This window comes from Sciurus carolinensis, chromosome 8, assembly GCF_902686445.1.
Source record: "Sciurus carolinensis chromosome 8, mSciCar1.2, whole genome shotgun sequence".
Taxonomy (NCBI): Eukaryota; Metazoa; Chordata; class Mammalia; order Rodentia; family Sciuridae; genus Sciurus; species Sciurus carolinensis.
Window position 1 is genome coordinate 118,131,790 of NC_062220.1, and position 72,089 is coordinate 118,203,878.

Here is a 72,089-nt window from a genome sequence, read left to right on the forward strand (position 1 = left end):
TAAATAAATAAATGAATGAATAAATAAAAGAAAATAAAACAAAAAAGAAAAAGAAAAAGGACATTAAGGCTAAATTCTGTCAAAAAACATCATTTTACATTAATTCGTTCTTTCAAATATAAATGCCTCTAAATTTAGACAGGGACCAAGTTATGGAAAAGCTCATAACTTAGCTTTTGGAAAGAGCTATAGATGAAGGGTGAGGAGAACTAATCTACAATAATACCTGATAAGAGCATTAACTTTCAACATGTCTTTTTTGTTTGTTTGTTTTCTGGAATTTATTTTTATTCAATGCCAAATATAAATATAAATGCCTTAAGAGACAAATACATACAAATGGAAATCTAAAAACAATAATTATGTAGATTGAAGTGGAACCTGACAGTTGTGAAAAACCATTAAATGAAAAGTATTTCTAGAAAAAGCAAAGTCCCACAATAAAATCAGACAATAAAACAAAACAGAAAGAATCTTTGGTACCTTTCAATAACAAAAGATAAAAATAAGTTCAGTTCATTATTAAATTCATGTACTATATAACCACCTATGTATAAGTATTGGATTAATCTATAAAACAGAAAAATATATGGAATATATTACAGTCCGAGGGCAAATACCTTCCTTTTCTCTTCTTTAATTTTAATAAAACACCAAAATTTGGAAAAATAAGTATTTCCCCAATTATATTTTCTTCTGGTCTTCATACACCTTGCAAGATGGCACTCTATATTTTATATAATTTTAGAATAGCATATTGATTTTAGCAGCCCAGGAAGACTATTACAGGAAACTAAAATTCTGCCTTGATATTACATCTATGCCTGCAAATCCACTTCTTTCCTGGGTTTTAAAGACTAGGATTATCAAAACCTAAAGGCAGCTAGTTAAAGGAAATAAGAACATCATGATTTTATGCTTGGAATCCAGCTGGTAAGAGTATAAATAAGGACACTATATTCTCTGTAAACAGTGTGGTGCTGGAGAGCAATACTTCAGTACTCTGTGGAGCCTGGATACTGTGGTAGATGTCATACATTGTGCTTCTATATTGACCCCCTGCCCCCGGAATCATCATAAGAAGATGATTGTACCTGTTAGTAATTTAGAACTTTATAGTTTAATAAAATCATACTAAGCATATCATAGTTAATTTGAAAGTTATCAGACAAATTTGGGTGGCTTTCTCTGGTTAGCAAGCATGGTATTAATACTACAACCCTAAAATTTGCAAAGCCTCGAACTTACTAATTTGGTTCTCAGTCCTCACTTGTAAGAGTAGACTAAAATATAAGCTGGTTAATTACAACTTGACAACTTTAAAAGTTGCTGTATCTTACAAAGAAATTCTAGCTGGGCATGGTGGTGCATGCCTGTAATCTCAGTGTCTCAAGAGGCTGAGGCATGAGGATGGAAAGTTCAAAGCCAGCCTGAGCAATTTGGTAAGACCTTGTCTCAAAATAATGTAAGACAGAGAGAGGGAGGAGGGGAGAGGGGGGAGGAGAGAGGAGAAGAGAGGAAAGGGAGAGGAGGAAAGAAAGGAGAGGGAGAGGGAAAGGGAGAGATACAGTTGAGTGGTAAAGCGCCCCTGGGTTCATACAAAAAACACAAAACAAAACAAAACAAAACAAACTTCTAAGTCTTAGCAGAAGACTCACATACTAAACTTACTTAACATAATATCCAGTTAGGAATAAACATTCCTGGATAGTCCCTGGGATATATCAAATGCAATATGACCTGGATCTTGTTTAATATCAACTAACCAATAATACCCATGATTTAAGAATAGATTTCCTTGGAGAGAAAATTGCAGATCATATATCCTCCAGTCAAGAAGAACTCTGTCATGTTTTCTTCTGATTGTAGTCCAGGACTGCAAATCTTCGGCTGAGATTTCAGCTTCAGCATTCAAAAAGTGCTTTAGAACAGTCCACATTTAGCAAGGTATGGGAACAAGGCATGTGGGACTTTAATTCATTTACTCTTTCAATTTCTTATAAATTTCCTTCTCAGAATCATAATGAAAGGTTCAGCATTAGGATGAGTATTTTAGTCAGACCTCTCAGAGTTTATCATATTCAAGGTTGTTCCCATGTTCGGCAATTCAAAACTCTTAGGAAATACAAGGATACAGAAAAGTCACCTTTGTTCTAATGAAGTAACATGTTCAGTGTTTATCAGTGTTTATTAGCATCCACTCCAGTGGAAGATCTGTGTGCCAAGTACAATTCAGAGTTACTTGTTAGACAGCCCCTTTCTCATATATGTTGCTTTGAAAACTCACTTGTGCTCATATATGGAATGAGAATGTGTATTGGTTTAACTCTGAAAAGTCTGAGACTTCAGTGGCTAGAAATATGAGCAAACTAGAACAATGAAAAGTAACATAGGAAAAGAAATAATTCTATAGCAATATTGGTATCTTTTAATATGCCTCATCAAGAGTCCACAAAATATATCTAACTGAGATCTTCCTTCCTCAAAAAAATATAATCATTTCACAAAATAGAATATGAAGCTGTTGGGGAGCTGAATTTAAAAAATATGTGCACTTATGTATATATAAATTGCTAGAGCTAAAAATGCCTTCAGATACTAATCAGACAATTTTCCTATAAATTGACTATTTAATTAGTGCACCTCTTAAAATATGTTTTTCAAGCACTCCTGTGTATTTAGGTGAAATTTTCCCCTTGCAAGAGACAAAGAAGCATGTATTTTCCAAAAGAGTAATTATCTTCATCCCTGTAACTTGGTTGTGATCATGCAATATTGCAACAGTAATTTCTGGAAACATCTGTAGGAGTTTAGAGGACTTGTGAGGGTTAAGAGTTTCCATTACAAAATGTGATATATATATATGCACACCATGAAATATTACTCAGCTTTAAAGAATGAAATTCTAGCATTTGCTGGTAAATGGATGAAGTTAGAGAATATCATGCTAAATGAAATAAGCCAAACTCAAAAAACCAAAGACTGAGTGGTTTCTCTGATATGTGGGTGCTAATTCACAATAAGCTGGGATAGGGAGATAGGGAAGAATAGAGTTACTTTATATTACATACAGGGGAGTTAAGGGAAGGGAAGGGGTATGGGGGAAGAAATGATAGTAGAGTGAAACAGACATTATTACCTCATGTACATGTATGACTGCATGACCCATGTGATCCTACAATATGTACAATCAGAAAAATAAGAGATTACACTCCATTTATGCATGATCTATCAAAATGTATAAAAGCCTTTTTCTGTCATGTACAACTAATTAGAACAAATCAAAAAATTAAATAAAAAAAGAGTTTCCCTTACAAACAGGAGTCTAGAACGTCTAACATTTTCAACAGGTGTTATTACAAAGCACTGGAACAGTGATGTTCAACTCTTCGATACCCACTGTCAATCAGCATTGCTTTTTCCTTTCTGATTCAAAGATTCTAATAGCCTGACAGATTAATTTCAAGGTTGCAATCCAATCAGCTTAAAGAGAAGCGAGTTTATGCAATACTGGCATCTACTGTATCCTAGGGCAGACCCAACATTTTTTCTCTAATAGTGCCACCCACTTGTCAATCTGTTATTAAAGAAGCACACCCTTAACAGGAGATAGTACTTTCAGGTGATAGTACTTTCAGCTGCAGGCAAACTGGGAAGAAAAAAATCCACCACAGTCCTGATTTGTTTAAAGCTATCATATAATCCCAATTATACCCACATCTTCCAAAAACACCCTTTCCGGGGCGAGCAGTTACTGATGCACGTGGCTTTTGTCACAGTAATACGTTAGGTAAGCAGGTGTGTGCTGAGTATGAAGGGGTGCTCCAAAATGCATCTCCGTTACCTTCCACTTTGCCTCTTTAAAGCTCTGCCTTTGATGCCAATTGTGGTTTCAGGCCTAAGGATGAAAAGACAGTGTTGCTTTCCTTTGATTCAAAAAAACTATCACAATCTCCACAGTATCGACCTATGTTAAATATTTGAGGTGGCAGCGTGTTGCCCTGTGCAGGTTTCTTCTCCAGGGGATGTTTTTGTACATCCATTGTCTCTGTTCTTCTGACATTGTGATATCCACCTCCGCAAACTCTATCTTGTTGGCTTCCAGAAATCTAACCACATCCTGCTGTTTGCTCTTTATCGCCATGAAGCCTGAGGAAGAGATGATGAACACGCGGATGACCAGTGTCTTGCAGGGCGAGGGCCGGACCCTGAGCGCTGCGGGCTCCCGGCTGGACCGACAAGGAGGCCCGCTTAAGATGCAGCAGCCCAAAGACGCTGTGGTCCGGGCCCTTTCCGCTGGTCCGCAGATGAAAGTCCCTCAACATGTCTTTTTTTTTTTTTTTTTTTTTTTTTTTCTCCCCAGGTGCTGGGGATTGAACCCAGGGCCTTGTGCTTGCAAGCAAGGCAAGCACTCTACCAAATGAGCTATATCCCCAGCTCTCAACATGTGTTTTTAAAGCCACAACTCTGGGTGCTGACATATACATTCATCTGTATTCATCATATCTATGTACATTATATACTTGTTTCTGAGGTAAATTAGTGTCAATCTCTACGTTCTTGTTTACCAGCATTCACTAATTCACCCTATTCGTTTACTTTTGTGTACTAAAATAGTGACTACTCATCTTAAAACTCGGAAAAATCACTGTTTTTAGTTATGCTTAGCTGTGGAAAGGTAAGTGGGTTGGGCAATTACCTATAATTTATATTTCTGGAATTCTGGACAACCCACAAAATATATGTGTTTAGTTCGCTAACACATCGGTGATACACATTCTCATGATGTGTCACATAAAAGGAAAGTACATACCCCCAAATTCACTGAGTAAAATAACACCATTCAGGAAAAGAAGACAGGGAATACATACTAAAAACAAAGTTGGACACATCATGAGGGTGAAATTCCTCAAAACACCCTCACCTTTCTGATAAAATCTGTATTACAAAAGATTTTTTCATCTTGATCTCAGGGAATACCAAATTAGGGGGAGCTTGATGGGTGCAAACTGCAATTGGAAACTATATATTTTCAGGTGGGGAAAATGCTAAAAGAAACACATTTTATAAAAGAATAAAAAATGTAAGTCAAGTAATAAAATCAAGCAGCAAACCATAAGTGTATATGATTTAATACAAAGGAATCATGTTTAAATCAAATATTTTGAGAAAAATTAACTAGTCCATTTGAAGGGAAAGCATTCAATACCTAATATTAACATACCTCTCCTGCAACAATTCAAGTTCCCCATAGTGAAACACTATGGAAATGAAAGCAAGAAGGTTGCTATCTTACAAGATCTGAAAACCTCAGCATAGATAGTACAACTTAGAACTGAGGAAAATATACACATAATCACATAACCAAGGTGACAGAGAGTCATAGAGCTTTCAGAGTGAATGTACAATTCATACTGTAGAATTGAACAACTGCTATCTACTCAAGCATGTTTGTATAAGCACAGGAATACCATTTTTAAAAAAGCATGCTAATACATACATGATTTTTAAAATTTTGATTCATTGTACACAAATGGGGTACAACTTTCATTTCTCTGTACACAAAGTAGAGTCACATCATGTGCATAATCATACGTGTACATGCAATTATGATGTTTGTCTCATTCTATTATTTTTCCTTCCCCCCTCCCTCACCCCACCCCTCACTTCCTCCCACCCCCTCCCCACCCCTCATTTTCCTCTATACTATCCATCCTTCCTCCATTCTTGCCTCATCTGCATCCCCCGTTATGTACTGTCATCCGCTTCTCAGGGAAAACATTTGACCTTTGGTTTTTTGGGTTTGGCATATTTCACTTAGCATGATATTCTCCAAATCCATCCATTTACCTGCAAATGCCATAATTTTATTCTTCTTTACGACTGAATAATATTCCTCTGTATATACACAATTTTTATTTATCAATTGTAACTTAATAAAACTGTGGGGAAAATAAAACAAAGAATAAGTGTGTTATTTCAGAGACGAAGCCCCAAACCCACACAGGTCTTTTGTTTACTATGCTGACATGAGAAAACTGGAGAGCAAGTGCTCCAGGTGATGGCCATAAAATAAAGCATAGGGGGCACTTGCAGAAAAGTCATGGGTTTGCATGGAAGATTTCCCAAGTCCAGTTTGGTTGATACATAAACAGTTCTTTAGGAACCAGGAAAAAGTATCACAGAGGAAAATCCTCAAGATTATAGAGTTTGTAACTGATCCTAGTTTATATGAATACCATCTGGAACAAAGCATCAGTTTAATGAAGATGGTGTTGACATTCTTCTCCAAATAAATTGTTTGGTAATCTATCATGTAGGTGGCCAGACTTTCATGTCTAAAGTTGCTTGAAAAAGAATGAGAACAAAAACCTTTTCTATTTAAGGCAAAAAAGGGAAATCTTACCTTGGCAGTATACTGGGCCTTGTCCTCAGAGAGACTGGAAGAGTAGATAAATTAATATCCACGAGGTGGTTATTGTCTGAAAGAAACCCACTTTAAATAGAATAGATTAAAGAGAGAAACAGATCCAGCATGAAAACACACATTTAAAATGAGCAGGAGTAACTACATTAATGCTAGACAAAGAAGTCCTCAGGATAAGGAGAATATTAGGCAAAGAGAGAGGCATTATATAATGGTCTGGGGACTGATTCTCCAAGAAGTCACAAGAATCTTTTTTATGCATTTGACAATATTAAGTGAACTCACCAACACACTTTAGTATATGGCTCAATAGGAATGTTATTCATTGTTAAAAATTATTGAGCAATCAGCCCACAAAAAGATATAAATTAAATCTAAAATGTATACTGTTAAGTGAAAGAAATCAGTATGAGAAAAGCTTCCATACTCTCATTCCAATTATGTGAAATTCTGGAAAGTAAATATACAGAGATAGCCCAAAGTCTCTGGTTGCTAGGGGTTCTAGGAAAGGGATTCATAAATTAAATGAAGGAAATGTGTAGGGTAGGGAAACTATTTTGTAACAGTGATGAATGACATACACTCTTTGAAACTCACAGGACTGTGCAACATTGAAATTAATGCAAATTCTGGATCATGATTCATAATTATGTATTAACATTTGTTCTGTTATTGTAGCAAATATACTACACTAATCTAAAATGTTCTTTAAAAAACGAAATTGGGCAATGAGAACTTTATGAGAACTTTCTGTACTATCTGTTCAATTTGTATGTTAACCTGAAGTCTTCCAAAATTTTTTGACTACTTTTTAAAAATCTGATGATACTATTCCAGGAAGAGATCTATTTCAGCTAATCATCAACACTCAGCTGAATGACCAAAGGTTAGTTTGAGATGTTGTTTACTATTACAAGTAAACCAAACTTCAAGTTGTAAATAGATCTTCATTTCCATATTTGTAGCACTACAGATTGACTTAATGAATTTAAATTTGTACACATGAAATAAAAGAAGAATACGGCATAGCATTTCAGTGTTTTCTCTTTAACATGGGACACCAAAAGCAACTGGAATCTTTCTTGAGTAAAATTATTGAAGGAATTTCCATAGTACCTTCATTTGACTCTTCTGCAGGTTACATCCTATTTTCTGGACAAATAAAGATTTTCTGACCCACTGCAATGGGTGTGCAGGAGATTGCTTTGACCTCTGAGGGTTTATTCTTAGAGTGGAGAGGCAAGAACATGGGAAATGCATTACAATAGAGACTGCTACTGACAACATGCTGGCAGAAGACCATAGTAATTAGTAATAATTTCCTCAGAGCTCAAACCTCTTTTTGATTGACACATAATAATTATTCATATTTGGAGAGTATAAAATGATGTTTCAATACATGTATACATTGTGCACATGGGGCACCTTAAGCATTTGCGTTTCTTTGTGGTAAGAAGAATCCTGTCATTGGCAACAATATGGATGGAACTGAAGGACTTTATCCTAAGAGAAGTTAAGTCAGGAACAGAAAGATAAATACCACACGGCCTCATTCTTAGGTGGAATCTAAAAAAGGTGGTCACACAGAAGTTTAGAATAGAATGGTAGTTTCCAGAGACTGGGAACAGTTTGGTCAAATATATTCAGATGAATGCTACAAATGAGTTCTGGTGTTTTCTTACAGTCAGTAACTATAGTTAGCAATAATACACTATATATTTTAAAATTAAAAAAAAAAGGATTTTGAATGTTCTCAAAGTTCAAACATTTGAGTTCTCTTTCACTGGGCAGCAAAGTCATCTGAATGAGAGTTGGACTTTATGGAGATCTTGCAGTGTGGTGAGCGCTTAAGACCTACAAGATAATTGTGGGTGAAAATGCCTTCCCTGAGATGAGATCATACAGAAAGGCAGAGAACAGAGACTGAGAGTTCTGGGGCTGGGGTTTCATGGCCTAGGTCCAGATCTTACATGGAAATGGTATGTACCACAGCCTGGCATTTCCCAACTCCAGGAGCCTCCCTGAGGACCACCCAGACCTCCCTTCCGTATATCACCAGACAATCCACACCACTGACCAGATGGCATGCTCCCTTGTCACCACCCTCCCAGCAGCCCCCAAACAACAGGGATACTGCAAGGTGGGGAAGAGCAAAGGAGGGAAATCCAGGTTTCAACATTAACTTTCATACCTTTTGAATTTTCTGCAAGTGTGTTATTCTTGCTGCTCTTACCATGACTTTTTCTTTAAAAAATTTAGAAACATGGCTTAAGAAAGGAGGATGAATGGGAGATGCTTCTTTCCAAATATCCTTATCTGTGACCCAAGGTGGGCAGAATTTGAGTGACAGTCTCTGCTGCTGTAGGGTTGCCCCTTCTCTCACGTTGCTGAGGCGCTATCCTGAAACCCCTCTGCCTGTGGACCATCTCATCAATAGGCTGGGACTATTCCTAAATGGATCTTTGTTCCACACCGAAGAGATATCTCTTGTTTGTTTTCCCCAATCCTCAGAGATCCCCTAAGGATCGTTCCCTGGTTTTCAAATGTAATTTCTAGGTGGAATCCCCATTGCAGTGAGTCATATGGTACATATATTCTTAAACATGGGGCCTAGAATTCATTAACACCTGAATGAAGCTGCCCTTTGTCCCAGAAAACATGGCATGGTAACCAACTAGTCTCTGCTTGTTGAGATTCCCTGAGAGTCCTAGCAAGATCCTCCCAGAAAAATTCAGACAAATGAGACCTCAGCTTTTCTTATAAAGTTCTCCCTTTAAAGTAGGTTGTTCAAACCTTTTTATAATTGCCTCTTTCCTCCCCATACCAATCACTATTTCATGTTGTAAATATCCCATGCCTGGGCAAATGTTGACCCCCAAAGCACAGGGTCACAGCTCCTTGGGAAGGGGCTTTGGTTACTGGAGACAGAATAGCATCCTGAGTGCCATCCCCATGTCTGTATGAGAATCTGAGCTTGCCCATAAATTCTGTGTCTCTGTGGAGATAATAAAGAAGGACAGATGCCATGAATCTGATTTCCATCAGAGGCCTGTGATCCAGCACTAGCTCCTGTAATAGCAGGACTGGGATCTGTACAAGTTATTGAGATATGCACAGCAGGGACAGAATGATGTGAATTGGCCAGTTTGGTGTGGGGTCTGAAGTTCTCAGGGAAGTCTGTGTCTCTGTGCCTTAACTCTCACATTAATCCAGGCATGCCTGGATTCATTTCTTCAAAAATGACATTGTCTTATCCAACTCTGTGTCCACCATGCTGTAGTCAAGGTGACCCTGGGTTGTCCTGAGCACACCTGATGGTAAAATAAGAGCCACTGAGAAAATCATTGAAGGACTTTGCTGAGGGAATGAGGACAAAGGTGGATGATGCTGTATTTATTTTAATTTTACCCTTTTGTCCCCATATTCATGGGAGCTATGCAGGAGAAAATATGATCTGTGAATCTGTTTTTGGTCAAAATCTTCTCTCCCCTCAAATATCTGAACTCCACGGGAGTGAGCAAATAGCTCAGCTCACAGAGTGCTTGCCTTTAGAGTGCATGGACCCAGGTTCGAATCCCCAGCACCTCAGAAAACAACATGGTGGCTTCAAAAAAAGTCTTCAGACACAATCTTAATTATATATGAAATCTCTAAGAAAAGGCCCACAGAGGTGGAAAGTAAAATAGCTCCAAACAGGGGTGATGTGGGGTTGGGAATGGAGATGAGCATGATTTTTGTCAAAGGGTACAAAGTTTTGGTTAAACAGGAGGATAATTTCTAGTGGTCTGTTGCATAGTGTAATGGTTATAGTTTATACTAATAGATTATATATTTCAAAATTGAATGAAGTGTTCAAGTATTTTCCTTACAAAGAAATAATATTAAAAATTCAGACAAGACAAGCACATAAATGTTGGTGATGATGTGGGGGGAAAAGATATGCACATACTTTACTGATGGTACTGCAAATTGGAGATACCTCAGAAAACTAGGAATGGAATCACCACTTGACCTTCTATTTCCACTCCTCATTATATACCCAAAGAACTTAAAGTCAGCATACTACAGTGACTCAGGCACATCAATGTTTATAGCAGTACAATTCACAAGAGTTAAGCTATGGAACCTACCTAGGTGTCCTTCAACAAATGAATGAATAAAGAAAATGTGGTATATATACACAATGTAATATTACTCAGCCATAAAAAGAATGACTTCATGACATTTGCTGGTAAATGGGTGGATCTGGAAACTAGTATGCTAAGTGAAATAAGCCAATCCCCAAAAGCCAAAGGCTGAATATTTTCTCTGATATGTGAATGATAACATATAGTAAGTCAGTGTGTGTCAGTGGTGGGGGGAAATAGAAGTTCAGTGGATTAGACAAAGGGGAATGAAGGGACAAAGAGGGAATATGGGAATAGGAAAGACAGTGCAATGAATCAGACATAAATTTCCTATGTTTTTATATAAATACCCCACCAGTGAAACTACACATCATGTACAACCACAAGAATATGATCCTTGTTAGAATAGGTTATACTCCGTTTACTATGTCAAAATACACTCTACTGTCATGCATATCTAAAAAGAACAAACTAAAAATATAAGAGTTCCAGTTTTTCCTTTCCACATTCAATGGAGCTGAGTTGAGGAGAATGTGTTGGTCAGAATCTCCCTCACATCAGATCCTTGAACCTTATTCAGGAAAAGCCCTGCAGGTGGACTATCTCCCCATTAAGTTGGGCTTGTTCCAAGATGGTTGCTTTGTTCTGGAAAGAGGTGGTGTTTAGTGGGTGCATGCTCCTTACTCAATGGTTTCTAACAGTGTCTGATTCCTATTCCAACCAAGTTTGTAGTTGGAGTCCCGGATATGACTCAATATACCCACTCACACACACACATACACCTGGCCCAAAGATCAATTCGTTCCAGATCTCCAGAAATTCCCAGTTTTTGCATCGAATGTTCCATGACTGGGTAACAACTTCTTTCCTGGGAAAATTAGCAAGGAAGATCACCTACCTGAGTGCCCAAGTTTTCTCATAACGTTTTCTTCAATTATTTTTACCAGTATCTCTTCCTATTTCCTTCTCCCTATTCCAACAAATACTGCACCTTCAAACTTAAGTCATTGAGAATGGGACAGGCACAAACCTTGATCTCTATACCACCCAGTCACAGCAGCAGTGGGGCCGGGCTTTTGGTATTGGAGAGTTGAATAATGTCCTGAGTGTTCAGGCCTGTGTCTGTGAGGCTGATCAGAGGTTGTGCTCGCTCATTGTACCTGTTTGTGGTGACAACCAGCAGGAGGTAGAGAAGGTACTGTCTTTTTTTTTTTTTAACTTTTTTTTTTGAAAAACTATTTATTTATTTTTTAATATTTTACAGACTGCATTTTGATTCATTGTACACAAATGGGGTACATCATTTCGTTTCTGTGGTTGTGCTCGATGTAGATTCATACCATTCATGTAATCATACATGTACATAGGGTAATGATGTCTCTCTCATTCCACCATTTTTCATACCCCCTCTCTCTCATTTCCTTCTACATAGTATAAAGTTCCCCATTCTTCTCTCACTCCCCACACCCCCATCCCCATTATATATCATTCTCCACTTATCAGGGAAAACATTCGAACTTTGGTTTTGGGGGATTGGCTTATTTCATTTAGCCTGATATTCTCCAATTCCATCCATTTTTTTGCAAATACCATAATATTATTCTTCTTTATGGCTGAATAATATTCCATTGTGTATATATACCACCGTTTCTTTATCCATTCATCTGTTGAAGGGCATCTATGTTGGTTCCACAATCTAGCTGTTGTGAACTGAGCTACTATAAACATTGATGTGGCTGTGTTAGTGTAGTATGCTGATTTTAAGTCCTTTGGGTATAAACTAAGGAGGGGGATAATTGGGTAAAAAGGTGGGACCATTACAAGTTTTCTGAGGATTTTCCACACTGCTTTCCAGAGTGAATGCACCAATTTGCAACTCTAGAAGCAAAGTAAAAGTGTGCCTTTTCCCCCACATCTATGCCAACATCTATTATTGTTTGTGTTCTTGATAATAGCCATTCTAATTGGAGTAAGATGAAATCTTAGTGTTGTTTTAATTTACATTTCTCTTATTCATCTTTTTTTTTTTGTTTGTTTTTGGTGGTGCTGGGGATCGAACCCAGGGCCTTGAACTTGTAGGGAAGCACTCTACCAACTGAGCTATCTCCCCAGCTACATTTCTCTAATTACTAGAGATGTTGAACACTTTTTCATATATTTATTAATTGCCTGCATGTCTTCTTCTGTAATGTGTCTGTCCAGTTCCTTGGCCCATTTATTGATTGGGTTCTTTGTATTTTTGGTGTAAAGTTTTGTAAGTTCTTTATAAATTTTGGAGATAAGTGCTCTATCTGAAGTGCATGTGGAAAAGATTTTCTCCCACTCTGTAGGCTCTCTCTTCACTTTCTTGATTCTTGCTTTGATTTCTTGTGCTTTGGGAGTCTTGTTAAGGAAGTCTGATCCTAAGCCAACATGATGAAGATTTGGGCCTACTTTGTCTTCTATTAGGTGCAGGGTCTCTGGTCTAATTTCTAGTCCTTGATCCATTTTGAGTTGAGTTTTGTGCAGGGTGAGAGATAGAGGTTTTAATTTCATTTTATTGCATATGGATTTCCAGTTTTCCCAGCACCAGTTGTTGAACAGGCTATCTTTTCTCCATTGTATGTTTTTGGCTCCTTTGTCTAGTATGAGGTGACTGTATTTATGTGGTTTTGTCTTTGTGTCTTCTGTTCTGTACCATTGGTCTGCTGTCTATTTTGGTGCCAATACCATGCTGTTTTTGTTACTATTGCTCTGTAGTATAGTTTAATGTCTGGTATTGGTTACCTCTTGTTTCACTTTTTCTACTCAGGATTGTTTTGGCTATTTGAGTTCTCTTGTTCTTCCAAATGAAGTTCATGATGGCTTTCTCTATTTCTATGAAGAATGTCATAGATTAATAGGATTTTAATTGGAATTGCATTCAATCTGTATAGGGACTTTGGCAGAATGGCCATTTTGACAATGCTAATTCTGCCTATCCAAGAACATGGGAGATCTTTTCATCTTCTAAGGTTTTCTTCAATTTCTTTCTTTAATGTTCTGTAGGTTTCATTGTAGAGGTCTTTCACCTCTTTCTTTAGATTAATTCCCAAATATTTTATTTTTTTTGAAGCTATTGTGAATGGAGTGGTTTTCCTAATTTCTCTTTCAGAGGATTCATCACTTATGAATAAAAATGCATTAGATTTATACATGTTGATTTTATATCCTGCTACTTTGCTGAATTCATTTATTAGTTCTAGAAGTTTTCCAGTGGAGTTTATTGGATCTTCTAAAAATAGGATCATGTCATCAGCAAATAGCGACAGCTTTAGTTCTTCTTTTCCTATTTATATCCCTTTAATTTCTTTGGTCTGTCTAATTGCTCTGGCAAGTGTTTCAAGGACGATGTTGAATAGAAGTGGTGAAAGAGGGCATCCCTGTCTTGTTCCCATTTTTAGAGGGAATGCTTTCAGTTTTTCTCCATTAAGAATGATGTTGGCTGTGGGCTTAGCATAGATAGCCTTTACAATGTTGAGGTATGTTCCTACTATTCCTATTCTTTCTAGTTTTTTAAGCATGAAGGGTGCTGTATTTTATTAAATGCTTTCTCAACATCTATTGAAATAATCATGTGATTCTGAACTTTAAGTCTATTGATGTGATGAATTACATTGATTGATTTCTGGATGTTGAACCAACCTTGCATCCCTGGGATAAACTCCACTTGATCATGGTGCACTATCTTTTTAATATATTTTTGTATATGATTTGCCAGTATTTTGTTAAGGATTTTTGCATCTATGTTCATCAGGGATTGGACTAAAGTTTTTTTTCCTTGATGAGTCTTTGGTTTTGGTTTCAGAGTGATACTAGCCTCATAAAATGAATTTGTAAGGGTTCCCTCCTTTTCTATTTCCTGGAATACTTTGAGGAGTGTTGGTATTAGTTCTTCTTTAAAGGTCTTGTAGAATTCAGCTGAGAATCCTTCTGGTCCTGGGCTTTTCTTGGTTGGTAGACTTTTGATGACTTCTTCTATTTCAGTGCTTGAACTTGATCTGTTTAGATTGTGTATGTCTTCCTGATTCAGTTTGGGAGGATCATATGTCTCTAAAAATTTGTCAATGTCTTCAAACATTTCTATGTTTTTGGTGTATAGATTTTCAAAGTAGCTTCTAAGTATGTTATGTATTTCAATGGTGTCTGTCATAATCTTTCCTTTTTCATCATGAATTTTAGTAATTTGAGTTTTCTGTCTCCTCTTTGCTAGTGTGGCTAGGGGTTTATCAATTTTACTTTTTCAAAGAACCAACTTTTTGTTTTGTCAATTTTTTGAATTGTTTCTCTTGTTTCAATTTCATTGATTTCAGCTCTGATTTTAATTGTTTCCTGTCTTCTACTATTTTTGGTGTTGATCTGTTCTTCTTTTTCTAGGGCTTTGAGATGTAATGTTAGGTCATTTAGTTGTTGAGTTTTTATTTTTTTAATGTATGTGCTCAATGCAATGAACTTTTCTCTTAATACTGCTTTCAGAGTGTCCCAGAGATTTTGATATGTTTTGTCAGTGTTCTCATTTACCTCTAAGAATTTTTAAATTTCTTCCCTGATGTCTTCTGTTATCATTGCATCATTCAGTAACATATTATTTAGTCTCCAGGTGTATGAGTAGTTTTTGTTTGTTATTTTATCTTTCATTTTTAATTGCATTCCATTATGGTCTGATAGGATATAGGATATCTTTATTTTTTTGTATTTACTAATGGCTTCTTTGTGGTATAGCATATGGTCTATTTTGGTGAAGGATCTATGAACTGCTGAGAAGAAAGTATATTCACTCAATGATGGATGAAATACTCTGTAAATATCCATTAAGTCTATATCATTGATTGTATTATTTAGTTCTATAGTTTCTTTGTTCAATTTTTGTTTGGAGGATCTATCCAGTGGTGAGAAGGGTGTGTTAAAGTCCCCCACTATTAATGTGTTTTGGTCTAACTTAAGTTTTGAAGTCCACTTTATCTGATATAAGGGTGAAGACCCCTGCTTTTTTACTGGGTCCATGTGCATGGTATGTTTTTCCCCATCCTTTCACATTTAGTCTGTGAATGTCTTTTTCTATGAGAAGAGACTCTTGAAGGCAGCATATTATTGGGTCTTTCTTTTTAATTCAATCTGCCAGTCTATGTCTTCTGATTATTGAGTTTAGGTCATTGACATTCAGGGTTATTATTGTGATATGATTTATATTCCTGGTCATTTTGGCTTATTTTTGGTTTTTAACTTGACTTGGTTTCTCCTTTGATTGACTTTTCCTTTAGGGTAGTTCCTCCCTATGCTGACTTGTATTGGTGTTTTTCACTTCCTCCTCATGAAATATTTTGCTGAGAATGTTCTGTAGGGCAGGCTTTCTATTTGTAATTTTTTTTAACTTTTGTTTATCGTGGAAAGATTTTATTTCATCATCGAATTTGAAGGTTAATTTTGCTGGATATAGGATTCTTGGTTGGTATCCCTGTTCTTTCAGAACTTGAAATATATTGTTCCAGGTTCTTCTTGCTTTTAGAGTCTGGGCTGAGAAATCTGCTGATATCCATATTGATTTTCCCTTATATGTAATCTGATGCTTTTCTCTTGTAGTCTTTAAAATTCTATCTTTATTTTGTATGTGACGCATTTTCATGATAATGTGTCTTGGTGTGGATCGTTTTAATTTTGTGCACCTGGTGTTCTGTAAGTCTCTTGTATTTGATTTTCCATTTCATTTTTAAGGTTTGGGAAATTTTCTGATATTATTTTGTTGAACAGATTGTTCATGCCTTTTTTTGTATCTCTGTGCCTTCCTCAATTCTAATAATTCTTAAATTTGTTCTTTTATAATTCTTGGAAGTTCTGTTCATGTCTTCTTAACATCTTCTCAGTTTGTTCAACTTTATTTTCAAGATTAAATATTTTGTCTTCATTGTCTGAGATTCTGTCTTCCACAAGATCTATTCTGTTGGTGATGCTTTCTATTGAGTTTTTAATTTGGTTTATCATTTCTTTCATTTCAAGTATTTCTGTTTGTTTGTTTTTTTATTTTTTCAGAATCTGTATCTCTTTATTGAAGTGTTCTTTTGCTTCCTGCATTTGCTCTTTTAACTGTTTCCTGGAATGGCCATGAATTGCCTGCATTTGCTCTCTTATCTTTTGCTTCACAGATCATTTTAATTATGTAGATTCTAAATTCTTTTTCTGTCTTTTCTACTGCCATGCTGTCATTGGATTCTATCACAATAGCATCTTGGTTTGTTAGGGACACTTTCTTCCCCTGTTTTTTCATATTGTTTCTATATATTCCCCTCTAGCAGTGAATATCAGTGATACTGAAATTCCCCGCCCCCTGCAGGCTTATTATGACCCTGCAGTTTTTCACTACCTCTCCTTTGAAGGGGAGATCAATACCAGTAGCACCCAATACAGAGAAAATGCAGCCCTGAACCAGATAGCCCCCATGAAGACTTTAACATTATTGTAATGAACAGGATGAGTTCAATTACTATTTACATTGTTTCTAGTTGTGAACCAGAGGATGGGGAAGGGTGTAGGATCTAAGTGAGTAAGTAGAGGTACCTGTCAAAGGGCCTCCAGTCTCCTGTAGGTGTCTCAGGAAGGGAGTCACCCTTCCAATGATGATGACCATGCCCTCAGAAATAATTCAAAATGCCTACATCAGCCTCCAAAGAAGCTGGGGAGCCCCAGCGAGGGTGCACGGAGTCAGCTCGGAGGCAGGCACAAGTGTCCCTCAGCAGTAGGGGGGCAAGTCGACAGGCTCAGGTACCAGCCTCTGTTCTTGGTGTTGGAGCAGGCAGGTGGACTCAGTCACCAGCGTCCATCCGTTTTGGGGGCGGGCGGGCGAGAAGGTACTCTTGTATCATCTTCTCTGGCATTTGAGATGAGACTTGCTGCCTGACTCTAGTTGCATCATTGCCGGGGTCCAGCCCTAGCAGGGGTCGTAGTGGTCTCAGGTGAGGGAGTAGGCGTCAGCGTGGTGGAGAACAAAGCAACACAGATTCAAGGAATGGACGCTAAGTTCTAAATTTTAATTTTTCCCAGGCAACTTTTTATACATTAAATGGTTGGCAGTTACACATGTTTTTCCAGTACAGGAAAAGGTCACAAGGAGAAAAACAAAAATATTTTGTATAATCATTACTAGACTAGACAATGAAATATTCTAATTAATTTTAGTAATTGTTTACTTGTGATAACCTATAACTAAACAATAAGACGTATTAATATTTAACTAATCATAAAGGTTAAAGCAAGTTCGGCAGGGTTGAATAAATGCCAGTCATGTGACTACTGCTGTAGTTAATAAATGTTAGACAGTTTAAGCTAACAATAATATGATATCATCTTATACTGCATGAACTTAACATTGAGGAACTTTTTTTCCCTTTATTTCTTTTATTCCTGTTAATCCTTCCTAATGAGGTTGGAGTTATTTGCCTACGTGCTTCAGATCATCTTAGAGTAGTCAACAGAGGATTGGCGGCTAGAATCTGTTTTTGTACTTTCTCATAGCAATCTTGGTTACTCAGAGTTTCATTGCAAATGACTAAATCTGAAATCACTGTTCCATTAGAAGTCTGGTGTTTATGTTTTAACCCTGGTTCTGTTAAGACCCCTGTTATCAGGGAAAACATATAAAATATTAATAGTAAACCTACACATATTAAGCAAGCAAGGAAGGAAAGCCCGCAGACCAAATTCCCAATGAGATGAGACTTTGCAAACATCTTTATTACTCAGTGGAATCCTTGTCAAGCACTGAGGGGAATTGCAGGGGTTGTAACACATCATTGTGATTCTTTACTTAATTTCTGTGAGACAGAATAAGGCAGGGAGTCTTCAATGCCTATTCTAGTGTTTCTGCTCTTAGTGGGGATGATAGGTTCCTCGTGACATAGTACTTACTGTTTTATGATAGGGAGCATTAAAAAGTATAGAAGTAATAACAGGTTTAGAGAACATGACCCCTCCAATATGACATTTGTGCAGCTATCCTAGCTCTTCCTGTCCTAAATATGTAGAGTCTCAAACTTCAGGAGCAGCCTTCTGTGGTTTTTCAAATAATTATACAAATAAATAACATATATTAGTTATTCAATATACTCAAATAAATGTGTATCTGTAGACACATAGATTATATGTCCTATAACGCATCAATGCTTAATTTTAAGTTGACACGTATTTATTAGACACCAAAATTCTGGCAGATTTCAAAACCTGTATGTATTATGTAATGTTCAAATCAGTAGAAGAATATTTATCTTCTTGAATATTTATCATTTCCTTGTGATGAAAACATTCAAAGTTCTCTCTTCTAGTATTTAAAAAGCAGTAAAATTAAAGCCACCCCACTTGTTGGTTCTTGGTTTTATTTCTTGAGTTTTAGAAGTCTTATTAAGGAAGTCTATGCCTGTGTCAACCTGTTAGAGTGTTGACCTTATGTTTTCTTCTAGTAGTTGCAGTGTTTCTGGTCTAATTCCTGAGTATTTGATCCACTTTGAGTTGACGTTTGTTCAGGGTGAGAGATAGGGGTCTAGTTTCATTCTCTTACAGAATGCATATCCAGTTATCCTGGGACCACTTGTTAAAAAGCTTACCTTTTTTCTAAAGTGTGTTTTTGGCAACTTTGTGAAGAATTAGATGACTGTATCTATGTGAACTTGTCTCCATGTCATCTTTTTTATTCCACAGCAAAGGAAACAATTGAGAGTGTGAAGAAAACACGTACAGAATGGGATAAAATCTTTGCCAGCTACTTTTATAACAGGGGATTGATATCTAGAATATATAAAGAATTTAAAAAGTTATCACCAAAAAAACCCCTAAATAATGTAATTAATAAATAGGCAAATGAACTAAATAGATTTCTCTAAAAAAAAAAAAAAGTAGTACAAATGGTCCACAAGTATATGAAAAAATGTTTAACATTCTTTGGAGTCAGGGAAATATAAGTCAAAAGTACACTGAGATTTTTATCTCACTCCAGTTAGAACAGCAATCATCAAGGATACAAATAACAATAAATGTTAGGATGTGGGGGGAAAAGTATACTTATACACTATTGGTGGGACAGTAAATTAGTATAAAACCACTTTCAAAAGCAATATGGAGATTTCTCAAGAGACAAAGAATGGAATCACCATATGACACAGTTATTCCATGCCTTGATATTTGTCCAAAATAACTAAAATCAGCATACCGTAGTCATACGTGCATACCAATATTTTTAGCAGCACAATTTACAATTGCAGTTATGGAATCACCTTAGATGCTCATTAACAAATGAGTGGATATAGAAAATGCAGTATATAAACAACATGGAGTTTTACTCAGCCACAAAGAAGAGTGATATTATGTCAGTTGCTGGTAAATGACTGAAACTTGAGAACATCATGATAAGTGAAATAAGCCAGAGTGGGAAAGTCAAAGGTCAAATGTTTTTGCTTATAAGCAGAAGCTAGAGAGAAATGAGAAAAAGGGCATCTCACAAAAATAACAAAGAGAACAGTGGAGGGCTGGGGTCGTGGCTTAGTGGTAGAGTGCTTGCCTCGCACGTGTGAAGCACTGGGTTCTATCCTCAGCACCACATAAAAATAAATAAATAAAATAAAGATATTGTCTCCATCTACAACTAACAAATATGTTTAAATAAAGAAAGAACAGTGAAATAGAAGAAGGGAATGAGAAGAAAAGGGAAGCGAGTGTGCTATGTGCATGTACAAATATATCCACTTTTATGTGTAACTATAATGCACCAATTTAAAAAAAATAAATAGAAGAGAGATCAATAGAGTAGAGGAACGAACACAAGGGGAGGGAAGTGGGGAGGCAAAGGGCAAGTACTAGGGATTGAAATGGAGAAAAATATGTCAAAATGAACATATAACCATAATGCAAAATAAAAACATTTAAAATACTTTAAAAACATTTAAAGTACATTGTCCTTATGCATATTTACCCTACAGTGCTCCACAACAGGAGACCCAATTTTTCTTGTCTAACTGTAACAATGCATGTTCATCAACTTTTCCACACAACTATATATATTTTAAAGATGAGAGAAAGATCCCTAATGACAGAGACAATTTAAAGTATTAGGTGTCAAAACATCCACCAGGGTTTCACTGTTCAATGCCACAGGAACCTGGCAGATCAAGGCAATGATCATTCGTGTGTCCATAGGTCCTCAGGGTTAGGGATCACTGCATCTCATGTGGATATTTCACTCTTTTGGTCATTGCTTTTATAGAAGGAACCATCATATTTCGTTCAGTTTCAGTAATTCTCTGTGAATTTATCTGTGTGTATTTTAAATTAATTTGTTTAGTTTTGTTAGTTATAAATCATGTTTTATTCAATGGTTGTTTTGTGCTCTTTTGCTGGAAGTCGAATTTATTATTTCTATGTCATGGATTATTGCATGAACAAAAAAATCTACAACAATTTTAAGTGAAACAGTGGCTCCTTCAGCCTGGGCACCCTGAGTGTGTTTGGTGTGCCAATATGACATAGGACAATGAAAGAAGTAGAAAATCACTGCTTCTTTCAGGCAGTGCTTGGGCACCCTAAATGGTCCCAAGAAGCCATTCACAATGATCCCAGGTGACAATGATACAGGATGGCTGGTTCAACATGTTGACTTAAGTGTTTCTGAGCAGGTCATCAATACAATACCATTTTATTAATATCTACAATAACAGGCATTGTAATTTAAATTAACTCCTCAAAAAGTAAAACTCACAGTGTTTGAAACACACACAAACCATAGCCTCAATTCCCAAATCACCTCTTGCTCCAAACACACATTTCTTCTACCCCAACCCAGAGGCTGTCTTAGCTCATTTCACATTTGACCTGACCATCACCTCTCTTTATGTCTTAATATGTTTCTCATGTGGCATGAATAGTGACATTGAAGTAATTGCTCATAATGTTTGTGCTCTATAGGATGCTTAGATTAATGTTCATCTATGAGGAAACTTTCCTATTTGTATTCTGTCAAAGAGCCTAATCACTATGTATCCCAAACCCAACTCTTTTGAGAAAAACCTACTAGATCGGGCATCTCCCTCTACAGTAAGATCTTATCTGAGGAAAATGCAAATATGTGAGTTGAGGTGTCTCTATAGGCACAAAGAGCTTATAGGAAAAAGGGTCCTGTGTCCTGTATGACAAAGAGACACTCTGATGAGAGGTCCCCGGGAGGGTCCTTTAGAGCAATCCTGACCCCAGTTCCTTCTCCCACACACTCCAACATGGAAATTCACCTCCTGTTTCCCCTTAAACCATTTCCAATTCTCATTGAGCATACTTTCTGACAATCAAGTTCTTTCTTTGAACCATTTGGAGAGGTTTATCATCATCTCCTAGATTCACTTTTTTTCTCGTTCAATTTTACTATCAGATTTGAATGATTTCAACCATTAAAATTCCTAAACCCTGAGTCCAGATGTGTGGTAGGAATACTCACCCTGAGACAGGCCACTCTGAAACAAACAGGGAATCCTGAGAGGGTGGATCTGGGCATCTGGTGAGGCAGAAGACACATTCCATCCTGGAGGAAGTCAGAAGACGAAGGAAGAGGCATCTATACTACTAGAAGCAACATACAGATTCAATGCAATCCCCAGCAAAATACCAATGACATTCTTCAGAGAACTAAAAGAAAAAAACCAGTCCTAAAATTCATTAGGAAGAAGAAAATACCCAGAATAGACATAGCTATTCTAAGTCAAAAAAATCAATGCTGGAGGCATCACAATACCTGACTTCAAATTATACTACAGAGCTGTAGGAACATAAACTGCATGGTACTTCCATAAAAACACACACATAGATGAATGGTACAGAATAGAGGATGCAGAGATACCCACACATCGTCAGTCTTCTGATCCTTGACAAAGGTGCCAAAAAAAAAAAAATACATTGGAGAAAAGACTGATGCTGGGAAAACTGGTACTCCATATGCAGGAGAATGAACCTAGACTCATCTCTCACTCTGCACCAAAGTTAAAATGGATCAAAGACCTAGTAATTATATCAGAAATTATGCAACTCCTAGAAGAAAATGTGGGGAAAACACTCCAACTTTTAGGCACAGACAATGACTTTCTCAATAGCACCCCTAAAGCTCAGGAAATAATGCCAAGAGTTAATAAACAGGATGGCATCAAATTGGAAAGCTTCTGCACAGCAAAGGAAACAATTAGGAATGTGAAGAGAGAGCCTACAAAATGGGATAAAATCTTTGATAGCTAGTCTTCTGACAGAAGATCTATATCTAGAATATATAAAGAACTAAAACAAAACAAAACCACACCAAAAAGTCAAATAACCCAATGAAAAATGTGCAAATAAACCGACACTTCTCAAAAGGAGAAATATAAATGGCTAACATATGCATGAAAAAATATTTACATTATTAGCAATTAGGGAAAAAATCAAAACTACACTGAGATTTCATTTCATAGCAATCAGAATGGCAATCATCAGGAATAGAAATAACAATAAATGCTGGAAAGAATGTGGAGAAAAAGGAACAGTTTTACACTGTTGATGGGATTGTAAATTAGTACAACCAATATAGAAAACAGTTTGGAAGCTTTCTTCAAAAGCTTCGGTATGGAACTATCATATGGCCCAGGTATGCCACTCCTCAGTATTTTTTTTTTTTAAATATTTGTCATTGGAGATGGACACAATACCTTTATTTTATTTATTTATTTTTATGTGGGGCTTAGGATTGAACCCAGTGCCTCACATGTGCTAGGGAAGCACTGTACCTTGAGCCACAACCCTAGCCCTCAATATTTATCTCAAAGAATGAAAGTCATCACATTATTGTGATACATGTATACCCATGTTTATAGTAGCACAATTCACAATAGCTCAAGTATGGGATCAGCCTAGGTGTCCATCAACAGATGAATGAATAAAGAAAATGTGGTATATACACACAATGGAATTTATTGAGCCATAAAAAACTGAAATTATGGCATTTTCAGGAAAATGGATGAAAGTAAATAACATCATGTCAAGTGATATAAGCCATACTCATAGTGTCAAAGGTCCTGTGTTTTCTCTGATATATGGAAACTAGAGAAGAACAAGAAAAGAAAGGTGGGGTAGGGTGGGGGCATGGGGAGCCAATGAAAAGCAAAGGGAGATCAGTAGAAGAAAGGGGTCAGAGGGTGGGAGGATGGGAGGGAGGAGGAAAGTGTTGAGTGATAATGGTCAAATTCTATGGTTATATTGTGTGCATGTATAAATATGTAACAAACAAATCCCGTCATTATGTAAAACTATAATACACCAATAAAACAATGTGAAAAAATTGGAAATGGCACCTGGAGGGGATAGAAGGGACTAGGGACCTGTCCTGAGTTGGAGATGGGGTGATGGGGGCAGGACTGAGGAGAGGAAGCACAGCAGATTACCCAGCTCCATTCCCCTGCCCTCCCCAAGGTCTGGAATCTTCCCTGTGAGTCCACCAGGGGGCAGTGAGGGACTGGAGTCTGGAGAGCAGTTGCTGTGGTTTACTGTGAACAGTAATGAGGTCCAAACAGGTGTTTTCTTGTGATTAGAAGTACTAGGGTGTCAGTCCTAAATATATTGTATTACAAAAAATTATTTTCCAAATGGCCTATCAATAACACCATGTCTCAGCATCAAAATCCAGCCCTAATTTTTTTTTTTTTTTTTTTCCCAGAGGCAGAGGACTTAGTACTGTCTGAACACACATCCTAACCGAGGGGACCAGAAGTTGAGCAGGTTAAGGAGGATGTGTGTTGCTTCCAGCCACACTCTTCCTGAGATAGATCTTCCTGATCCATCCAGCCATCCTGTTACTATGTCCTCAAGGACATCCCACTCAGTACACAGAAGCCCTGGGAATCTTCGTGTGACATTCACATAGTCTCCACTATGTGCGGTGGGACATCCCAAAGGGCTCTAATTCCTGGGAACTGTCACAGGTTCAGTCTGTCTGATTTAGAAAATGCACATCAAACAATTTTAATCCCCTCAGCTGAACTTTTATAACTAGGGAGGCAGAGGTGGCCAGAGTCCAAGGTAGCTAAGGGTAGTGGGAGGAAAGGCAGGAGCTGGAAACACATTTGCATGGAGGCCCCTCCCTCCTCTGAGTCAGGGAGGGGATAAGAGAGGTCTGGGGAGCCAGGCCCATGCTGGGTGCTAAGGAGGCAACATTCTCAGGACGTCACCACCATGGCCTGGGTTCTGCTTGTCCTCACTCTCCTCACTCAGGACACAGGTGACACCTCCAGGGAAGGGACAAGAGGAAATCTGGGTTAATGTTGTGTCTTCTCCAGCTCTGGCTCAGCTAGGACCAGCACTGATACACCAGAGTATGCTTTTCTCTCTTTTCAGGGTCCTGGTCCCAATCTGTTCTGACTCAGCCTCCCTCAGCCTCTGGGTCTACAGGACAGAGAGTCACCATCTCCACTGCTGAAACCAGCAATGATATTGGGAAATGTAGCTGTGTGTCCTAGTATCAAAATCCCCCAGGAGCATCCCCCAAACTCCTGATTTGTACAGTCACTAAGTGTCACTCTGGGACACCTGATCACTTCTGGGCTCCAAATCTGGCAACACAGACTGACCATTTCTAGCCTTCAGCTTGAGAACAAGGTTGATTATTATTGCTGCTTGTATACAAGCAGTAGAACTTTACATAGTGTTCCAAGTTCATGGGAAGGTGGATACAAAACCTATCCTGAACTCACGTGTTTCTTCTCACATTGAAGATGCTTCCTTAGCCCTGCATAGAGAGGGCTTCATGCCACAGGGTCCTGAGAATTCAGTAATCTCTGTTACACTTTTGTCCTACCATGAAGTGCAAAAGAAAACCCAATTTTTAATTTATTGTTAAGGGACAATAACAGCTTGTTCTTTGCTGTGTGATATTGTACCTGAATGTGCAACTCTTTTAAAATTCTTACATTAAGAATAGAACACTCTGAAGATGACTGTTTGGTCCAGTCCTAGAACTCAGGGAAATCCTCACTCTCAATGCCTCTTACTGCCACATTGTGTAGAGCTGCCTGGAATCACTTCTGCAGAGACTCCGCGTTCACCATGCTGTTAGTCAACATCATCCTCTTTGCTCTTCATGAGTGTGTCTGTTGGTGAACTAACCACCACTGAGAAAAATCCGAGGACATTATGGAGGAAATGAGGACAAAGGGAAAGATGCTGTCTTTCTTGAAGTCTTAGACTTTGTCATTATAATCAAGTGAGGTGTACCAGACAGAATTTGAGTTGAGACTCTATTCTTAGGATTCTCTCTTCCCTTAGACACCAGAAACCCTGTCCTAGATGTTCCCTGCAGGCAAACTCTCTCTCACTAGGATGGGCTTGTCCTGAGAGGGTATACTCTTGTTCCACAAGGAAGGGATGTCTCGTGGGTGTACCCCTTCTCCCTCAGTGGTTCCCAACAGTTTGTGATTGCAGTGGTGAGCCCAACCAATTTCTAGCTCGGATTCCTGCTATAATGATTAACAAGCACACTTATACGTAAAAATAGAGCCAAGAATTCCTTGAACAAGGAATAAGTTTAGGCTTATTTCCCAAAGATGAGAAACAGGAAGTAATTCTACCTAGTTTGCCAAAACTTAAGGACATCCGAAGCTTGTTCCATTTCCTAAGCACTTGTCTGAGACAATGGATGGGTTTATTTCCCTCCAATAAGTGATAGAGCAAGCAGAAAGTGAGACAGAGAGTAAGAGCCAAAGATTGAGGTTGGCATTGACTTGGGACCCAGGAGACAGTCGCACAGATCTTCACTGACGTCTGATTCCTACCATGGGACTGGGTTGGAGAAAGCAGCCACTGGACACCTGGCCTGCAGAGTAGAGACCCTTGCACAAGTGAACAGCTCAGCTACTCCCCACTTTCTCTGGGATCAATCTGCAGCTATCCCTCATGGACCAAGGGTGGGATCAGGGCTTTGAAATTAATCAGGATGCACAGAGTCTCCATCCTTCAAGTGTTGGGGCATGCAGACACAATAATGAAACATTTTTCAAAAGCAAATTTTAGTCAATGCATTGGAGATTATACCAAAGACTGACAAGGGTACATAAAAGGAGAATCTCATTCAGGAAAAGATTTTGAAGCACTTTCCTGGTTACTAACACAGAGAAGGAGCTATGCCTTTGAAGATAAAGGCATGAGCATTTAGTCTCAGAAAGCAGCCTGAGTGATGGACTAAGACAGGAAGGGCCCAGGACAACTCTGGATCTGGAAGAGCAGAAAGTAAGTCTTGGAGGAGGGATCAGAGTGAAGAGGGTGTGAGCAGAGAGAGGAGGTAGAGGGATAGGATCAGGTGATTCTGCAGGGAAGGGGAATCTGGTCTCAATTTGAACACAGACACACATCAAGGGCATTTTCTGTAGGTTCTCCTTGAGCCCACTAATCTGTCAAGGGCTTCATATGTGTCACCTGGAGAATGGACAACAAGATGCAAAAGTGAAAGATGGATCAACTGTGAGGAGATCACTGATTCTCTGATGCATCTAAGAGGAGTTGTTGAATCTGGTGTAGGTGGTCTTTGCTTATTAGTCTGTTGTAACAACATACAGGCTTCTTATGTGACAGACCAAAGACTAGAGGAAGTACTTTTTAATTAAAAAATTAAAAACAAAACCATTTCCTTCTCTGTGTTTTATATGAGGGGACAGTTTCCTTGCTATGATGTGGAGATCTCTACTCTTTCATTCTCCAGAGATCAGTCTTCTCTTAATCCCTTCTAACATACCTCTCATCTGTGGTGCTGCCACTTTGTGGTTTGCTCTATCTTCTGTTTCCCTGCTGTAACTTTGTCTTTCTCTGCTCATTTCCAGATACTTTGACATTATTTCTACTATCATTTTTTAAAGGTTAGTGTAGAATCTTTGTAATATAGTCTTTTTAAAGAAAATTTAACTTTTATTTATTTATTTTTAATGTGGTACTGAGGAGTGAACCCAGGACTTCACCTGTGCTAGGCAAGCACTTTATGACTGAGCTACAACTGAGTCTTGTAATATAGTCTTTATTATGATATTAGCTGTCCTATTTGGTCAATAGGATATCTCTTCATTTTTCCTTCTAATATCAGTTGAGACTTTCTTGGTTCTTTACATACCTAGTGGTCTTGCATTTTATACAGGACAAGTCTAATTATATATTATGGTATGATGAGACTATTTAAAATCCTATGTTGTTATTTTTGCTTTAGCAGACTATATGCACATTTAGACTAAGCCAGCTTTCTGTAGAATGTAGTTTCAACATTGTATCAATTCAGAAACCCTTTGCCTTGACCTTTGTATCTTTGTTTATTGTAAGCCTTGCAGGCCTCAGCTGAGGTTGAGATAGCAAATTTTGTCCATATTCTCTCCTATCCCCTGTGGGATCTAATTCATTCAAGGGTAGCTCAGAATTGAGCCTGAGTTGCAGAGTGATTTTTCCAAACTCATTCCTTTCCACAAACTTCCCACTGTGTGTGGGTTCGCAGGCCTTTCCTTCGGGTCTTCCAGCAACAAGTCTGGGACTTTAGTTTCCCTGCATGTTTGTTTACTTCCTGTGACAGAGGCCAGGACCACACCCAGTACTGAGAGTAACAAAAGTAGTGTAATTGCATGACACTAAATTAGCTTCTTAAATGAAGAAAAAGCCCTACAGTCTCCACTGACACTGCTGTGACCACAGGTTTTCCAAAGTCAGAATCAAGTAGGATGGTGTAATGGTTAATTTGAATTGTCAACTTGATTGGATTAAAAGATGCCAATGATTAAGAGGATTCTGGGTGTGTCAATGAGGGCATGTCTAGGAATGACTGGAATGTGGGATAGTGAACTGAAGTGGAGACCCCGCTAAGCGTGGGCAGCAATGCCCAATAGGATTGTAGCTTGGATGGAATGAAAGTTGGAAGAACAAGGAAGTAGATGCAGATGCAAGCTCAACTCTTCCTGAACAGTTTCTTGATTCCTGCTTCAATCATCAGAGGATAGCGAACTCTCACTTCTTCACTCTTCCAAAGCAGATTCTGCTAGTGATTCTCCAGGTAATTTACAGAAGCCTTGGTCTTGGACTAGGGTAGCACTGTTGATGCTTCTTGTTCTGGGACTTCTGCCTCTTGGACTGTGCAGCTACTGGTTCTTCCAGCTTTCCAGCCTGCAGATGTCCATTGTGGACTATTCAGCTTCTGGTCATGTAAGCCAATTAATAAATCCCCTTTTTGTAATCATATTTTCTGTTGATTCTGTTCCTCTAGAGAATCCTGACTAATACAGATGGAGAAAAGAAAAACCCTAAGAAAAAGAAAATGTGCACATTCCAAAGTTTCTCAGATGATGAGGAGTTCCCTTTCTTGTCATGGAGACACAAGAGTTGGGCTTCTTCTGGATTCTTTCTGTCTACATGTTGGTTCCCTGTCCAGGTACCAGGCTTCCTAAGAGCAGGCCTGAGACACAGGGTAGAAGTGGAAAACTCTCTACTGTTGGGGTATTTTTAATGTGCTGGTGTCTCCTCCAGTCTGCCTTCTGTGATTTGCTTTCCTGGTGGTCATGAAGATCTTCCATGCGTGCTATCTGAGGTTTAATTGTTGTATTCAGTCTGAAAAAATGGTGTGTGCATACTGCACTGTAAATGAAATCTACAAACAACAGCAATATTTTTGCTTAGGAAATTAAATCAATCTGAACCATAGGCCATGCAAAATACAGAAAGATAGAAAAGGCTTTTAAAGGTGCTTTCAGAAAATAAATGAAGGACCCTTTGTCACACTTGTGCAGTTTTTATTTTATATCTTTGAGATAAGGCTACTTGATCTTGCCACGTTCATGGGATATGATGGAAACAAACGAAGAAGGTAGAAAACAATTTAAATAAATTCTCTTGGACTGGACACATAATGTAAAATTGAATGTAATCTTTAGGTAAATATGAAGTCAATAGTAAAAATGAAAGCTGCTTATGCTAAGTGAAATAAGTTAGGCACAGAATGATTAGAAACTACATGATTTCAATTGTATGTGGAATCTATAAGAAGACTCACAGAGGTAGAGAATAAAATCATTCTAGAACAGGGGTGAGGTGGGGAAGGGAACAGGATAAAACATGATTTAGTAAAAGGGGATAAATTTTCAGTCAGACAGGAGAAATGATTTCTATTGGTCTACTGAATAGTGTGGTGACTATAGTTAATACTAATACATTTTGTATTTCAAAATTGAATGAAATATAACTTAAATATTCTCCTCAATTAAAAGTGATTTTAAAATTTTAGAATAGAGAATCACCTAGAATTGGAAAGAGAATGAGTAATTTCTTTTACAGATAGGCAGAGTGGATGAATATGTTGAGGGAAAGAGCAGTTGGGAATGACTACTAAATAATGGTCATGAATTTTCCTTCTTGGGTGTTAAAAATGTTTTAAAATTAATTGTGGTGATTGTTGCACAACTCCCAACACAGTAAGAGGCATTGGTGTGTCTAGTTGACATGGTTGAATTTGTTGATATGTAAGCTACACCTCAATAAAGCTGCTTTAAAAAAAACAGAGTGAGGTAAGTTCATTAACCTGAATTAATCATTCAACAATTTATACATTTGTAATAATAGTACACTGTACCACATAATATAAATACCAATTAAAATATAAAATATTTGACTAGGCAAGGTGGCACATGACTATAATCCAAGCAGCTTGAGAGACTGAGGTAGGAGGATCATGAGTTTAAATCCAGCCTCAGCAACTTACCCAGGCCGTGAGCAATTCAGTGAGATCCTGTTTATAATACCATATAAAAAACAGTTGGAGATGTGGTTCAGTAGTTCAGAAACCCTATATTCAATCCTCACTACCAAAAATAAAATAAAATAAAATAATTTAAAATAAATAAATAGCACTTGTTTGAATAGAAATGACCCATTTTCAAATTTTTCCCTTCCCATTTTGCTCTCATCTTGTAGATATCCTACACAAGAAGTAGGATTCATGGTCTTTACTTCTGAGACTGAGATTCAGCCACTAAGGAAGAACTGATCATTATTTGGGAATGGACAGATAGGAACAAAATTGCAGAATAGGGCCAGGACTATGGCCCTTGGTGAGGCACCCTGTTTCCTCCATGAGATGCCTTCCTTGACCACTGGTTGGTCCATGTGGTATGTGGTGAGTGGCCAGGGAGTGACAGACATACTGGTGGAATTTCATGCTGTATATGCTTCCACATATAGCACAGGGGCAGAGACAAGGTTGTCTCTGGGGAGACCCCAACAACAACCACAGCAGGTGTTTCCTGGGGGCCACAACCTAGTTTACTAACAGTAGAGAGATCTTGGAGGATGGACACCAGAAGAGGGTGCTGTGGGATATGACTCAGGGTCACAGAGACACAGTGAGATCTCAGCAGAAATTGAAGAGGTAGGAGCTCACAAAGATGACGGACTTCAGCAGATCTTTCTTTCCTGTGCCATCAAGGATAGACAATTCAAGTTTTTGATCTTCAGGAACTCTAAGGCAGGGAAATTGTATCCCCCCAGCTGAACTCTTTAGGAGATGAATTCAAAAGTGTAAAGAATTCAGGATAAGCCAGAGTGAGCTGAGGACAGGCAGGTACAGGAAGCAGATTTGCATTGAGTACCTTCTTCCTCTGAGGCAAGGGAGCAGATAAAAGAAGTCTGGAGGAGGCAGGCCCAGTGCTGGGGTCTTAGGAGAGAGTGCTTTGGGGCACCTCCACCATGGCCTGGACTCTGCTTGTCTTCACCCTCCTCAATCAGGGCACAGGTGTGACATTTGCAGAAAAGGGGTCTTGGGAACATCTAGGGGAGGCTGATGTTTTGCCTCTCCTGCTCAGGTTTACCTGGGCTAAGCATTGACTCAATGTAGTGTGTTCTCTCCTCTTTTCAGGTTTGTGGGCCCAGTCTGCTCTGACTCAGCCTCCCTCAGTCTCTGGAACACCTGGAGAGACAGTCACCATCTCTTGTGCTGGAACCAGCAGTGACATTGGGAATTATAATGCTGTCTCTTGGTACCAAAAGCATCCAGGAACAACTCATAAACTCATCATCTATAGTGTTAGTAGTCGGCCCTCAGGGATCCCTGCTCGCTTCTCTGGCTCCAAGACTGGCAACACAGCCTATCTGACTATTTCTGGACTCCAGCTGGAGGATGAGGGTGTTTATTACTGCAGTTCATATGCAGGCAGTAACAATTACCACAGTGCGCCAAGTTCAAGGGAAGTGAGACCAAAACCTCCCCTAAGAACAAAAGCTCCTTGCTCTGATGAGGTTTCCTCAACTCTGCAACATGGACTAGAAATTCAGTTCCCTCTCAGCTGTCCTCCTGTCCTATGGCAAAATAATGAACAAAACATACCCCATTTTATCTTCTTGGGATAATGACAGCATACTCTGCTTTGTGTGATGTGGTCTTATGAGATGTGTATCTCTCCAACTCTTCATTTGCTGGAAGAGAGGGTCAAGTCCGTGCCTATAGGTACAACTCCTCCAGTTCTCGGGGAAATCTTCATTGTAAATGCCTCCATGATTCTTCATGGTGCAGGCCTGCCTTGGTGCTGCTTTGAATCAATCATATTGTCTAATTCTTTTCATGTCTACTATGCCCCAGTCATGGTGACCCTGGATGAGTGATCTTCTTTTCCCCTCTGCTTGAAGGAATTTCAACTGAGACAAGTTTTGTTTGATGTTGCTAAGGGAATGAGACAAGGGTAAGTATGGATTTTCATCAAGTTCACTCATTTTTAAACCCATATGAAGGAAACCAAACAGGAGAGAATGAGAGTGAAATCTCCTTTTCCAGAACCACAAGTCCCTCAGGTCGATGGAATCCTGTATGTGGATTTTCTCCTGGAGAGTATGGACTCTTAACTAAATAGTTCCTTTTCTTTCTTTTCTTTTTTTTTTTTAATAATGAAAGAGATATTTGGAGGATGAGAAACTAATTCCTCAGGGATTCTCCATGTATATGGTTTCCATGATGTGCAACTCAATTACTAGGTGGAACTCCAGTTAGAATGAAAGGTTAATTATATATGCAGTACATCAACCTACAGTAGAGTTACATCCTGACAAACCCATTGTAAATAAAAAATACACGTCAAAAAGTCACCCAGAATCCATGAACCAAGAAAATGAAAAGATAAAGATGGGTCCAATGCCCTAGCACTGTGACCTGCATATAACCTACTTAACATCATTGCTTAGAAACACCATACACTATAGAGTATAGGTTATTTGCCTTTGTGATTGGAAAGTTTATTGGAACTGCAATTTCCCAGAACCACAATCAGTTCCAATACACATAGAGCTAGCCCGGGAAAAGATCAAAATTGAAAATTGAAAGTATGAATTTTGTTGATTGTATTTTTAGGAATTCTTTAAACAGCTGGATGGAGACCCCAGACAAGAAAGGACAGTAATCAACCTTCACCAGTTTGCCAAAAATTTTCCAGTGTTAGCAATGAAATTTTCATGTTCTGATATCTTCTTACATGTCAACTCCAGTATGACATTTCTGTATCTACCATTGCGCTTCGCAAATTTTGGATGTGAAGATTCAATGTGCATCAACATCCTCCTGTGCTTTCTCTAATAAATAAACTATACATGTATATATATTTTTGGGGGGGTTCATGAACACTAGACCACTAAGTCACATCCCCAGCTCTATTTTGTATTTTATTTAGAGACAGGGTCTCACTGAGTAGCTTAGCACCTCGCTTTTGCTGAGGCTGGCTTTGAACTCTTGATCCTCCTGCCTCAGCCTCCTGAATCACTGGAATTATAGACATGTATATTTTTTTTAAAAATATGAGAAAGTGCTTATTATGGATAAGAAAATTTGAATTTTTGACGTTTTCATATTTCACAATGCCTGCCAGAGTTTTACTCTTCAATACCACAGTGGCTCAGCACTCAGGGAAATTCCCATGGCTAAAAGCCATGGTTGCATTGTTGCCTCATTCTTGGAACCTCCCAGGAAGTCTAGCTTCAGGTGCCTCTTTCCTTCTTTTCCACCTGCAGCATAGATCTGTCGTGTACCTGCTGGAGGTGCAAGGAGGAGGGTCCAGGCTTCCACCTTTATCATAGCAGCATGAGGTCACAGTGCTAGGGCATTGGGCCCATCTTTACTTTTTCATTTTTTTGGTTCATAGATTCTGGATGACATTGTTCTGACTCACACCAGAATAGGAACTTCTTTCACCCTACTCGTGCTTTATATTTTTCTTATAGAAATTGTCTCTACATCTAATTCTGAGTCCTAGTTCTTTGCAGTTAAGGAAAGGAAAATAATTCAGGTTCATTTCACTTTAATTTTCAAATCTATTATTGTGTGATGTACCATGCCTAAAGAGAATTCCAAGAGATAAATACATTTTTTGCAGTACCAGAGAGAGATAAAATAAATATTTACAGTACAATGAAAATCAATAAATGGTGACTACATCCACCTACTCCCATTTCTTCTCATCCCTAGCAAGTAGGCATCATGGCAAAGGTGAGAGCTTTCCTTGGTTGACCATCTGTCATTGATATGTTCTTTTGGCAGGGAATTCAAATCCAAAAGGAATTTTATTAAGGGTAAGTTTCCTCATATTCTTTGCTCCTTAGCTCAGCAAGATCTGTAGCAGTGGGTCTGGTAACACTGTTTTTTTAATTTTAATTTTAATTTTGTAAAATCAAGGGTTAAAAAAACGTAGGCACTGAACCAAATCCCCAGCCCTTACTTTTAATTTTATTTTGAGACAGTCTTGCTTAGTGCTTAGAGCCTTGCTATGTTGCTGAAAGTCACTAGAGTTACAGGCATGCACCACCACGCCCAGCTTGATAATACTTCTTTTGAGAGGAAGAGGATTGATGAAATTCTGAATGATGGGACTTCAGGTAAGCAGGGAAATTAGGAAATTCCCACTCATAATCCTGATGTGACTGGCAGAGATAGGAAAGTATAGACAAGAATCTGGGTCTCAGCCAGGCACTATATCCTTAGGAGTACAAGATGTCTATGCTGCCAGTCCCTTTGAAAGTCAGCTTCCCCAGTTGAACAAGTCTGAATAGGGACACATTTGGGAAGCAGGAGGTCACACCAATTAGCATTCATGATGCACACAGGGTTCTCCCCTTGATTCCATATCACCAGCTCCACCTGGACTCACTTTCTGCAAATCTGTGTTTGACTTTCTACAGAGAACAAATCAGGGTAGCCACAGATAGAGAAAGGATGGAAGCTGACCTGCTTCTCTCACCAGCTCCACTCACTAATCCTGATTTCATTCTGCCCCAAGCCCGTCACTGCCACCCACAGGTGTTGAGACTTGTGCAAATATTTTACAAGGGTTCTCACAGCATGCAGGGGATCAGGCTTTCTCAGGTCTAATTCCTTTAACACTTTTCGGTGTGGTTCGTGGCTTCAAATCTGTTTCCTGTTCCTCACACCCTTGTTTGTGAAACTTACAAACTTTTCAGTCCAGTTTTAGTAGGGCACACCCTCTCAGTCAGCATAATAAATAAGTACCCCCAGAGGCAGTTTTTCCTGAAGTCTTGCAGTTCATGAATAAAGAGTTCACCAGGGAGGATACTATGAACAGAATCCAGCAGAGGTGTCTTGAGACTGGAGTCTGTGTTGTGATTGGGGCAGAAGAGAGTGAGAGAAAAGGAAACTTTCTAATGGAATTTTCAGGGAACAGTTTGACAGTTTACTAACTGTCAAAATATTTCTGAAATCTGACCAGGCTCTAGAAAGTTTTCATGAAAACAAGAAAATGCATTTAATGAGCGTGCATGTGACTCTCTCCATGTGCCCGTGCTGACATTTATTGAACTTTTGAAGGTGTGGATTTAATTCTGTTTAATGAATCATGGATTTGACTGTAATTTCTGCCTGTTTCTTCTCCTTTGAGGACACTCATTCCCTATATAATAGGTCACATGATTATCCCACAGGTTACTGATGCATTTTTTTTTCCTGTTTTTGGGAGCATTATGTTTTTCTTAATTTTTCCTTCTGTGTATTTCATTGATTAGTTTATATGTGAGGCCATCAGGGTGACTCCTGTTTAGCATCTAATCGTCATATCTTCCACAAGAGGTTCATCTCTAATGATTCCATGCAGTTCTCTCCTTTAAAGTTTAAATTCCTCCTGTATTTTTCTAGACTTCCATTCACTTCAACAGTGTTTGCCCTTATTTCTGGGATGGATATTGCAATGACTGCCTAAAGCCTTTGTCATCTCACTGTCTTTCACATGAGTGTTGAGCTTTTCTAAATCCATTATATATCAAAATAGTTGGACTCTATCCCAGACATTCCTATATTATTTTATAAAACTCTGCATCTTGTTTAGATCCTATTTGCATATTTCTGTCTTAGCAGGCAATGTGCCATCTTGAATTCAGGATACAAGTTCTAACTTTCCATGGGTGGGTTATGGTTCCTATCTCAGTTTAATTTATAAAAGTTTTACAATACTATTTGCATTGACTTTGTGTATACACCATGCAGTCTAAAACTTGGAAACTGGTTTTGCACTACCCCTACCCCTCAATCCTGCTTTCAGTCTTCCCATCTTCTTTAGTATCATATCCATGTGCCTGCAGTACAGAGGTGAGGCCAAAATAAGCTCATAAGTGATCCGGGTGGTTGCTTTCCCAACCTCATCCCTATCAACAACCTCCTTAATTCTGCCTTATCTGTGGTGTTCTCCCTTCTCCTGCTGGTTAAACAAAGTGTACTTTTATTGCTGAGCACATCTGTGCCTATGCACAGATCCAAGCTGAGTACCAGGAAGACACAGGAACAGAACCAAGGAAGTTTCATGCCATCCTCTTGGTAATGCCCTCCTAGATCAGGTCCTTATTCCTTCTGCTGTGACTGCTATCAGTAAAGCCAAATATCCTAGAGGATGGGGTTTTGAAGGGACAGAAGGAAAACAAAATGTGATTTCTCAATACTACTGGGAGCATCAGGAGTCACCTTTCTCAGGATGCAACACTGAACAAGGGGCTTTTCCTGTCTCATGTGGGGCCCCTTTCAGCCCCTTGGCCTGGAGACCAAGCCAGAGAGAAAAAAAAAGACGGGCAGAAATCTCACCTCTGGATCAGTGAGAACCTCAGTGTCCTGTCTCCCTACCTTCCCTTCTATGACTTGTATTTCAGGTTCACACAGAACTGCTCCATGCATTCTGGGCTCATTTTCTTTTTTAACTGCATTGATAGAGAAACTAGATCTTCCTTGAAAAAAAAATAGCATTCCTGCTATTTTCAATATGGAAATTTAATTAGTATAAAGCAAATTAATTTGAAAATACAGAGACTGAAAAAAACATTTCATAAATTTTTATCTGAAACATCAAGAAGAAACATTATTTCTGTGGTTCTGTTTTTCCTGTATTCCAAGGTTCAGAGTGTTGGTTTTATCATAGTGAGATACAGAGGAAAACAAAACAAAACAAAAAATCAGAAAAGCACATCTCTGTGACTCAACAAATAAAACAGATAAATTGAAATGAATTTTTGGACAATTATGAAGTTAACCATGAAATCTTATGGTTGTTGTTTGGATACAGATGACTTATTTCCTGACTTCCATTTCTTTTTCTCATTTACCTCTCCATATATCCCCTGCACTGGCAATGCCATTAATGGTGTTCATATCAGAATTTTAGTTCAGAAAGGTATCCAGATATTTATCTTGTAAGCACACAACTTACTTTAAATTAAAACAGCTGTACTTCTCAGACTAGCTTACTTTAAGAAGGAAGATTCTTTCTGTTGTCATTGAGAACTCCTGTAAAAATTGCTTCCTTTAGCAGGGTAAATTCAGTTGGCACCTTCACGGTGACCTCTCCATGGGCTTGTCTCACTTGGAACCATTTTCAGCTTATTTACTATGCAATAGACAGTTGTTGTTTGTACCTGCTAGTCTTGCTTTAATGTGCCACCACTCTTTGTGTTACACGTGGGTGTTGTTTTGATTTATTTTTAATACATGCTGTGCCATTATGATTTCCATTTTGTTTGGTTGGTTGAATAAATTTGCAACACTCAAACACTTGAGGTGGCAGTTAAAATTGATGCCAGCATTTGATCCAGCTTCATCTCAAATATGTTAAACCTGGACATTTTAGATGTTTATCAAAGGTCTTATATGGGGAAAGTAAATGTGTGAAATAATAGATGTGTGACATTTACGAGTAATGTTGGCTCTGAACAAATTTTGAAAACTTAGTTCACAACATATTGGATCAACTTGCTTTGATTTCTTGTGCTTTTGGGAGTCTTGTTAAGGAAGTCTGATCCTAAGCTAACGTGATAGAAGATTCGGGCCTACTTTGTATTCTATTTGGTGCAGGGTCTCTGGTCTAATTCCAAAGTCCTTGATCCATTTTGAGTTAAGTTTTGTGCAGGGTGAGAGATAGAGGTTTAATTGTGTTTTACTGCATATGGATTTCCAGTTTTCCTAGCACCATTTGTTGAACAGGCTATCTTTTCTCCATTGTATGTTTTTGGCTCCCTTGTCTAGTATGAGGTAACTGTATTTATGTGGGTTTGTCTCTGTGACTTCCATTCTGTACCATTAGTCTGCCTGTCTATTTTGGTGCCAAATACCATACCATTTTTATTACTATTGTTCTATATTATAGTTGAAGGTCTGGTATTGTGATACCTCCTGCTTCACTTTTCCTGCTAAGGATTGTTTTGGCTATATGAGGTCTTTTATTTTTCCAGATGAAGTTCATGATTGCTTTCTCTATTTCTATGAGAAATGTCATTGGGATTTTAATTGGAATTTCTTTCAATCTGTGTAGCACCTTTGGAAGTATGACCATTTTGACAATATTAATTCTGCCTATCCAAGAACATGGGAGATCTTTTCATCTTCTAAGGTTTTCTTAAATATGTTTCTTTAGTGTTCTGTACTTCTCATCATAGAGGTCTTTCACCTCTTTTGTTAGATTGATTCCCAACATCAAACACTAAATATCAACGTAAACATTAAATACCAACATTAAACTCATTTCACAAAGTAAACATAAATCTGTACACCTCTATACAATTTAGGCTATTATCCCTGTGGAAGAGAAAAGCCACAAGGCAGCTGCTGCTCCTCCTCCTGCCAGCTGATTGCAGCTTCTCTACACTGCAAGCTTCACCTCAGAAGCTGGAACTCTGAGACCAGAAATCACTATCTGCCCAGGTGTCCCTGGAACAATCTGCAACAAAGAACCAGGTGCAGGGTCACATGGGAGGAGTTGCTGGCCACAGAGAGTGACAAGGACCACGATTTTTCTCAGGTTATACTAGGTGACTTTGAACCCCGATCTCCCCTGGGATCTGGTCAGGGAACACTGAGGCTGGTCTGCTGCCCTCAGCAGAGGGTGTTGTCTATGGGCAGAGAATGTCTATGAATGTCCTCCAGGAGCAACTTCCCATGGACATTCACCTTCAGAACCTTCTGAGGCTGCTCCCTAGAGAGTGAACGTAAGGCAGAGGATAGAGTGTTCTAGGGAACTTGGGTGAGAAGGTTGAGTAGCACACATCTGGGCCCCCTGAGGGGCAGCAGGTATGTTGACACAGGCTGGAGCAAGGACCCTGCTCCTCCAGCCCTACCTCCTCTGCAGCTTCATCCTCAGACAGCTTCCTGCACTGATTTTAACCCTAATTGTACCTCCCCATGCATGGTCATGGTCACATGCAGTAGTGGCCACTTCAGAGCTCTCATTGCTTCTGGTGGATTGCATAAAGTGCAAGAAAGTGAAGGAAGCAGTGGAGAATATGTGCACTTATTTGACTTCTGCTCTCCCTCCCATTTTTTCCACACTCACCTTTCCTATTCCTATCCTCCTTTGTCTACTTTTGCTGCCTTGAACTCACATTTTAAATCAGGACAGGATCCCTGGAACCAGATTCCTGTTTGGATAATTGCTTTTTAACTGGGTAATCTTGACATATGAAAGGAAGGGTACATTCATGTATGCTCAGAACCAAGAATGGCAGGAGAAGCCAGGTGTGCAGTGGTGGCTAGAGCAGAGGCAGACTTGTTTGGGACCCATGCACCAGAGAAGAACTCAGATTTCCTGATCCCCTACTCATATTCAATGCATGGCCATACAGGTTTGCTCAGCATGATTTGGTAGTGCAGCCTGAGGTCAAACCAGGGCAAGACAAAGAAAGTTGGTGCAGAGAGATTTAGCAGATGTTGAAGGTCCAAGGACCTCAAAGATGTGAATGAGAAAAGCACCTTTGGAAAAGTCATACAAAGAGAAAGAGGAAATATGGAAGAGCTACAAATAATTTATAAATAAGATAGGATAAAAAAGGAGACAGAAGTAGGAAGTAACTTACTTACAGATTTCTGGTCCCATTGTCCTTACCTCATCCTTGGGGTCCAATAAATTGCCTTCTGCATGGACAAGAGCAGTGGTGGTGATGATGTGGCCTTGGAAAAAGGAAAGGTAGAGTTAAGTCAAGGTGAGAACTCGAGTTGCTGCTGTTCCTGGTGTTCTGTAGCCCAAAGTCAAAGCTCTCCATTCTTCTCTTGTCTGCCCTCATGTCTCCTGGCCTCCATCACCTCAACTCTGCAATGAGGAATAGGTCTAGGATCCCAAGCACTGGTTTCCAGTTCAGATTCTCCCACTGTCCTCAGATGGGGATGCCTGTGTCCTCCTGTTCCCCCAAAAGGCAGCCACTCTCTCTCTGACTTTCTGGACATAGGTCTCTTGAATGCAAGCAAATTCAGATTTTCCTCCTAGTCCCAGAGTTTGGGAATTAGATGAGGACTGGAGATAAGAACCATGTTCAAGGAAGAACTTCTCCCCACTCTTTTAGGAGAACCCAGAGGCCTGTCCAGGTAGTACTGAGGAAATTTTCTTTAAGTACCCCAAATTTGGGAGTGTTTTTTAAACCAGGAGTAGACAATAAACAGATCAGAAAGTACTACTATAAGGCCAGAACACGCAGAGGGGAATTTGACTCCTTACACACTCTTAGCACAGGTGAGAACAACTTTGACTACAGGTTCACAAAGTGCCTCTCGGAAAGTGTGTTCCCCTAGAATCCTTCCATTGCGGGTCAAACCCAAAGCCCAGATATAAATTTTCTCATTAGTAATTCCTAAGAAATGTCCAACAATGAGAGTCAAGCTATTGGATGCTCAGTAGAGCTAAATTTAGGACAGAGTGGCCTTATGGGGAAGATTGTGTGTAGCTAATGATGCTCCACATCAGTAGGTCTACTAACTCTTGTTCCTATGTCATTAAACTATGAAAGTAATACATTTTTTCAGTTGATTTCTATTTCAGACCCATTCCTCATTTTCCACACAGATAGGTGGACCCAGCTTCTACCAGGAAACATTTCCTTTTGGGTCACACCAAAAGAACTGTTACCTACCTGAAGGTTTTCATCTTCACTGCTTGAGTCCCATGCTTGGTTGTACATCCCACCTTTAGAGATACAAACATCAGCAACAGAATTAAGGTGTCTCCTGCTTTCTTCTTCACCAATTAACCTCATGAGGGATGCTATGGTTGGGTGTTATTTGTCTCCCACAGTATTGTGTGATTGAGGTTTGGTCCTCAATGTGGCCATAATGAAAGTCCTGAAACCTGTAAGAGGGGAGGTCTGATTGAAAGTGATGAGGTCTTTGAGGGCATCAGCTGGCAAGAATATAGTTTCTCACACCTTTGTTAGATCCTGGATTTTATTGGAAGACCAAATGAGACATCTGATCCCTGCTGGCTTCCTGTCTCAACATGTGATGTCTCCCTCCTGCACCTACATCCATGAGGACACTACCAATCATGCAATGCAGCTAAGAGGGCATTCACTGAATTCAAGCAGATGTCAGTGCCATGCTCTTGAATCTCCAGAGTTGTAACCTAAACACAGCTGTATGAATTATTCAGTCTCAAGTGTGTTTTTAATAGCAATAAAACATAGTAATACTAATATTAATAGGATCATGCTGATCTTTGTTCTGGATTCTCAGACCCTCTCTGAACTTTGTGGGGTTGGGGGCATCCAACGAGAGGCTACAAACCTTTGCAAACCTTCAAGTGAGAGAGGGGAACTGAAGGAGTAAATTTCAACTTCTTACTTATACTGGCATGTTATCACTCTCTCCTTGAAACAGATAAAGCTGACATCCAAACTATGATGTAAACGGTTTGAGGAATATCAATTCATAGAACAGACACTGTGCCAGAATCAGAGCAGCTGCCCACAAGGGAATAGGAACGCTCTCTGCATTATACACACAGGTCTACTTGGAACTTGAAATGTGGAACTGGGATGAGGCTCTTAATGTTTCATATTAAAACCTAAGTGAAATTAAATATAGAAAGCACATTCATGTAGTGACTGTCATTTTGGATGGCCAAGACCTGGAGTTCAAAGATGAGAAAGACAAGACCTTCCTTTCCCTGGGTTACATTGCGGCAGAATTTACTAGTTTGATCTAAACACTCACTTGTAATTTGACTGTGGACTCATGCAAAAGGGTCAGAAACTTTCTGGAGGTCTGAGGACACTACATCAGTGAAGTCAACCTTCAGATCCAGATGGTCCCCAGAAAGGTCTAGCACATCCTGCCTAGAGTTATGAGAAATGTGGGAGCTGAGCTCCGACACAGTGCTATCTTCTTGATTTCACTACTGATTCTGACTGATCCAGCCCAACAGTTGCACAAGTGAGATCATAGCACAGAGTGGTATTCATCAAATGCTGATGGGGACCAAGATGAAGATGCTCTGCCCAGGGATGAGCTCAGGGATGAGGAGGAATGAAGAGGACAGTGTTTGCACACTCACAGTGACCAGTGTCAGTAACCATGTATGTACGAGTAGAACAACATAGATAACATTGGAGACTGACAATGTGAAGACCTGTCAGAGACACTGTGATATCATTCAGGCCAAGCAGGGGATCAGCAAGGACCTAAACTGGGGATCGGACACCACTGCTCTGTTGAGCTTGTCCTTTGCTGGAGCCCATACCCCTGCTCTGCAGCTGGATGTGCTTTAGCTGTGCTTGCCAGACCCCATGAAAATCCCTCCAATTTAAACATGCTTCTCAGAAAGCAGCATCTACAAAAGGATCCATCATAAGGTAGCTTCCATAATAAGTTGAAACATGCAAAGTCTGTTTTCAGTTTCAGAGCACTCAGGCCTGGGCATTTCCTCTGTCTCACTCTCCCACCATAAGTCAGTGCAGCATGTTGGTGGACCTGAGGCTCACTGCTAAGGAATGGCCCTGCCTGGAGGTTTGTGCCTAGAATGGAGTTTGGAAGATGAATTCTGACACCTTTCACAGAAAGGTGAAAAAAACTGTCATGAGTGAAGAAATGCCATGACTGAATGAGAGGTAAGGTTTGTTGTTGAATGAAGTCGCTACTGGTGCATTGACAGAAATGAAGCAGAGCTTTGTCCTTATTGAGTTCTGTGAATATTTTCCAGGGGTTTGATGCGATGTATTTTCTATGTTAATTGAGGTATTCTTGGCATGGAATGAATGGTACACATGTAAAATTTAGAATTTTATTTATTTACACATATATATAATCATGATTTAATGGAGATGGCATTTTTGGTTAAAAAATGTTGACACTGGCATCTTGAGAAACACACAAATATGCCAAAACTAACACATAGGCATACTCAGAATCACATTATGTGGATGCACGCATAGACAAATATATCTCTAATTAACCTAATCCACACCATTCCAATCACATAGTTGCTTCTATGGACTACAGAAAATGGCCATAGTTTTGCGTGGGGTTTTGTTGTTGTTGTTTTGTTGTTGTTGTTGTTTGGGTTTTTTTTTTTTTTTAAATCAATTTCTCCCTTCACACCCTCATTTCTCTTCCTCCAACAGGAGTTGGAATCACTGTGACTGCACGAAAGGATGTAAGCCCCTCGACCCTTGGCATCATCTACATTATCCATAAGCAAGAGAGTGAGGCCAGGATATATACCAGTTACGGTTCCTCTTGAATCCTCCTGTAATTACAGAAAAGGAGTCACTAAGAAGATCAAGCCATGCTCTGTCCTGTGTGCACAAGTCTCTTATTTACTGGGCAACATTAAAAAATCAAATGAGAAAGTGTACAAGTCAAGGGAACTCAAGGTAAGGGCAAAGCAAACCTGCTCCCACCAAATGACACAAGCTTTTCAAGGGTAATTTGTGCCTCAAGTCCATTTTAGTAGACAATTATGGAATTCTTTGTATAGGTGGGAAAACTGCTGCTGAGCACAAAGCTCGCTAACATACAGTGTGTATTTGATACTGGTAGTTATTAAAGTTGCCTTCAATGAGGTCTCAGCAACAGACACTCCCATGAGAATCTTCCCACTGAGGAAATTGTGTAGGTTATCTCTAATATATACATCCAGGTAATTATATCATAATATAGTAGAGAAAGAAAATAAAGAGCAGTACTTGCATTTTAGAGAAAGATAAGCAAACTTACCATGGCATTTGATGAGTCCTCCTGACCCATGGTTTCTTCATGACTCCACCATGCCCTTTGGGGGATCCAGCAGGATACAGAATGACTATTAGTGTACTAATGATATTGCTTATGAATTATTCAGGGCATTCTTGATATGGACAGTAGTGAAAATATACAGCAAAGAGAGGATCAATAAATAAATGAGAATCAGAGCCTTTGCTTTTCCAGCTAGACTGGAACCATGTGGCCTATGTATGTTTTACATTTTGTACCCCTACAGGGATATCTGCCTCCAGAGGTGACCACGGAGGCCACCATACAAGTATGTAAAATATTTCACATCTCTGTAGGAGATATGAGCACACAAATATATTGGAATAACCTGGAGTGGGGACATTTGGCTGAGTAATGAATACAGTTCCCTATCCAAAACATCAACATCAGTGCCCATTCCTGAACACTTTTTGCCTCTTCCCCTTCACAGTCAAGACCTGGATCATTTGGCTCTGTATCATCTCTTTCTATAGAGTGGAGCATAGTAAATTGAACTCCAGATCTGGGTGTGATGAAGGTTGAATGAATTGATTCATACAAATTATGCATTAGTGTGGGGTTTTATTTTTAGAAAGTTGTCACTTGTGTTGTGCATGTTAGAACACAATTTCTGAGGGAGTTCCCACATCCCCATAAATACATACAAAATTATTATTACATGGACATGCTCACAGTTACCTCTCCACCCTCATGCACACAGATGCACACCACCATAATGGCAGGTGCTTCAGGATTATAGTAGATAATAATAAATCTTAACAGGATTATCACTTTGTCACCACATCCCAATCCTCATTTCCAAAAGAAATATGACGTTAGGATAACTTTCTATATAAAAACAGGTAGGAAAGTCTGACCTATGTCAGTACAAAGGTTTTTCCTCAGCATGTTAGGGAGTTGAGAATACTTATATTTTTCATTTTCTTCAGAGTTCACCTGTAGTTACAGAAAGGAACACAATGTGATCATGATATCATGCTGGGTCTCATCTACACAAGTCTACTGTTGGCTATGGTGACATTAGATAACTTGATGGGAAACATGGATTGAGGCAAAAACCACAAAGTAAGACAGAAAGGGCACTTGTGAGAAAGACATGAGCTTTACATGAGGGATTTCTCAGGTAAGATTTGATAACATGCACAAAATTCTTTTTCCAAAAAGGAGAAGTGCTAAGAAAATGCTCATTACAATCATTTGACAACAGTTGCTGTCATACATTAATGTCATTTTGAATCAGGCATCAGTTGTAAAGTAGTTGTAATTCCACCACAAAAGAAATTGTATAAGTCATCTATAATGAACATTGTCAGATTTTCATGCCTGAATTTGATTTAAAAAAAAAAGAAACCAAGAAAACATTTATATCTTAGACCAAGAAGGGTCACCTTACTTCAGCAATAGATTGTTTTTTCTTCTCTCCAGTTACACAATACCACCTTCATGATCACCTGATTGGATTATAATGGAATATCACGCAACTGTCAATACTTTGGTTTGCTGAAGAATTACTCAGTGGGCTTTTTTGCTGTGGACATGGATCTAGGGTGTATGGAGATGGTTGTTTGGCACACACGGGCTTAGTTACTGCTGGAACGTGATCTTTATTGAATGGCAGGGGAAGGAACACACCAGGAATGAAACAAAAAGTGGAGAAAAAATAGAAGGAACTACAATAAGAAATAAAATAGTCCGCTACTACAGTAGAAGATTTCAGGGTTCCTTCAAAGCACTTGACAGATCCATCAAGAAGTGTTGAATTGACCAAATTCTGTTGTAGGTCAAATTATTTCTACCCAAATACATGTTCAAGTCCTAACACCAGTGCCTCAAGACTTTACTAGGTTTAAAAAGAGAGTCATGAAAATCTAATCAGTTGAAGATATCATGATTGAGCAGGAAGGACCATTTTTTCTTACAAGGAGAGAGGACACATTCATGAGGTAAAAATATGTGAGGTTGGAAGCAGAGAGTGCAGTGCTACAGCTGAAAACCAAGAAATAGGAGATCCAAGATGGTGGACTAGAGGGAGTCTGTGTTCCTTGTCACTCTTTAAGTTGGGTTTCAACTAGAGGAAAATCTGTTTTTCTGTGAGGCAGTCTTTGCTGCTCATCAATCTCCTGCTATTTACCCCATTTGTTCATTGCAATTGCCTGCCCTCTGCCAGTATATCGGTTACTTTTTGAGTGCAGATAGCTCACTGATGGCCACCTATCATCCACAATTTGCCCGTTTGCTTGCCTCTTGTTTGCCCATTGCCTGCCTTTCACCTACTCATCACCCACTGCCTGAGGCCAACCTGCTGATGATCTGCTGGTAGCCTGCAGACTGCCCACAGACCACAAGCAAATCACCTGCTGCCTGCTGTTGCCTGGAAGTTCATTGTCACAGTACCCGCAGGTTTGGTTACCTGTGGTTGCTGCCATTATGGGACAACAGACAGGACCTGTAGGACCCCTGGCCTGACAGACTGCACCCCACCTCCAGGACCCCCTGGCCCAACAGACCATACCCGATATGGACTCATCACTCAGCGCCCCATGCTGCAGCTCCCCATTTGCCAAAACTTTTGGAAGTCAGTGCAGCCATCTTGGATTATTCTGGAAGTGAAAGCTGCCTTCTTTAGATGGGGCAAATCCCATCCTGAGATGCCTGCTGGAGACTGGAAGCTCATTGTCAGGTACCTCTCATACCTCAGGCTACTGAAGATTGTTATAGTGTAGATTTCTTTTTCCTTTTTGAAAAATTTTGTTTTTATTTCTTTATTTTTATCACTCTCTATTTTCCTTTTGTTTACCTGTTTCCTCAGAGTACTTTTCTCTCTTTTCTTAAGCCCAAAACCAACTTCTGATTCTGCTTTCACTCTTCCTATGATCTAGACTTCTATATACTCTCTTCTTATCCCATTAACAGTTACATCCTACACCCTTCCCCATCCTCTTTTTCCACCATGAGAAACTGTAGACCTCATTGCAAACCTATTGGTTATACTGTAGATTGTAATCGAAGTCATCCTCTCTGTTTATTATGATAATACTGTTAATGTCTTCATTGGGGCTATTTGGTTTAGGGCTGCATATTGTCTGTACTGGGTGCTGCTAATATTGATCTATCCCTGAAAAAAGAGGTTTGGAAACCTGCAGGGTCACTAAAATCCTATAGGGGGGAAACTACAATACCCCAGATCTGAACTGCTAGACGGGAAGATATGTGAACAACATGAAAAAAAAAAAAAAGGAAGAAAGTGTTCCAAACAAACCAAGATTCTATATTAATAAAATACAATGACAGCATGGGAGAAGAAATGTCAGAAAAATAGTTCAGAATATACATAATTAAAATGATTCATGAAGAAAAGGATGAGATAAGAGAGCAAAGGCAGGCAATGAATGACCACTCCAATAAGCAGTTGAAAGAGCAAATGCAGGAAGCAAAAGATCATTTCAACAAAGGATAGGAATTCTGAAAAAACAAACAAACAAACTAACAAACAAACAAAAATCCTTGAAGTGAAGGAAATAATAATACACCAAATTAAAAACTTAATAGAAAGCATCACCAACACACTGGCTCACTTGGAAGACAGGACCTCAGACAATGAAGACAAAATGTATAATCTTGAAAATAAAGTTGCCCAAACAGAGAAGATGGTAAGAAATCATGAATGGAATCTTTGAGAAAAATGAGATATCATGAAAAGACCATATTTAAGAATTATCAGGATTGAGGAAGGCACAGAAATATAAGTCAAAGGAATGAACAACCTATTCAATGAAGTCATATCAGAAAATTTCCCAAATCTGAAGAATGAAATGGAAAGTCAAATATAAGAGGTTTACAGGACACCAAATGTACAAAATTACAACAGATCCATATCAAATCACATTATAATAAAAATACCTAACATTCAAAATAAAGATAGGATTTTAAAGACTGTGAGAGAAAAACATCAGTTTACATATGGGGGAAACCAATATGGATATCAGCAGATTTCTCAACCCATATTCTAAAAGCTAGAAGGGCCTGGAACAACATATTTCAAACTCTGAAAGAACATGGTTACCAACAAAGAATCTTATATTCAGCAAAACTAACTTTCAGATTTGAAGGTGAAATAAAATTCTTCCATGGTAAACAAAAGTTAAAAGAATTTACAACTAGAAAGCCAACACTACAGAACATTCTCAGCAAAATATTCCATGAGGAGGAAATGAAAACCAACAATGTGAGTCAGCAAAGGGAAGAAATATCCTAAAGGAAAAGTCAATAAAAGGAGAAACTAAGTCAAGTTGAAAACCAAAAATAAGCCCAAATGATCAGGAATACAAAACATATCTCAATAATAACCTGAACGTTAATGCCTGAATTCTTCAATGAAAGGCACAGACTGGCAGGTTGGATTAAAAAGAAAGATCCAACAATATGCTGCCTTCAAGAGACTTATCTCATAGAAAGAGATACCCACAGACCAAAGGTGAAGGGATGGGAAAAAACATACCATGCACATGGACATAGGAAAAAGGTGGGGGTATCCATTCTCATACCAGATAAAACAGAATTCAAGCCAAAGTTGGTCAGAAGGGATAAAGAAGGACATTTCATACTGCTTAAGGGAAGCATAAATCAACAAGACATAACAATCATGAATATTTATGCCCCAAACAGTGGCTCATCTATGTATGTCAAAGAAATCCTTCTAAATTCCAGGAACCAAATAGAACACAACACAGTAATACTAGGTGACTTTAACACACCTCTCTCACCACTGGACAGATCTTCTAAACAAAAATTGAACAAAGAAAGCATAGATCTCAATAACGCAATCGATAATTTAGACTTAATGGACATATGTAGAATATTCCATCCAACAATGAGCAAATACACTTTCTTCTCAGTAGCACATGGATCCTTCTCTAAAATAGACCATATATTATGCCACAAAACTACTGTTAGAAAATACAAAATGATAGAGATACTACCTTGTATTCTATCAGATCATAATGGAATGAAATTAGAAATAAATGACAAAATAAAAAACAGAAACTTCTCCAACACCTGGAGACTAAATAATATGCTATTAAATGAAGCATGGATAACAGAAAACATCAGGGAAGAGATAAAAAAATTCTTAGAGGTAAATGAAGACAAAACAATGTATCAAAATCTCTGGGATGCTATGAAAGCAGTACTAAGAGCAAAATTAATTGCATGCAGTGCTTTCAAGAAAAGAATAAAAAGTCAACAACTAAATGTCCTAACATTACATCTCAAAGCCCTAGAAAAAGAAGGACAGAACAACACCAAAAGTAATAGAAAACAGGAAATAGTTAAAATCAGAGCTGAAATCAATGAAATTGAAACAAAAGGAACAATACAAAATATCGACAAAATAAAAAGTTGACTCTTTGAAAAAGTAAACAAAATAGATAAACCCTTAGCCACAGAAACAGAGAGGAGAGATAAAATACAAATTACTAAAATTCATGATGAAAAAGGAAATATCATGACAGACACCATTGAAATACATAACATAATTAGAAGCTACTTTGAAAATCTATACTCTAGCGAAATAGAAAATCTCAAAGACATTGACAAATTTTTAGAGACTGAATCAGGAGGACATACACAATTTAAACAGATGAATTTCAAGCAGTGAAATAGAAGCATTCATCAAAAGTCTACCAAGACCAGATGGATTCTCAGCTGCATTCTACAAGACCTTCAAAGAAGAACTTATACCAATACGCCTCAAAGTATTTCATGAAATGGAAGAGGAGGGAACCCTTCCAAACTCATTCTATGAAGCTAGTATCATTCTGATACCAAAACCAGACAAAGACCCATCAAGGAAAGAAAACTGTAGACTAATATCTCTGATGACATTGACACAAAAACCCTTAACAAAATTTTAGCAAATCACATACAAAAACATATTAAGAAGATAGTGCATCATGTTCAAGTGGGAATGGAAGGTTCATTCAACATCCAGAAATCAATAAATGTAATTCATCACATCAATAGACTTAAAGTTCAGAATCACATGATTATTTCAATAGATGCAGAGAAAGCGTTTGATAAAACACAACACCCTTAGGGATACCATCTTTCACCACTTCTATTCAACATCATGCTTGAAATACTAGCCAGAGCAGTAAGAGAGACCAAAGAAATTAAAGGGATACAAATAGGAAAAGAAGAACTCAAGCTATCACTATTTGCCGATAACATGATTCCATACTTAGAGGATCCAAAAACCTCCATCAGAAAACTTCTAGAACTGGGGCTGGGGAGATAGCTCAATTGGTAGAGTGCTTGCCTTGTAAGCACAAGGCCCTGGGTTCAATCCCCAGCACCCAAAAAAAAAAAAAAAAAAAAAGAAAGAAAACTTCTAGAACTAATAAATTAATTCAGCAAAGTAGCAGGATACAAAATCAACACACATAAATCTAATACATTTTTATTCATAAGAGATGAATCCTCTGAAAGAGAAATTAGAAAACCCACTCCATTCACAATAACCTCAAAAAATAAAATGAAATACTTGGGAGTCAACCTAACAAAAGAGGTGAAAGACCTCTACAAAGAAAACTACAGAACAGTAAAGACAGAAATTAAAGAAAATCTTAGAAGATGAAAAGATCTCCTGCATCCTTGGATAGGCAGAATTAATATTCTCAAAATGGTCATAGTTCCAAAGGCACTAAACAGACTTAATGCAATTCCAATTAAAATCCCAATTACATTTCTCATACAAATAGAGAAAGCAATCATGAAATTTATCTGGAAGAACAAAAGACCCAGACTAGCCAAAGCAATCATGGGCAGGAAGAGTGATACAAGAGGTATCACAGTACCAGACCTTAAACACTACTATAGAGCAATAGTAACAAAAATAGCATGGTATTGGCAGCAAAATAGACAAGTAGACCAATGGTACAGAATAGAGAACACAGAGACAAACCCACATGAGTACAGTTATCTCATACTAGATAAAGACACCAAAAACATACAATGGAGAAAAGATAGATTCTTTAACAAATGGTGCTGGGAAAATGGAAATCCATAAGCAGTAAAATGAAATTAAAACACTATTTCTCACTCTGTACAAAACAACTCAAAATGAATCAAGAACCTAGAAATTATACCTCATACCCTTTACCAAATAGATGAAAATGTAGGCCAGAATCTTCATCATCTTGGCTTAGGACCAGAATTCCTTACCAACATTCCAAGAGTGCAAGAAATAAAAGCAAGAATCAATAAATGGGATAGAGTCAAACTAAAAAAAAAAAAAAAAGATACACAGGTGATCAACAAATATATGAAAAAGTGCTCATCATCTCTAGTAATTGGAGAAATGCAAATTAAAATCACCCTAAGATTTCATCTAACTCCAATTAGAATGGCTATCATCAAGAACACAAGCAATAATAATAAGTGTTGGCATGGATGTGGGGAAAAAGGCAAACTCATTTATTGTTGGTGGGGTTGCAAATTGGTGCAGACACTGTGAAAAGCAGTATGAAGATTCCTCAGAAAACTTGTACTCATCATATGATGAGTGGATAAAGGAACTGTGTTATATATACACAATGGAATATTACTAAGCCACAGAGAAGAGTAAAATTATGGCATTTGCTGGTGAATGGATGGAGTTGGAGAATATAATGCTAAGTGAAATAAATTCCAGAAAGCAAAGGTCAAATGTTTTCTCTGATAATTGAATGATGATACATAATGGGGGTGGGTGCAGATGGGGCAATAGAAGAATAGAGGAACCTTGGATTGTGTAGAGGGAAATGGGGCAGGAGTGGGTGGTAGAAGGAAAGATAGTGGACTGAGACAGACATTATTACCCAATATATATGTATGATTACATGAATGGTGTGAATCTATATTGTGTACAACCATAGAAATAAAAAGTTGTACCCCATTTGTGTGCAATGAATCAAAATGCAATCTATAAAAAAAAAAAAAAGAAAAGAAAAGAAAGAAAGAAAACCAAGAAATAAATGTTTGACCAACAAAACAGTACAAGTTAGGAATGGGCAAGAAAAAATTCTTCCTTACAGTCTTCAGAAGGAGCATGGTCATGCTTACAGTTCAGTGTGGAATTTCTAGCCTAAACAGCTGACTGAGTTAGTACACTTGCATTTCTTCAAGCCAAAAGAAGCTGCTACTTGGACACAGCAACCCTAGGAAACTAGCAAAACCACTATCAGTCACAAAGATCTAATTGGCCTTTGTACAAATATTTCATTCAACAATGAGAGAATACAATTTTTTTCATGGTCACATGAAGTATTCATCAAGATGGAGTATATTTAACCCTCAATCATACCCTGACATCTTGAAAAGGACAGAAATCATATAAAATTTTTTGTCATGGGAAGAGAAGTTGGCATATTGGAAAATGGATGCATCTCCACAGTTAGTGCCAGACTTTCAAGGCAAGAGGTCTGCTTCTCAGTGAGGTGAGTAACTAAAGGAACTCACCAACATTTAATAGTGAACTGTAAAAAAATTCATTGAGAAATAGAAAGTCAGAACCTCAAGTATGAGAAATAATACATTAGAAGAGGGAAGTAAATGGCAGTAGAAAGATTCTTTATTTCTTGTATCTCTGAAGCCAGAATTGGGGACAGGCAGTTAGTGTAGAAATAGGGGATCGGGTCAGATTGAGAAAATGGAGGCCATGAAAGCCATCTGCCTCTGGAAGTTGGAGACCACCCTGGGAGAATGGAATGTCAAGGATCTCCAGAGCCCATTGATTACCAAATTTACCTGCCCTTGTCAGGGACTACAGACAAGGAGATGCTAATGGATGCCCCCTGGGCCTTTACCTTCCTGAATTACTTTGGCCCTTCCCTTGCCCATCTGCTTCCCACTTTATGCATTTCACCTGCAAGACCAGGCCTAGTCACATAGGCAGGAAGGAAAGAGATAAGGGGGAAAGAATGGGAGAATAAAACCTATAAAAAGGACAAGATTTACTCATCCTATGGATTCTGCCTTTGAGTCCCCTTCTTCCACCCAGGAGAAGTCTGCTTTAACTTTTCTTTAATAAAGCTTCTTACTTTCTACTCTACGCTTGCCTTGGTGTACTTCTCTGGTGTTATACTTCAACACCTGAAGAAGCAGGACTCATCATTGGGAAATGGCGGTATCAGCTCCATGACCTGAAATTCAAAGAGCAGGAATACTGCTTTGCTCTGAGGTGGGTGAAAGAGGTATTTCACTAAATTCAATACTGGAAACTCAGGGAGCCTTAGAGAATCAGATACTTGGGTACATTAAACAAAGAGAAAAAAAAAAAAAAAAAAGAGTACATGGGAGCCCAGCTAGTAGAAGCAGAACCAGCAGCAGCAGTAATGGCACTGCTACATCAGAGAGGGAGGTAAAATGAACAGAAACAAAGTAGACATATTTATTTGGAAAATCCTCACATCAGAGAGACAGCATTCCCTGAGCTGATCCAGAGGATTCATTGCACTGTACACCGGTCCAAGAAGGGTGCTCAGTTCTTCCCACTGTCCACAGAGAGTAAGGCAGGAGCCACCTTGACACAGCCAAGCTGAGGAGCCACGACCTGGGTGATCTGAGCAGGGATGCATGCATGGTCCTGACGGGCACTTGCCAAAGGAACTAGGCTTTGCCTAGAAGAGCTAGAGCTGAAGGCATGGAGAGCATTCTAGCCAGGGGAACTCAAGTCAGAGATGTGGAGGAGAGCCCTGCTCCCTTCCCCCTTTGAGTCTGGTGGGTCACAGGACCAGCCGAAGTGGATTGAGAATTTGAATGAGCTGGTGTAAATAATGGGCTGGTGTGAATACATGCCCAGAGCATAAGCCCGGGAAGCATGGAAATGCTGTTCCACAGACAGCAGAGGGTGTGAAGAATTTGCTCCCTACCCCACAAGTGGAATCGTGGAGAGACTCATGAAATTCAGTCTCCCAGCAGAGATTTGCAGATGCTGGACCCTAAGAGTGCTCTGATAAAATCTCTTCAGAACAATCACCACAAAGCAAAGCTCCTGGGGCCTGATTGAACCTGAGCCCTATGGGAACTCCACCTAGAGGAACTCTTCTCACAGTCCTCTGTAGTGAACCACCCTAGGAGTGCATCAAACTGCTCTGTGCAGACAAAACTTCAGCAGACTGTACCTCCCATTCCGTTGTACTTCATACTGGTGAGAAGGAAAGCTGAGGCTTTCTGAATTCCAACTGGTAACTTGATGAGCAACACAAATATACCAAGGTTTTTAACAATCCTTCGCTCTTACTCTTATGCTCAGCGCATAACTCAAGAAGAAATAGAAGGAAAGACAGCTGGGTATAGATGGTGAACATATGTTCTCATTGATTATTTTGATCATCTCAGTGGAAATAATTCCTTAATATTTTCAGTAATAAGCTCCTTTTTTCCCTTTGTTTTTATTAGTGTGTATGGATTTTTTTTGGTCTTTGTGTGTGTCTGTGTGTGTGCATGCATGCTTGTGTGTACTGATTGATTGATGTACATATACTTATTTTTTTACATTTTCTCATTTGTTTTATTTTAAAAAGCATAGTTATTTTTCCTTGCCTTATCTTTAAATGGTTAGGATTTTTTATTAGTATATTTTGGTTTTGATTTATATCATTTTTCATTTTTCTCTTTGTCTTTTTTCTCTTTCTCTCTTTTATTCTGCTAACAGCCAAATTCTATTTTTCTCTCTTTAGCTTTACCTTTGATATTTTACTTCTGTTATTTATTCCTTTAAATGGAGATAAACTGAAAGGATTCTTCCTAAAAACAGGAAAAAGACAGGGATGTGAACTTTCACCACTTCTATTCAAATGGTCCTTAAAATTCTAACCAGAGAAATTAGTCAAGAGAAGAAAATTAGATGAAAAGGAAAAGAAGTGCTGAAAGTTTCTCTGCTGATGACATGATCCTATATTTAGGAGATTCAAAAAACTCCACCAGAAAACTTCTAGAACTCTTATGTAAATTTAGCAAAGTAGCAGATACAAAATCAACATCCATAAATAAATCACATTTCTGTACTCCAATGATGAATCAACTGAATGTGAAATCAGGAAAACTATGCAATTCACAAGAGCCTCAACAAAAATTCTTGGGACTCAAACTAACAAAAGAGGTGAAAAACTTCTACAATAAAAATGATAGAACACTAAATATACAAACTGAGGAAGACCTTAGAATGTGGAAAGACCTTCCATGTTCTCCAATTGGCAGAATTAATTTTGTTAAAATGGTCATACTACAAAAGCAGTATACAGTTTTAATGCAATTTCCATCAATATTTCAATTATGTTTTTCTTAGAAAAAGACAAAGAAGTCATGAAATTATTTGGAAAAATAAGAGGCCCAGAATAGCCAAAGCCATTCTTAGTGAGAAAAGCAAAGTTGGAAGCATCACAATACCAGACCTTTAAATATACTACAGAGCTATGGTAACAAAAACAGCATTGTATTGGCAAAGAACAAGGGAAGAAGATCAATGGAGAAAAAACAATAACAACAGGTAACTCCTAGTGGACAAACATGCCCAAAACATACATTTGAGAAAATATAGCTTTTTAAAAAAATAGTCGTGGGAAAAGTGGAAAACCATATATACAAGAATAAAATTTAACCCCTATCTCTCACCCTGCACAAACTCAACTCCATGTGAATGAAAGACCTAGGAACTAGGCCAGAATCCCTGCACCTACTAGAAGAAATAGTAGGCCCAACATTCAACATAGCTCAGGAACAGAATTCATTAACAATACCCTTAAATCACAAGAAGTAAAATTAAAAATCAACAAATGGGATGGCAGGAAATTAAAAAGCTTGTTCACATCCCTGGAAACAAGAGTGGAAGAGAGAGCATATCAAATGGGAGAAGTTCTTTTCCCCCTGCACCTCAGATAGATCATTAATAAATCTGGGATATTCAAAGAGTTCATAGAATTAACAACAAAAACCCCCAAATAACCCAAACAAAAAGGGGTCATGGACCTCAATAGAAATTTCTGCTAAGAAACAAAAATGGTCCACAAATATATGAAAAAGTGATCAATATCACTAGCAATTAGAAAATCTCAAATTAAAAAAAACAGTGAAATTTCATCTTATTTGAGGCAAAATGGCAATTGTCAAGGCTATAAAGTAACAGTATTGGTGAAGGTTTTTGAAAGAGGATACACTCATACATTGTTGGTGACATTACAAATTGGTGTAACCATTCTGGAAAGCATTATGGAGATTCTTCAAAAATCTAGGAATGGAACTATCATTTGACCGTGTAATTCCACACCTTGGTATCTATCCAAAGGATTTAAATTTGGCAGACTAAAGTGATACAGCCATATCAATGTTTATAGCAGCACAATTCACAAGCACTAAGTGTTCACTCTTGTGATTGAGAGACATGACAAGGAACAATTTTAAAGGAGGAAAAGTTTATTTCAGAGTTCATTGTTTCAGAGCTCTCAGTTTATCTACAGCCAGTTCCATTTCTCAGGGTTCAAGAATCAGAGCATCATGGCAGAAGATTGTGGTGGAGAGAAGGAGTTCACATGATGATCAGAGAGCAGAGAGAGATCTCCATGGTCAAATGCAAATATATTTGCATGCCCCCAATGACCCACTTCTTCCAACCACACCCACCTGCCTCTAGTTACCACTCAGTTAATCCCATCAGGGGATTAATTTACTGATAGGGTTAAGGCTCTCAAAACCCAATCATTTCCCCTCTGAATCCTCTCACATTGTCTCACATGTAAACTCTCACACAAGCCATAACAGGTAGGGAGACAAACTAGGTGCCTTTCAACAGATGAGTGGCTAACAAAATGTGGTATATATATACCATTAGTATTACTCAGTCATAAAGAAAAATGACTTTATGACATTTGCAAGTAAATGAATGGAATTGTAGACTATCATGCTAGATGAAATAAGTTAATTCCCCCCAAAAAACAACAGTCAAAACTATTCTCTGATATGTGGTAGCTAACCCTTAACAAGGGGTGTTAGGGGATGTAAATTAGAAGTTCAGTAGAGTAGACAAAAGGCAATTGAGAGAGAATGGGAAAAGGAAAGATAGTGGAATGAATCTGACTTTAATTTCCATGTATCAATAAGAACACACCACAATGAATGTCAACATCCTGTATATTCATAAAAATTAATTTCAAAAATTACTATGGGCAAATGGCAGAAAGTGAACTATAGGGACAGAAGAGTGGGTGAGTAGAGGGAAGGGGAAGGAGAGGTACCACATTCTGAATTACAACAACATATATTCCATGCTTGTATTATTATGCTAAAATAGATTCTACTGTCACGTATAACTAAAAGGAAGCCATAAAAAAGAAATAATGTATTTCCATTGTGCCAGCTTGGCCCACAGTGATGATAGTGATAAGGAAGAGGAGGATAAAGGAGACAGTGTGCCTAGTGGATAAATAAATAAAAGAATTCAAGAAAAATCAATTTGAGGAAACCTGTGGATTAGAGAAGGCTGACTTTTAAAGGACAGAGTCAACTGGGAAAGTAGCTCTATGAAAGCAAATCAAAAAATTGCTTGTCCCCAGGGCTAGGAAGCATTCTGTATATGTAAAACACTCTTTCATGGGGAAAGAGGCTGCCACACACCAAGCAGCTGCAAGTAGAGATGGATAATTGGGAATTCATAAAGGAACTTAACAGCAGGTAACTACAAAAAATTCCCAGAGCTTGCCTGAACCAGAGAGATTTCCATAAGCACAAAGAAAATTCTACATGGGTAATTCAGGTTTTGAGATCATAAGAAAGTGCCCATTGATGCTGGTGCCCCGTAAGAGCCATTGGGAAGATGCCTAGAGCAGCCACAAAGGAGCATGTGAACTCCAGGGCAGATGCTCATTATTTCATATCCATAGCAGAGAAGGTGAAACCTGTGGATGTTTGTAAAGTCCAAAAGTGAATTTTATCGGAGGCCATACAGACCCAGATATCCTCATCAGAATGAGGGGAGGTGGACCCCAAACCAAATCCACCAAATTTTAAACTTGGGTCAAGACTAAACCACAATTACTAGAACCTGGAATTTAGATCTCTGTGTCACCCCTGCTACAAAATATACCATTTGTCAGCACCCCAATGGTGGTATTCCACCCTATACTGGGAAACTAAAAACTGAGATCATCTACAACCCACTTTGCATCCCAGCCACAGTGACTGGAAACACAAAGGCATTGAGCTTAACAACCCCCTATACTTAATCCGACAGTTACAAGTAAATACAGAGCATGAAAATCCAACCCTGACAACAGCTTTGACTACCTCAGTGGAAATAAGTTCTTTATTTCTCAGTGAGATTGCTTTCTTTTTATATTTGCCTTATTCCTTTTCTTTTCCTCATTTTTATTTTTAAATTTTAAAAAAATTTTAACTTTTTAAATTTTTTCTAACATCATTTCATCATATTTTATTAGTCTTTACTATTGTGATGAACTGACAGATCTGGCTCCATGAGAATGTTGTAGACCAGACTATAAGGGAAATGACTAAACAGAGTCCATTTTGCTCTGAGACGCCATGTTATGTAGGAAATAAGCTTCTCCCATGGGAATACCCTGTCTCTGTACCCATCAACAATTGCTTAGCTTCTCCCATGGGAACACCCTGCCTCTGTACCATCATCAGTTACTTAGCATGGCATGTTTAGCAATACAAAATGACAATTCTTATGTAATGAAAAATTGTTTTTTTTTTAATTATTTATTTACTTTTTAATTTTTTACAGACTGCATTTTGATTCATTGTCCACAAATAGGGTACATCATTTCATTCCTATGGTTGTACAGGATGTAGATTCATACCATTCATGTAATCATATGTGTACATCGGGTAATGATGTCTGTCTCACTCCACCATTTTTCATACCCCCCATTTCCTTTTCCATAATCCAAAGTTTCTCCATTCTTCTCTCTCTTTGGATTCCTATTGCTCCTAAACAATGTACCATGTGAACGGTGATGATGTAGATGTTAGTAACCATTCTGTAGTTTGTACCTAGGTAAGGGTCATTTTGACCCACTTCCCCTTCTGTTGATGACCTCATGATGTTTGTTTGTAATTTCAAATTATAGCAACAGACACTTATGATTGATGTAATTTTTGGTATAAGAACCCCTACAATCCTATGGTCGAGGCTGTTCTCAGCCAAAATTTAAGATAGCTATTAAACAACTAAGTATGTTTTTACTGTTGTTAATTCCATTTTGTATTTTCCTTATAAACTGTATAACTGTTGCCTAATTAATGTTTTGCAGAGGTATTGCTTCAAGAACAAACAATCTGAATTAATTTGAGATAATGAGTCACCACCTATAGGACAGATAATATAGACCCCAATTAAATACAAGTGGGTAAATGTCTATAAAGTCATAGACATTAAAGTTAAAGCCCAGTACTCTTACTGTATGAATGGTGAAACTGACTTGCTGGATGTTTAAAATCAAGACTTAAAGATTGAGATTAAAATAAAGGGGCCAAGAAAATCAATATTTGGCTCTTGCCCTCAGAGTCAGCCTGATCCCAGCGAACAAGAGAACTTCTGTAAGGAGTTTTGCAACTCTGGGCCATACAACCTTCTGATCAGGGAGATTTATAAGACCACTAGAGGATGAGAAGCCAATCCGTGCACCTGCTGCAGAGGAGGGTCCTTGGGAAAGGGATACATCTCTAATGCTTCCAAAGGAAGCCACCTCCTCAAGGAGACCCTACCAGGTGAATGGCACTAAAGGAGCTAAGAAGCTACTCTCAAGTTCCCCATAAATGACCCCTATGGGAACTCAGCTGACTCTTAAGAACAGATAGAAACAAGGTCAATTTGATCAGCTTGATCTTAAACACCTAGAAAAAACAGTTAAAACCAAAACACAGTCATTCCCGGACTTTTTAGAACAAATCAATAGTTATTTTAATGTAACTTGAGGTGTACACTTGTGTTAGCCCCCACAAAATAAGTAAAACTGGAGGTGATAAAAAAGATTCTTAGACAAAAATGCATGCTAACTAACAAGAGAAACTGCCAGAGTTATAAGTCTTTAGTCATTTTAAGGTCTACAAATCACCCTAACCTCTGATACAGGTAGACTTAATCAGTGTTTGCTAGTATGATTCTCTAGCCCTAAGTAACAAAAATAAAGGAATCTCTGCTAAACTAGGAGACCATGCCAATAAAAAGATATTTTATAAAAATCAGATGTCATTAGGTAACTTAACTAAATGTTGTGTTTACATTCCTGATAACTCTGATAATGTTAAAGATTTAAAATTAAGGCCTTATCCTCTCCAAAAAAAGTCCTTGTTAGACTTTGTTAGACCTTTTCATGTGAACAACGTCTCAGTTCTTCTACCTCCTGGTAAGAGATTATTGATTTCTATCATCTTCATGATATTCATTGACATGTTCCATATGCTAATTATTTTGTATTCATGGTTTTTTGTTTCTTTCACAGAACAAGACTTTTACCCCTAGAAAGACCCAATTTCTAAAAAGGAATGTTTTACTGCTTGCCCCACCCCACATCACCCCCTCTCAGCTCAAAGCAGCAAGAGCAGTCATCGTCCTTTTTCCTTATAGCAGTAAAAAGTCCCTAAAATTAGAGCAGTAATAATAAAAAGTTTAAAAGACTGTCAATATAGATAGGTAAATTGGGTTAAATCACAAAAATAAAGGGTCACTTTGGTCCAGAAAGTTGGAGGCAAATGACCTCTGAGAGATTAAAATGTTAATGCTTCCAGAGCCCTTCCTCCACCCTTACCAAGAACCTGCTTCTGTTCCAACATGTTGTTAAATCTCTCCAACATGTTCAACTTATGAGAGAACCAGCCCCAAGAGACCACTGATTTCCAACACCCATTTCAGTCAGAAGACTACGTCTATGTCAAATTGTTCCAAAAAGGGCTAATAACCAGCTGAAATGGAGGGGATCTTACAACATGTACTCATCACATCTAGACAACGGAAAATGGACAGTCCTCAGAGACCCCAACCACTATCTAAAGATAAGACTGAAAAAACGTTAATCATGTTTTTTCTCTTGCTTGGACTACATGAGGAATAACTCCATGCTTGGCCCTTCAACTTTTTGTGATTACCAAATGGGATGAATTCTATGTTACTGTTCACATCTTTCACCAGGTGTACTATTATGATGGGGAGGGGAAAAGGGAACATATGGGACTCTGGCTTTATCTAAATGAGTGGTCCCTTTCTTAGTTTCCCTCCTAGTGGGAATAAACATAGCCAGCTCCACAGCTATAGGGACAACTACACTTATTACAGGAAACCAAAATTTCAAAACCTTAAGTAGACAAATAGATCTGAACCTAAGTGAATTAAAAAAACTCTGTAAGTCACTTAAAAATTCCCTTGATTCACCTGCTGAGGTAGTTTTACAAAACAAAAGAGGGTTAAATTTGTTGTTTTTAAAATAAGGAAAATTATGTATGATCTTAGGGGAGACCTATTGTTTCTATTCTAACCACTCAGGTGTCACTCATGATAGTTTATCTCTGATTAGGAAAAGGATCAAAAAAAAGTGAGGAAAAGCTAAAAATCTGGTACCAAAATCTGTTCTCTTGATCCCCCTGATTAATTACTCTAATAACAATGGCAGGACCTCTCATCCTAGTTATGTTGGGGCTTTTAATTGGGCCATGCATGATAAACTGTTTAAATAAATATGTTAGAGATAGAATCCAATCTGTTAAACTAATGGTGTTATGCACCCACTACAATCACCTCTATACTAATGAATCAATGATTTGATTGTGTACATGAAACCATTGGGGAATGTGATGGGCTGAGAGATCTGGCTCCATAAGAATGTTATAGGCCAGACTATAAAAGAATGACTAAACAGACTCCATTTTGCTCTGAGACTCCATGTTATATAGGAAATAATCTTCTCCCATGGGAACACCCCACCTCTGTACCTCTCATCAGTTACTTAGCATGGCATGTTTAGCAATACAAAAGAACAATTCTTATGTAATGAAAAATTGCTCTCTTTTGATTCCTATTGCTTCTGAACAATGTACCATGTGAACAGTGATTGTGTGGATGTTAGTAACCATTCTTTAGTTTGTAAATGTCATTGGTAAGTGTCATTTTGACCCACTTCTCCCTCTGTTGATGATCTCATGATGTTAGTTTGTAATTTCAAATCATAGCAACAGACACTTATGATTGATGTGATTTTTGGTATAAGAACCCCTACAACCCTATGGTTGGGGCTGTTTTTCCAATAGCCATTTTTTGGGACATTGTGTGAGACAGTCAGTTGACTGGCTTAATAAAGACACTCAAATTTGGACTTCTCAGTGGTGATCAGTCTGTTCTTAAGTTGTGCCCCATAATACCATTTTGTATGATGTTGTGTGTTTGTAGGGTATAGGGGTGTGTGGGGTTATGTTCTCACTTTGTGGATAGATTCAAACAAATATATGTATATTCATACAATTTAAGGTTCACATTACTTGCTTTCATTTGCAATTATTTATTATTAAAACTGAATTAGACCTAGATGGGGTTCAATTATATGTGGGTACAATTTTTTTAGATCTTATAGCTGTTGATTAGTTCATACCTTGGTTCATGTCCCTTGTCTCTACCTTGATTCACATTCATTGCCCCCAAAGCAAATTTTCTTGTTCCCACTTTTTCTCTTTCTTTTGATTACTTTCAGTTAACTTTTTGTTACTTGTTTCTATAGCCAGCATGTACCAACTACCTTCTGCCTTTTTTTCTGACAACTTCTTGTAATATTTCAAATTCCCTCTCATCCTCTCCACCCTATTATTTCCTCACTTAAGAAATTATAATTTAAATAAATAGTAGAGTTATATATTTTGTGTAATTCCTGCCAAATTCATGTCATTCTGATTATTAATACAGTTAATGACATAGTAAACACATGATACTGAATGCCAAAATTAATAAATTCTAGAATAAAAATACACAGGATAATGCAATAAAGAGTCAGTTACTATAAAACATAAATAAGCTTGATAAAAACCTCAGCCAAGGTAACCAAAGAATGAGAGGGAAGACATACACCAACACAATTGGTGATGAAAAAAAGAGATATCACACAGACACTTCAGAAATCCAGAGGATCAGTAGAAACTATTTTGATAATTTATGAACCATTGAACTGAAAAATATAGAAACATTGACAAGTAATTAGATACATATATCCTGCACATATCAAACCAGCAAGATACAGAAAACCTTAACCAATTTCTATCAGGTATTGAAATTGAAATGGCCATTAAAAGCTTTCCAACAGGAAAAGCCCAGAACCAGATGGATTTCCAGCCAAGATCTACCAGACCTTTATAGAAGAGCTAACACCAGTCTTTCTCAAATTATTCTATGAAATTGACTGTGAGAGAACCCTCCCAATTATATTCTGGTAAGTCACTCTAACCCCGATATCAAAACTATAAAAGATGCATTGAGGAATAAAAATCACAGACCACTATACCTGTTGAACATAGATGCAAAAATCAATACTAATACCTTAGTCAACTGCATTCAAAACCAAATTAAGAAAACCATACACCACAATCAAGTGGGCTTCAACCCAGGAATGCAAATTTGGTTCAACATGTGCAAATTTATAAAAGTAATTCACCACTTGTAATGGTTTACATATGAGAGTTTCTCAAAAGTTCATATGTTAAACAATGCAAGTAGGTTTTGATATGAAATGATTGAGTTATGATAGCCTTAACCCAGTAAGTAAATTAATCCCCTGAAAGAGATTGACTGAGTGATATCACAAGGCAGATAGGGTGTGGCTTAAGGAGGTGGGTCATTGGGAGCACAATGATGGTTATATATTTAGTTCCTGTAAAGTGGAATCTCTCTGTTTGTTTTCTGAACATGTTCTGAGCCACTTCTATTCACCCCACTATTCCACTGTGATGTTCTGCCTCACCTCAAGTCCTAAGGAATGGGGCATGCTGTCAAAGGACTAAAACTGTTGAAACCATGAGCCCCCTAATAAACTTTTTCCTCATCTAACTTTTCCTGTCAGGGCTTTGGTCCAAGCTGTGGGGGAAAAAATCTAACTAACACGCTACAAAAGTGAAATTAAGAACAAGAACCATAAGGTCATCTCAAAAGATACAGAAAATTTCTTTGATGAAATACAGCAACCATTCATTTTAAAAATATCAGAAAACTATGGATAGAAGGCATTCAACCTCAACATTATAAAAGCTACATATGAGAAGAACAAAACCAACATTACATTGAAGAGAGATAAAAATGAATGGTTTTCTTCAAAGATTAGGAACAAGACAAGAATGTCCACTTTTACCCCTTCTATACAATATAGTTTTCAAAAGTTAAATCAAATAAATCAGGCAAAGAAGGAAATTAAAGGGACACAAATAGAAAAAGTCAAATTATCTCTGTTTGCTGATGACATGGTCCTATATTTAGAAGATCCAAAAAATTTCACCAGAAGAATTCTAGACCTGATAAATTTAGCAATGTAGCAGAATAAAAGATCAACACTTCTAAATCAATAGAATTTCTATACTCCAACAGTAATTCAGCTGAAAAGGACTTTAGGAAAATTATCCCTTTCACAATAATCTAAAAGAACACCTGGGCATTAATTTAACCAAGGTAGTAAAATATCTCCAAAAAGAAAACAGTACAATGCTGAAAAAGAAATTGAAGAAGACATCAGGAAATGCAAAGACCTTACATGTTCTTGGATAGGGAGACTTAATATTGTCAAAATGGCCATACTACCAAAAGCAATATCCAGATTTAATGCAATCCCCTTCAAAATACAAATGACATTTCTTACAGTATTGAAAAATCAGTTCTTATTCATTTGGAATAATAAGAGACTCAGGATTGCCAACACAAAGAAGAGAAATGGAGGAGAAATATCAATACTCAATCTCAAAGTAGACTACAGAGATGAGAAGCAAAACCATCATGGTATTGGCCTGAGAATAGACGTGAAGGTCAGTGTAATAGAATATACGAAACAGAGACAACTTGCGTACTTACAGCCACCTGATACTTGACAAGGGTACTAACACTATATGTTAGACAGGAGATAGTGGTTTAAACAAAAGGTGCTGGGAAAACTGGATACCCATAGAAATACTGGCAAGGATATGAGAAACGAGGTACACTGACACACTGTTGGTGGGACTGTAAATTACTACGATGACTCCAGACAGCTGTGTGAAGATTCCTGGCAGAACTACGAGTGTACCCACTCTTCTCTGCTTATTAAAAAGAACTAAGATTGGCATACTATCAAAATACAGTGACTTTGATGTTTGCAGCAGGTCAATTCACAGTAGATTAATTATGGAATCAACAAAGATGCCCATCAATAATTGAAAGGAGCAAGTGCACAAAACTCAGTGGGAAATAAATCTTCACTTCTGGAGCTATAGCACCGCTGACTGACTCAATGGCCATAAATCTGCACACACTAAACAAAATTGGAAATGGAACTCTGAATAGACTAGAATCATTATTGAAGACTGGACACACTGACTGGATTTCATAGAACCTTTGTCTGACTGTTCTGAAGGATGTACACTATTTGGTGGCCACAGGTTGAACTCCTGTGGCCCAAGGCCTACGGAAGTCATTAGGATGTCTTGATCTCTTAAGAATCTTATGTGGGAAGCAAAAGCCTGGGAAATGTGATGAAACAGAGTCAGCTCTTGAGAACTTGTTGGCAAAAATACATAGGTTCATCAATAATAATTCAAATAACAGTTCAAACAGTTGTAATTGGCATGTGATGATTGTAAATATCTGAGAGTATAATGTGAGCTTTGAATTCAAGTATACATTATAAAATAATAGCATACCAGCAACTTAAATATTTGTAATTTCTTCCCAGTGAGAACAATTAGGTCATTTTTGACAACAAGAATGATATCAGAGGACATTATGGTTAATAAAATTGATCAGGCACAGAAGTACAAATACTGCATAGTCTCACTCTTTGGTGGAAACTGAAAAATTGATCTCATAGAAGTTGAGAGTATAATATTCATTACCAAAGGATGGGAAACAATGTTACAATTAAATTTTAGGAAAAAAAATCTAGTGTATTTTTTGCAGTATGTGACCAAAGTGAAAAATAACACAAAATGTGTTTTAATAAGTTACAAGAGAGGGATTTAAATGTTCTTAGAGTTCATCTTTTGAACTCATTTTTTCCTATTGGGGCAGGAAAACACCTGAGTCAGTTTGGGCTTTGGGATGACATTGCAATGTGGAGAGGTCTAAAACCCAACAGACTATTAAGTACACAAATACCTTTACTAAGGTGAAATCATAGAGAGGCAGAGAGAACAGTGACCAAGAGCAGAGGCTGTGGCCATGTAACGTATGTTCAAATCCTACCTCAAAGCTGTACATACCTATGAGAGTTAAATAACCCCCCCTGTGCCTCAATTGTTTGTGTGGAGATGCAGAAGTATTCATCTGGCCCATGTAATGTTATCAGGCTGTCAATGATCACATACAGGCAGCCTTAAGAAGACAGGTGCTTCCAAGGTGTGCTAAAGAATCCTATCATGAAATGTGTGAACGAGTAAGCTTGGTGTTTGGCAATATTTGAACGGAGAGATGTCAAACTGATGTCATCCTCCAGGGCATTGGATGAAGAAAGTCCATTCTTTATTCTTCACAGGTGGATATCTTTAAAACTCATGGGGAATATCTGTTATTTCCTGTGACCCCCATATCAGCCTGGAGGGATGGGTGGGGCAGACTCTGTAACCCACAATTTTGAGTTTAGGTATTTGAAATTTGAAGATTTTATGTAACTTTCCAAGAATCCCAACAGTGCTGAGTAGTGCACGTGGGACAGAAATGTAACTGTTTACCTGGGACCAGAGACCCCCGAATACTTGTGTCCTGTAGTTGATACAATAGAAAAATGAACCCAGAAGTCTTTTCTTTCTTTCTTCAATACTTCTTCTCTAAGGTCTCCATGGTAAAACTGATGTCCCAGAAGGGTTGACTGAACCAAGAGAAAGGGTCAAGTCACAACCCAGTCTCCTGCCTCTTCTTTTCAAATACTGACCAAAAATATGATGATTTCATCTAAATGAAGCCTCTCTGAAGATTAAGGGTAAGGTCCACACTTGGGGCCATCCCTCCTCCAGGGTCTTCTGTCAACTAGCTCACAATTTCCTTCTGATGAACAGTTGACCACCCAAATAAATGATCAGAGCTCTGTGCGGCTCATGAACTGTTTCAGAACTAAGGACATTCTCAACAAACTGCCACTTGATGGCTTTGCCATACGTTATGTTTCCTTCTTTGGTTCAATCCTGGTTGAAGTGTTAGTATGAATTAATAGAAGAAAACAAATACTCTGGGCTGGTACTTTTACAGATCAATGTAGGAAGTGACTTGCCCCCATGTCTGCAGACTAATATTTTCTGAGCCATCATCTGAGCAGCTGGACAAAGGTCTGACTGAAAACCTGCTATAGATGTACCAGCTCTGATCAGGCATATTCCTGCTCCTGAATGTCCTCATCCCTGCTTAGATCCTGCAGGTCCAGGAGCCAGAGACTTACATGCCTTAGAAAGGACTACCCATATCTACAGCCTGTGAAACTGAGGATTCTAGGTGGACCATCCCTGAAGTCCACCTAGGCCCTCATTTTCTCCATTATCCAATGTCCACTCCACTTACCTCATGTCCTTGGTCCTGCCTCCATCCAGTAGCTCCCAAACACCAGGGATCATTTAGTTACTAACCACCTGGCAACAGGCCCCTGAATCTCAAGACTTTTTACCTTTCTACAAATATCTTCATTTAGATTTTTCTAACATTAGGTTTGGAGGTTCACATATTCATTCAGAAGAGTTTGGCCTCTAATTGCCCTTACGTAGGATATTTGTTGCCATACTTAGTATCCATATAATCTGTTTGTTTCATCTCATGAAAGCAAAGTGGTTGTCCTCTACTGTTTATCTGTTCACTCAAAGAGGGCACATAATATTGGCATTAGGAAGTGTCCATTTTACTAAATATAGGAAAAAATTTAAGGCTGAATAGAATTATCAAATATGTATATATTGAGTGTTAAAACAAAATCACAAAAATACTTACAACTCAGGAGAGAAGATTGAATGTGGAAGATGAAACAGTCAAGAGGAAAATGTGTTCAATAAAATTTAACTGATGCCATTGAAGTAACAGTCTTCAAAATATCAATGTCAACATGACTTCACCACAGCAATTTATGGTTCCCATAAAGGATTATTTAGGTCAAGACCTGAAAACTAACCCTAATATCACCCACTCAGCACACCAACTGACAGTTGGCATGGAAGTTAAGATGTGCATCCCACATTACCATGGTGATTGGTCATTATAGAATTTTTAGGGTGAGCACATTCCACATTATGAGGTGCAGCTATTCTACAAATGTTTATTTTACATGTCCAAGTGTGTTAGACATGTATTTAATAGTGTGTATTTAACTTAACAGCTGATCCCAGACCCACACTTTAATATTATCTGTTTATGAAAATACTTTAAATTAGCAAAAATGTTCTACCTCCCTTCAAATATTTTTAAAAATTTATTTATTTTGATTCATTGTACACAAATGGGGTACAACTGTTGTTTCTCTGGTCGTACATGAAGTAGAGTCACACCATTTGTGTAATCATACGTGTACATAGGTAATGATGTTTGCTTCATTTTGTTATTTTTCCTTCCCCCCACCTCTCCCTACCCCTCTTTTTTCTCTATACAATTCATCTTTCCTCCATTCTTGCCTCCCTCCCACCCACTGTTATGTATCATCATACCCTTATCAGAGAGATCATTTGACCTTTGGTTTTTTGGGGTTGGCTTATCTCACTTAGCATGATATTCTCCAACTGCATTCAATTACTTGAAAATGCCATAATTTTATTCCTTTTTATAGCTGAATAATATTCCATTATGTATATATACCACAGTTTCTTTATTTTTTTCCCTTTTCTTTTTCTTTTCTTTTATTATTTTTTTAAATTTTTTTTTATGTTTACATAGGGTAATGATGTTTATTTTATTTTTCCCCTCCCCCCACCCCTCCCACCCCTCTTTTCCCTCTACACAGTCCTTCTTTCCTTCATTCTTACCGCTCTCCTTAGCCTAACTCTAAACCTAACTCTAAACCTAATGCTAGCCCCTCCCACCCCCCATTATATGTCCTCATCCGCTTATCAGCGAGATCATTCGTCCTTTAGTTTTTTGAGATTGGCTTATCTCACTTAGCATGATATTCTCCAATTTCGTCCATTTGCCTACAAATGCCATAATTTTATCATTCTTCATTGCGGAGTAATATTCCATTGTATAAATATGCCACAGTTTCTTTATCCATTCATCAACTGAAGGGCATCTAGGTTGGTTCCACAATCTGGCTATGGTGAATTGAGCAGCAATGAACATTGATGTGGCTGTATCTCTGTAGTATGCTGATTTTAAGTCCTTTGGGTATAGGCCAAGGAATGGGATAGCTGGGTCAAATGGTGTTTCCATTCCAAGCTTTCTGAGGAATCTCCACACTGCTTTCCAGAGTGGCTGCACTAATTTGCAACCCCACCAGCAATGTATGAGTGTTCCTTTTTCACCACATCCTCGCCAACACCTATTGTTGCTTGTATTCTTGATAATCACCATTCTAATTGGGGTGAGATGAAATCTTAGGGTAGTTTTGATTTGCATTTCCCTTATTACTAGGGATGTTGAACATTTTTTCATATATCTGTTGATTACTTGTACATCTTCTTCTGTGAAGTGTTTGTTCATTTCCTTAGCCCATTTGTTGATTGGATTATTTGTATTCTTCGTGTAGAGTTTTTTGAGTTCTTTATAGATTCTGGAAATTAGCGCTCTATCTGAGGTATGGTTGGCAAAGATATTCTCCCACTCTGTAGGCTCTCTCTTCACATTTCTGATAGTTTCCTTTGCTGAGAGAAAGCTTTTTAGTTTGAATCTATCCCAGTTGTTGATTCTTGCTTTTATTTCTTGTGCTATAGGAGTCCTGTTAAGGAAGTCTGATCCTAAGCCAACAAGTTGAAGATTTGGACCTACTTTTTCTTCTATAAGATGCAGGGTCTCTGGTCTGATTCCGAGGTCCTTGATCCATTTTGAGTTGAGTTTTGTGTAGGGTGAGAGATAGGGGTTTAATTTCATTCTATTGCATATGGTTTTCCAGTTTTCCCAGCACCATTTGTTGAAGAGGCTATCTTTTCTCCATTGCATATTTTTGGAACCTTTGTCTAGTATGAGAAAATTGTATTTATTTGGGTTTGTGTCCATGTCCTCTATTCTGTACCATTGATCTACCTGTCTATTTTGGTACCAATACCATGCCGTTTTTGTTACTATTGCTTTGTAGTAGAGTTGAAGATCTGGTATTGCAATACCCCCTGCTTCGCTCTTGCTACTGAGGATTGCTTTAGCTATTCTAGGTTTTTTATTCTTCCAGATGAATTTCATAATTGCTTGCTCTATATTTGCAAGGTACATCATTGGGATTTTAATTGGAATTGCATTGAATCTGTATAGCACTTTAGGTAGTATAGCCATTTTGACAATATTAATTCTGCCTATCCAGGAACATGGGAGATCTTTCCTTCTTCTAAGGTTTTCTTGAATTTCTTTCTTTAGTGTTCTGTAGTTCTCATTGTAGAGGTCTTTCACCTCTTTTGTGAGATTGATTCCCATGTATTTTATTTTTTTCGATGCTATTGTGAATGGGGTAGTTTTCCTAATTTCTCTTTCTGAAGATTCATCACTTATGTATAAAAATGCATTGGATTTATGAGCATTGATCTTGTAACCTGCTACTTTACTGAATTCACTTATGAGTTCTAAAAGTTTTCTGGTGGAATTTCCAGGTTCCTCTAAATATATAATCATGTCATCAGCGAACAGGGATAGTTTGAGTTCTTCTTTTCCTATTCGTATCCCTTTAATTTCTTTGGTTTGTCTGATTGCTCTGGCTAGAGTCTCAAGGACGATGTTGAATAGAAGCGGTGAAAGAGGGCATCCCTGCCTTGTTCCCGTTTTTAGGGGGAACGCTTTCAGTTTTTCACCATTTAGAATGATATTAGCCATGGGCTTAGCGTAGATTGCCTTTATAATGTTTAGGAATGTTCCCACTACCCCAATTTTTTCTAGTGTTTTGAGCATGAAGGGATGCTGTATTTTATCAAATGCTTTTTCTGCATCTATTGAAATAATCATGTGATTCTTAACTTTAAGTCTGTTGATATGGTGAATGACATTTATTGATTTCTGAATGTTGAACCAACCTTGCATCCCTGGGATAAAACCCACTTGATCGTGGTGCACTATCTTTTTAATATATATTTGTATGCGATTTGCTAAAATTTTGTTGAGAATTTTTGCATCGATGTTCATTAAGGATATTGGTCTGAAATTTTCTTTCCTCATGTGTCTCTGTCTGGTTTAGGTATCAGGGTGATATTGGCTTCATAGAACGAGTTTGGGAGGGTTCCCTCCTCTTCTATTTCATGGAATAGTTTGAGGAGTATTGGAATGAGCTCTTCTTTAAAGGTTTTGTAGAACTCGGCTGAGAACCCATCTGGTCCTGGACTTTTCTTTGTTGGTAGGCTTTTGATGACCTCTTCTATTTCATTGCTTGAAATTGGTTTATTTAAGTTGTGTATGTCCTCCTCGTTCAGTTTAGGTATTTCATATGTCTCTAGAAATTTGTTGATGTCTTCGAGGTTTTCTGTTTTGTTGGAGTATAGATTTTCAAAATAGCTTCTAATTATGTTTTGTATTTCACTCGTGTCTGTTGTGATGTTTCCCTGTTCATTCCGAATTTTAGTAATTTGAGTTTTCTCCCTCTTTCTCTTTGTTAGTGTGGCTAAGGGTTTATCAATTTTATTTATTTTT

The 72,089-nt window shown here is 38.1% G+C and overlaps 1 pseudogene and 1 gene segment (V, D, J or C); one reads left to right on the top strand and one right to left on the bottom strand.

Annotated features, from left to right (window-relative positions):
• Positions 1-3,860: 3,860 nt before the first annotated feature.
• Positions 3,861-4,962, bottom strand: LOC124991463 (SH3 domain-binding glutamic acid-rich-like protein 2; annotated as a pseudogene).
• Positions 4,963-31,276: 26,314 nt separating this feature from the next.
• LOC124991464 (immunoglobulin lambda variable 2-8-like) lies at positions 31,277-33,681 on the top strand. The segment is given in 3 exon segments: positions 31,277-31,357; positions 31,481-31,812; positions 33,616-33,681. Coding segments are annotated over 3 exon segments (444 nt in total).
• Positions 33,682-72,089: the final 38,408 nt, after the last annotated feature.